The 72089-nt window shown below is 28.8% G+C and overlaps 3 protein-coding genes and 1 non-coding gene across 31 annotated transcripts; 2 read left to right on the plus strand and 2 right to left on the minus strand.

The window, feature by feature from the left end:
* The first annotated feature begins 9924 nt into the window (after positions 1-9924).
* Positions 9925-10026, plus strand: LOC149514097 (U6 spliceosomal RNA). Its single transcript, XR_016329445.1, has one exon. It is a non-coding gene; the product is annotated as a U6 spliceosomal RNA (small nuclear RNA).
* A 6265-nt stretch (positions 10027-16291) lies between these two features.
* On the minus strand, positions 16292-35254 carry LOC111282960 (exocyst complex component SEC10b-like). 25 transcript variants are annotated; one of them, XM_089746584.1, is made up of 29 exons: positions 34943-35254; positions 32682-32730; positions 32342-32425; positions 28999-29036; positions 28837-28900; positions 28170-28238; positions 27802-28053; positions 27642-27716; positions 27049-27150; positions 26869-26919; positions 26689-26794; positions 26315-26425; positions 25930-26021; positions 25615-25783; positions 25454-25530; positions 25241-25339; positions 25051-25141; positions 22586-22671; positions 22324-22497; positions 21426-21479; positions 21228-21353; positions 21041-21133; positions 20792-20938; positions 20291-20388; positions 19942-20026; positions 19478-19536; positions 17564-17662; positions 17398-17481; positions 16292-16639 (listed from the first exon to the last, which is right to left on the minus strand). In XM_089746584.1, the coding sequence occupies exons 6-29, from the start codon at positions 28236-28238 to the stop codon at positions 16561-16563; spliced, it is 2478 nt and encodes an 825-aa protein (XP_089602710.1). In that variant the 5' UTR covers positions 28837-28900; positions 28999-29036; positions 32342-32425; positions 32682-32730; positions 34943-35254; the 3' UTR covers positions 16292-16560. The 25 variants fall into 25 exon arrangements, with proteins under 25 accessions (XP_089602710.1, XP_089602707.1, XP_089602706.1 ...); XM_089746581.1 differs by having other exon boundaries at positions 32682-32754; XM_089746580.1 differs by having other exon boundaries at positions 34918-35254.
* Positions 35255-58365: 23111 nt separating this feature from the next.
* Positions 58366-59717, minus strand: LOC111283049 (RING-H2 finger protein ATL48-like). Its single transcript, XM_022871437.2, has 2 exons — positions 59541-59717; positions 58366-58800 (listed from the first exon to the last, which is right to left on the minus strand). Exons 1-2 carry the CDS (start codon positions 59614-59616, stop codon positions 58628-58630), a joined length of 249 nt encoding a protein of 82 aa, XP_022727172.1. The 5' UTR covers positions 59617-59717; the 3' UTR covers positions 58366-58627.
* A 6747-nt stretch (positions 59718-66464) lies between these two features.
* On the plus strand, positions 66465-70875 carry LOC111289134 (rac-like GTP-binding protein 3). 4 transcript variants are annotated; one of them, XM_022880011.2, is made up of 8 exons: positions 66465-66872; positions 67167-67254; positions 67441-67550; positions 67642-67705; positions 69017-69081; positions 69160-69225; positions 69642-69736; positions 70395-70875. In XM_022880011.2, exons 1-8 carry the CDS (start codon positions 66768-66770, stop codon positions 70432-70434), a joined length of 633 nt encoding a protein of 210 aa, XP_022735746.1. In that variant the 5' UTR covers positions 66465-66767; the 3' UTR covers positions 70435-70875. The 4 variants fall into 4 exon arrangements, with proteins under 4 accessions (XP_022735746.1, XP_022735744.1, XP_089602717.1 ...); XM_022880009.2 differs by having other exon boundaries at positions 66539-66872; positions 69157-69225; XM_089746591.1 differs by lacking the exon at positions 70395-70875 and having other exon boundaries at positions 66539-66872; positions 69157-69225; positions 69642-70080.
* Positions 70876-72089: the final 1214 nt, after the last annotated feature.

Genomic DNA, 72089 nt, shown 5'->3' on the forward strand with positions numbered 1-72089 from the left:
ATCCGAGATTATTGTCATGATTATCTTCATGTTCATTATTTGAGACCTTACAAAAGGTGAGATAAAGAGAATATTGGCACACAAAAATGGAATGGCAAAAAAATGATTAAGGCAAAATGGAAAGATAAATGAATGTAAAAGTGAAGAAAAGAAATGTGGATGCACCTTTTAAGTATTTTATTAAAACAACAAACACAAACACGTCACAAAAAATCTCTTAATGCTCGTAGAAAGTAATTAAGGATTTAAAGTTTCACAATACATTACTTTTTAGAAGTTTTAAAGACAATAAGCAGCTTTATGACTTTTCAATTATCTAGCTCAAAACCTTAAAGACAAGGGTGCACAAACAACTTTTCACTTTGACTTTTTTTTTTCTCTATCATCCACCATTTGAATGGCTAACTCTAAAAACTTTTTCATAAATTCTGCACTCAGGCCTTTAAGCGAATCTGGGTAGATGCATCCTCCCAAACGAAAATAATCATAGAGGTACGAAATGACCATAGGCTCTGACTCCGGCTCATATCCCCTGAGATTAGCCATTTTTTTTTCTTTTTTCTCATTCACCATTTTCATTTTATCCTCTCTTGTAGGTTTATAACCCAAGCCAAATCTATATTTCTTTTCATATATGGCTAGAGGCTTTATGATTCCTTGTAGATTCTTCTCAAGTTTAGCTTCAAGTCGCCATCCTATCTTGTTAAGCTATTTGACAACCATTTTAGTAGTCGTAGATAAGTGTGACGAATGTAATTTAGATCCTCTAGTCATATATATTGCATTGATAATCTTGAAATATCTATAAAAGCACTCTAATGCTTCATCTATTTATTTCACATAAAGAGTATTTACCAATTAAGTTACTGATAAATCTTCTTCTCTTACCACACATGTTAGCTTTGCTTCAATAATGAATTTAATTTTTTGATGTAATGAGGATGAGACGGCACCTGTCATATGAGTCCATGGTCTACCTAACAAGTAATTGTATGAGGAAAAAATATCCATAACTTGGAATTTCATGTTGAAAGTGCATGGGCCAATCTGCAATGGCATTTTTATATCTCCCAGCATCTCTCTTTGGGTTTCATCAAAGGCTCGAACTATCATATAACTAAGCTTCATATAAAATCCATCAATAGGTAGTTTTGCTAGAGCAGTCATAGGCATAACATTGATGGATGAGCCATTATTGATCAAAACCTTAGTCATTATTTAATTTTTATATTTTACAGTAATGTGGAGAGTTTTGGTACTTTTTTGTCCTTCAAGAGGAATTTTTTCATCACTAAAAGAGATGTAGTTTAAGATTGTTAGATTACCAATAAGCTATTTCACATATTTAATAGAGATATTGTGAGACACATATGCTTGATTTAGCACTTTCAGCAAAGCATTACGATGTGACTATAAGTTAAACAATAATGACAATAGCAAAATTTTAGCTCACATCTTATTCAACTGTTCTACCATACTATACTCGCTATATTTTATTAGCTTTAAAAATTTACAAGCTTTACTCTTAGAGACCGACTTTTGACATTTTTCATCTAAGGTTGCAATAGGATTACTCTGACTTTGTTCTTTTTTTTTTTTTCATCTTTGCTTTCTCTTTTCTAGATTTTTTAGAGCTTTTGGATAATAACACCTCCCACTTTAGGTCATACCTTCTACGCTTGATATGTTCGCAGTATATGGGTTGACTATAACATCATAATCATACTTTTATGGTACTGTTTTATCATTCTAATATGAAAAAAGGTTAAAAACTTTAATTGTCACTACTGGTTGAGAAATGGGCCTTTCTGGCCTCGAGTCAGCTCTTCATCATAAAAATAGTTATCGATCTATGCATAAATTTATTCTTTGAATCAATGATAGACACTTTAACTTTCATCAAACCTTTTTCTTTCTTCGTAAAACTCTATCTGACTTATATCCATCATCTTCTGCACTTCTTGATAAAATTGGTCACAACTCTCGATAGAGTGCCCCAAAGCACCTTTGTAATAGTCGTATTTTTTAATTAAATAAATCATTTCAAAGTAATTTTAAAGCTCTATTGATTTTAACATGTCAGCTTTAACTAAGATTTCAAACATCTTAGCAATCAGAGTTTTGACTTTTTTTATCCCTCTTTTCATATAACTTACTTGCCCATCAATCAAAGCATTTATTGACTGTCTAGTATGGTTTGGTAGAGGGTTTCCATTAACATTTGGAGTTTCTCGTTGGCTAGTTTCAAAATTTAACACCTTTTCATTGATTAATCTTCATACTTTGAGCTTTAGGATAGTACAGTTCTTAGTATAACGGCCTGAGTTTCTATAATGATAATCGCAATACGCATTAAGATCATATCATTTAGGAAATACAGGTTTCAAAGGCTCAACAATAACAGGGGCTAGTAAATGTTTCTCGATAAGTCGAATGTAAAAATTTGTGTATGTCATGGGAATATGATCAAAAGTGAGTTTTTTTTGGGCATTTCTTAAAGCTTTCAGACCACTACTTGGATTGGGTCTTCATTCTGATCTAATAGGTGTAGTAGAATGATTGTAAGAATATGTGGGTGTCCAAAAGGATAGCTAAAACTAAGGTGGATAAGCTAGTCATTGCAGAGGCTCATATGGCTGATAAGGTTAAAGGATGGATGTAACATTATTTATGAGAGGGTAATAGGTTTGGTAGACTGATGTGAGGCATGGCATGATGCCTCTGATCTTTGCCCTACATAGTTCATTGTTTAGGCTTCATTTTCTTTCTTTTTGAGAGCTCCACCTTTTTTTGCTATGCTTGTCTCTCCTGCATTGAGCTTACCATTTTTTATAGCATTTTTAATAATATTATCTGATATCACCATATCTGTAAAGTTTTTGGTTGCATTGTCATCAATCTCTCATAACACGGTACTTTCATAATGTTCACAAATAAGATAGTTATCTTTTTCTCGATGAGAAGAGGTTGAACTTGTGTAACCACATCTTTCCATCTTTGTGCATACCCTTTAAAAGTTTTTGTTACCTTTTTTTTTCATGCTCTGTAGAGATAGGTGATCTGAGCTAGATTATGACATGCCGATATTATGTAAAGAATGCTTTTATAAGATCTTCTAGTAATAAATATGAGTTCTATCTAATTGAACCTACCATTTGACCGTATAACTCGTAAAGCTATCTTAAAATACATGCATTAGTAGCTTCTCATCATGAGCATGTGCCATCTTTCGATAATACATGGTGATATGGGTCATCAGACATTTCGTGCTATCATATTTTTTAAATTCAAGAGTCTTGAATTTAGGTGAAATGACTACATTTGGGACCAAACAAAGCTTGGCTACATCTATGAAGCCATAAAAATCCATTCTCTCTATGACCTGAAATCTTTCTTTTAGTAATTTTATTTTTTGCTGAGTACTAGTATCTTTTACTTTCTTAAGTGTCTTTATCTCTAGCTTTTCTCTCTCCTTAGGATCATCCAAGTCTCGAATTAAAATTTTTAGCAAAATTTTAAAATTATCCTAGAGCAGTTGTGGACATCGTTCCTGGATAAGGATAGGCATATCCTTCAGGGGTAGGAATTTGAATTCTGACTCCTTGAGAAGGTTAAGTTGATCGTGACTCAAACCCTAAAGGGTATATAAGATCCACCATGTTTGACGATTGCTCTTAGATAGGGTTGGCAGCTCAACCCGAGCCTAACGGGTTTCGACTCGACCCGACCTTATAGAATTAGTTTTTTTTTTAAATTGACTTTCGGGTTAGGTCGATATTATTAAAAAAAATTGAGGTTGGGTCGGGTTCAGGTTCAGGTTTTAGGCAAACTCGACCTAATATTATATTAAAAATTATTTTTTAATTATTTTTAAATTTTTTATTTATATATAATTATATTTTTATATTTTTATATTAAAAATATTTTATATTTTAAAAAATAATATTTTATTAATTTTAGGTTGGGTTGGATCGGGTATGATTTATATAATACAGGTCGAGTCGAGTTCGGGTATAAAAAAATAAAAAAAAAATTAAATCGAGACGAGTTCGGGTTTTATAATTATGAAGTTAGGGTGGGGCGGGTAAAAACCCACCCCAACCTGACCCGTTGCCAACCCTACTCTTAGAGGCTAGGATTTCCTTCCATTGTTTTTCTTTTATCAAGATTTTTTAGCATATCTATTATCCTATTAAGATCCTCTTTTAGTCCTTCTTAAGTCGTCTCAATCCTTTAAAATCAACTGGCCTATTCTTATTTCATGATTCTTGTTTGAGCTTGGTATTATATGAATGACGAGTAGGTTGAGTTAAAAATTTTGAAGAGCGAGCTATTTTTAAACCTTTATTACCATAAAAGTTTTTTTTTACAAAAATCAAAATGTCATATGTTGAAAATTTTATTTTTTTGTTTTGTTTAGTGATTTTTTTGTAATGCAAAATGATGCATATGATGCATGAATGCAAGCAAGAGGTATTTACTTTTAGACAAATTTCAACACTAGAAATTTTCATTGATTCTATATAACTTTTATTACATAAGATTTATGATCCTAGAATTATATCCATGAAAGTGTTTGACTTTCCCATAATGGTCTTTCGCCTTATTTAGAAAGTTTACTAGGCACTGTCCATATTCTCCTACAGCATTGACTTCTTGTCTCAACGTCTCTACCTTTTTAACCATCTCCTGTGCTTTCTTTACTGCCTTACAAACTTGATTAGTCAGATGCTCTATGTACTCTTGCCTCCCTAAGCTTTCTGCTTTTCATCTTATGTGGGCATTTCTTTCTGAATCACATGTGAAGATTTAATCTTTTTTTTTTCTGTCACTTATCTATTATTGCTGAAATATGATTCTTGTGGTCTTGCAGTTGCAGCTCCAACCCTTGGATCACTCGATGAAGTGATTCTTTCTTATTCAGTATTTTAGGTGCTTTTTTCTCTCTTTTGCAACTATAGCCTTCAACCTTTCTTTTTTTTTTTTGACATTCCACCAATCTTGCTAAAACTATAATATATAACTCCTTTCAATTTTGATATTCTCGAGAAATTTTTGGTGGCCTCTATTTGCTTTTCTTGAGCTTTGCCCTTCTATTAGTTCATTTCCTCTTAAAGCTCATCCATTTCATGTTGTCAACTAAGTTAAGACTTGGTGACTTTTTTTATTCTGAAATGGACTTGTAACCTCTTATTTTTTTGGTGCAGATCTTTCAAATCATTGTTAGCCACATCTCATTCTTTTATGACTTTCTCTAATCTGCTCATTTGTATCTCTGCTTTATATTTCAATTGCTCACTTTCTCACAAAGTCTCAAATTTTCTCTTTCTATTTCTTCTTTTTTAGCTTTTAATTCTTTCTTGACAAACTCAGCTTCTAATAATTGCATTTCTTTCGAAAGATTAATCGATTGATATGAGCTATCATCAAAAGGGAGTATTATGTCTTCAAGTCGTTTTGCTTTCCAAATTTGATAATCAAGAGTGACTTTATCAATAAGAGGTCCTAATCTCATTCTTCGTATTTTTTCTATGCTTGGATAAACTGCTCAGAGGTTCTTAGTGGATTTGGTTCCCCGTAAATGAATTCTACTTAGATCAAGCCATGAGTGGTAGAAACAACGTGCTTTACACCAAATTGCCTAAGCACCACTAATGGGGCATAACTTACAACACCTTATAGCCCTAATAGTGGTATCCATGGCTCGTTTCCTCCATAATTTAATAAAGGTACTCGAGGCATCCAAGACGCCATCCATTCAATTTCATCCCCGGTAAGTCTTCGTAAGAATAAAACCCACTTTTCCTTAGTCTTCAATGTCAACCATTAACTTCTGTAAAACTTTTCAATTAGTGCTTTATTTCAAAGATACTAGTTTGAAAATGCAATCTTCCTACACTTAAAATGACTTCTGACCCACACATATAATAGTGACACACATCATATAAACCGTCCATTTCCATTTCGTCGATAAAAATTCAATTACTAAATGGTTTCTGCTAAGACTGTAGGCACATGATTAATTGCTTAGGTTTCAATTTGCTTGAAAAAATCCATCATAGTTACCTCAATATAACCCAAAGTCTTCTGAAAGATTACCATGCCATACAATACTAAAGCAAATATAGCCATGCCTTGATCATCATTTAAATGCCCTTGAATGAAGTTTTAGAGAAAGTCTTAATGGATGCCGAGATGTTCACCTTTAGGCTTTATGAAGGAATCAATGGTTTCTACTTTAACCCACATAAGCTTGGCCAATTTTTTACGATAACCTGATTTTGACTTTTGGGTAAACACTTAGTTTGAACATTATAGTTCTATCCCAAGCAAAATGAAATACTCTTTAATAGTTGACACCAAATCTTTCTGATTAAAAGTGAAGCATCTATAGGACAGATCTCAAAACTGTAAAGCTACTCTAATCAACTGTTCATCCATCACTACCAAAATAAGGGATGCAATATGCCCGTACTTCTTGCAAAAACTTTTTTCTCTTCATTTAACTAACCCCAGATGATGGCTACATCTTTTAAATCATTTTGTGTGAGATCCAATGCACCTTCTCAGGTAATTTAGACACATAGTCAATAAGTAAACAATCTTCACTTTTTTTATTGGGCTTCTTTTAACCAAACATATACTTTATTATACAGCTTACATAGGACACTGACTGAGAATAAGCAAATCTATAGTTCTATGAGATCTATGAAGACTTCTTGGGAGAAAGATATAATTAATGTAAAAAGAAAAAGAAAATAAAACAAAATTCAGTTAGTGTAAGGATGTGGTTTAACATTAAAAAATATTTTTTTATTTTTTGAGATTTTTTTTGTTTTGTTTTGTATTGTATTGTATTACACATAACTTTTATTCTTATATATTTTAGACTTAGGTATTTTCTAAAAAAGGTGGGCAAATCTCTATCTAAGGTTGGCTTCTTATGGCTTATTATATGCTTGGTTTGGGTTGACATGCATCTAAATGTTCTTAAATTGTTCCTTATTATCGTCCACGCTAGACTAGTAGGGCATCCCGATCCTCCCCAATTATAGGCTACGAACGAAAAAAATTCAATTTGAGTGAAAGTATTTTGCTTGCCATTGCAAAGGTTATCACTTCACAAGGGCATATGTATTTTATTGCCTCCTATAAGAGATAAAGCTCGAGTATAGAACTCATGCATGAGATGCATCATGTCATTGTGTATGCATATGTTTTTTAATTTATTGCGAATAATACATATGAAAAAAAACAATAAAAGAAATGTGTATGAAAACTTTTTTATTTTCGTTTTTGGTTTGTTTTTTATTTGTTTGGCTATTTTTTTATTGAAAGTAAAAAAGAATCTAGGAATTAAAAATTAAATACCGATTAAGACTGTTTAAATCAAAATTTATGGATAACACGTAGTTAATTTTAGCTTGACTCTAAAAAATAAATGACATCCCCAGTGGAGTCGTCAAGCTGTCTAATAGTTTTAGGATCGCCCGATGAATTTGGAGATGAAAATTAAAAAAAAAAATAGAGTCGCCACCAATCTTTTTTGGCTAGGTGCAATTGATCACATATTAAGACATATCATTTAATGAAATTTTAAAATTAATTAAAATTTATTAAAAAGATAAATTTAGGATCTGCGAAACAGTTTAGATTCGAGAGTTTATTACGCGTGAGCAAGAATTAGCAACCCTACAATGCCCATTTAAAAATGATACAAATTAACTACACATTATCTAATAATTTTGATAAAAACTGTCTTATTTTCGGTGTTTAAAAAAAATTTCTTGATTTTTTTCATTTATTGGAATTTGGTTTTTCTTTTTTTATTAAAAATTTATTATTCAAATTTTATTCAAAAAAAATAAATTAGAACCTTTTTATTGAAATAATTATTAAAATATTTCAGTACATTGGTAACATTGAAAGAATTCTTTCTCACCTAAAAATTTCTTAGGCATCTCTTCTTGAAATACCTTAGAATCTCATCCTCAAAGGCTCAAATTTACTTTTCATAAAAAAACCTATGCCGTGTATGCAATGCAAATGCTAATATGTTAATGCACACATTTTATTTTACTCTTTAAAAATTTTATTGATATTTATTATTTTTTATTATTATTTTTTGAAGAGAAGAAAAATTTTTATTATATTGAAGATTTTCTATAAATATTTCAATCCATTGATAATATTTAAAAAATATCCCTCTCACTTAAGGATTTCTTAAAGCATCTCTATTCGAATACTTTTAAAATTCCGTCATTGGATAAATTTTTTTTTCTCATTTTTTATTACTTATTTTTAACAAATTAGTTAATTTTATTTTTTTGTTAATAAAAAATTTTTTATTGTATTGAAAACATTTTATAAAACTCCAATACATTGATAGTATTTAAAAAAATCTTTTCACCTAAAAATTTCATAAGCATCACTATTCGAAGTACTTTTAAATCTCATTGTCGGATAAAAAAAATTTTATCTTTTTTTTACATTTTTTATTATTCTTTAATTATTATTTTATAAAGTTTATTTTTTAAAATTAACAAAATTATCATAAGTTTTAACTATATATTTCATTATTTATTTTTATTATGATTAATTATTTATTACAATAAAAATTTATTCTAGCAAATTTAAACTTTTTAACATGCATAAACATTAATAACAAAATTTAAAATAACAAAAATAATATTTTAGAAAATTCAAAAAAAATTTACTTGAACCAATCAATGCGGGTCTAGGCCAGTCTGGTTGGTTCGATGGTTCAATGTTAGTTTGGCTCGGTTTAGGTCGATTTAGCTGGATCGATCAAAAGTCACTTAGAAGATGGGTCGTCAGGCTAATTATGCAGACCTTGGGTCGGGTCGCGGATCTACGCGCTGATCCTACTGGGCTAAAATGACATCGTTTTGACCCTAGCCCCGAATGGCTTTGTTTTGGAGCTTATCTTTCTATTATAATCAAAATTTTTTTCAGCTTATTTTCTCCTTTCTTCCCCCCTAAAAAAAATCTCTCCCCTCTCCCTTTTTATTTTTCAGACAGATCAACAGCCATGGCCGTTCATCGTGACAACTACCATATTCTTTACCGCCAACGAACTTCGACCGCTGTGTCAATCATCGAAAAATCCCAAAATTCACTCAAACTCCCATCGACCCCTTAAACACAAATCCGCCCTTCTTTTCACAAAAAAAGTCTTAAATTCGCTAGATATGCTTTCTAAATTTCAACCAGACTCCCTTTTTTTTTTGTATTCTGACTTACTTTTTTGAAATTGATATTTTTTCAGGGATTCTCGGCATTGGGTTCCCCATCCTAGGGGACTGAGTTTTTTGTTTGATTTTTTTGACAAAATCCTTTCTTTTTTTTTGGTTGCAGGGTCTCTCCTTCCTTTTTTTTTTTTATTAAAGTCAGCCATAGAGCTCTATTTATAGAGCTCCGACCACACCCTATGCCTAGGTAAATGGTATAGGGCTTGGCAAAGAGAGGGATGCCGTGTATGGCACCCCAAGCATCAGCCCTCTCTCTGTTCCCTTATTTCTTTTTGTTTTATCCAATCTTGGTCCTGTGCCTAGCAGGGGTGGGTGGTGCCAATGGTGCTCTGCACGGCACCAGGCACCCCTTGCCTCTTTTGTTTTTTTCTCTTCTTGAATTCTTTTGTTTGTCTTTTTTTTTTCTTTTTTTTGTATTTTGTTTAATTTAACAAAAAATAAAATAAAAAGTAGGTTGAGCCTAAAAAATGAAATAGGCTTCAGGCCTGATCAAAATCGAGTCTCGAGCCCAGTTGAAATGAAATCAACCTTCAAGCCTGAATATTGATATACTTTTATAAATTTTAAATCGAAACCTGACTTATAAAACTCGAATAAATTTAGTGTCTATAAGCTATCTATAGACTAACTGCAAAGTAAAAGTTCTATTCCTATCCTTTTGAGGACATACTATACAAGTGGAATGATACAGAGAAAATTAGCATGACCTTGCACAAAGATGACACACACAAATCAAGAAATGGTCCAAATTTTCAATTATAATAAAAAAGAAGGTTCTATTCCTACTTCAAACTAAGAAAGAATTTTTTAACCCAAAAAAAAAAAAAAATTTTATTCATTGCTCTTAACTTCAAATAACAGGTGCAAAAGTAATTTTATTCACCCATCATGTAACCTACAAACTTCTTGATGATAATCTTCAAACATAAATCATTATTGTCTTTGCCTTTTCACCGTTGCCACAACCACCAGAAGACTTTAATACAACCCACAACTTTATAAAAATAATAAGATAAGAAATGAATTAATAAGACTGACAAAATCGAACTGAACCAATTCACAGCACTCTGCAGTCTGCCCGTCCCTTTATTAACTTATGTCTGCATGCAGTCTATTCATCAGATAATAAATGTTTCAATTCAACAAGTTCAATCGGAGTTACCATCTTTGCTATAAACATCTTCATGATGCTACCCTGTTAGTTTGGTTCAAGGTTCAATACATCCCAACTTATCCAAATCACTTGTTAGGAGATTAAGTCAGCTGGTCTGGGTGGCTCGGCCACACTAACCCCTAGTACCTCCTTAGGAAATTGCAACAGATAGTACCCAAAAACATCTTGACAAAACCCTATTATTTCAGGAAAAGCAAAATAATTAAAAACTATCCTTAACATCTAAAGAGAGAGATCAGATCAGGTTAGCCTAAAACAATGCAGAATATGGAGATGTAAATATGTAACAGAAACTTAAGACTTCATTACATCCATTTCTCTCCTCTTGCTAGGGGAAGACATTTAAAGCCAAGATAATCAAATTCCAAACCACCTGCCAAAAGGTCAACAGTACTATTAATATTTTTGCATTTTCTGCAAAAATAAAATTTAAGAAATAAATTCACATTTTATCACTTCTTTTATCCAAAATATTCTTATTTATAAAACTGCTTAGAACAAACTAATAAAAAATAGGAGAAAACGCACATGGTAACTTGTATAAACCCAAAACTTTATAGGGTAAAGCAATATACTGAATTCTAAGAAACCTGATATATTTTATATATTGAGAGAACTATTAGCAAACGAACCACATCATTGTTTGGGCAGTGTTCATTTGAAGTTGAAAGTTAACTTTTCTTAGTGTTTTGGGGGTAGGATAGCGAGTTTTGAATATTTGACATAGTCTATGTAACTAAAGGAATCCTCAAATCAATCAAAGTAAATTGTTTCCTACACTTATCTAGCAATGCTTAGAAAAACCCACTAAAGGCCTAGACAGAAATTAGGAAAAAAAAAAAAAAAAGGTCCAGACATGGTCTTTTATAGAAGCTTATGTTTATTTGACCATTTCTCAGTTATGCAGGATAGCAACCTCTAAAGTATGACTAATTTTATTCACTTTTATAATCCTACTTCTCTATCAGAAATAGCCAGCACAAGACATCCTGAAACCAATATAAAAGCTCAAAAGCTTGTTTTGTACAGCAAAAGCTTTAATTCCAATATGAGCCAATAACTTCAGGAGTAAGCACATCAGTTTAACAAAGTCAAATTAAAGCTAAGTGCAATGTTAAAGAACAGTTTTCATGCAAAGTGGCCACATAACATTTATTATCCAAGTAAAACATGTAAAACATTCATATGCATTAAGTTATAAGTAACCGAGGTAAATATCAGATAGTGAGAATGGTCATGCAATATAGCATATTTGACATAACAAAAGGAAGAAAAAGACTATGACCTTTCAAACTGATTTCAAATTCTCAAACAAGGAATATTGTCTTAGCATACTCTGTTAACAAGAAAATTTCCTGCCTAGGTTACCATTGAAATGTGAAAATTTTTTATTTTATGATTTTTAATACCAAAAGAATCTGAAAAACTGAGTAAATGCAACTTCATAGATCCTTTAGTTACTTGGATTGGCATATGACACTGAATCAAAGCTCTAAGGCTTTGGAAATTTTGACAAGATTGTTCCAAACACTAGGTGGATGCTAAGATTCAAACTTAGCATCTTCATATTCTTCTGAAACAATCCAAAATGCAAAACATCTAAAGATATAAGATTCAAGCCTATAATTCAATTCCCAGAAATTCCGTAGGTATTAATACTGGCGCAGATCTAGAACATAAAATTCTCAGCTTGCAGACCGAAAAATAAAAAAGGAAAAAACTCCAAACAACCGATTGCCGCTTCTGACTGATCAAACCATTCTAAGCATAAAACAAACTAAACCCATCGTATGAATCAACAACTTTACTGTTCTTCTAGCATTGATTCATAAATCAATGTACAATCCTACAATGCATAATTCCAGTCTAAAAATGGAAAACTGACAATGATCAAAGCAATAAATTTTTTAATTCCAAAAAAGGAAAATAAAAATATATATGAAACCCCGTTCCCAATGGCCTTTCTTAATGCACCAGAAACCAAATACATGACCATAAATCTTTGAAAGAGAGGAAATGAAGCATCAAAAAACCATATTACCAAATTCATCATTTTCCAATCCTTTTAAACTTAAAATCCTAATGAAACGTAACTAGTTTAAGATCTATGGCCAAAAGGGTATCACAAAAAAAGATACGACCAACAATCGTTTCCCTGTTTGATCACTTCAAGGAAAAACGGAGTTGAAACCCGAGAAAACGGAAAATGAAACCAGGGTATCTTGCGTTTTAGCAAATAGTATTTTTACCCAAAACAATTCAGGAAGAGGGTTTGATTGATCGTCTTTTGAAGCGAATATCATCAAATTTTGACGTGCACGTGTAGGTTCATGTTTTTATTACGGGGCGTTTTGCGATTCTTTTATTTATTAATAACTAGAATTTAATTGGATAAAAAAAATAAATTGTTTTGACGCGACAATATATTTTTAATATGTGCAATTGTATTAATTAAAATATAAAAATCAGAATATAAATATTGTAAAAGAAGAAAGTGCATGATAAAATATTTAATATAAAATTATATTAAATTAATGTTTTTGAATTATTTGATGAAAATAAATATATCACTTACCTTAAAATTTGTACAATTTATTTTGTTATATATTATAAAATTAAAAATAAAGAGTTATTTCTATCTTTTAATAATTTTTATTAATAATAAAATTTATTTAATTGTTTGTTATATATCATGTTGGATATTAAATAGCAAAATTGTCTAAGTTATTATTTAAAAAATTTTTAAATCATCAAACAATTATGCATATATTAGAAAATACACATTAAATGCATCATATATATATATATATATATATATCTTATTTAATTTTTTTATTCAATAGCAAATGTAATTCAAAGTTGAATATTTATAATTGAAAAAAGTCTTCGCAAAATTATTTTATATATTAATTATGGCAATTAAATTTCTGTTACCATATTTATAAATTTAATTAAGAATAATTTAAGGTAAATAAAAATTATTTTATTTAATTTATTTTTTAATTATTAAATTACATTTATTAGAGAACACATATCATTTTTTTAGATTGTCTACATATCGAAAATATAAATTATCCACATTAAATTATTTCTTTTTGGTTAGAGTCTTTAGTTTTTGTATATTTATATAAGATATAAGATTAGTTGAAATGTTAATGCGGTGGATTGACAATGAAAACCTATTCATATCTTAAAAACTAGAATTAAATATTGGAAAGTGAATTTTTTTACATAAATGTAACTCAAAGTTGAATATTTATAATAGAAAAAAGTATTTGCAAAATTATTCTATATATTAATGATGGCAATTAAACTTTTGTTATCTTATTTATAAATTTAATTGAGAATGATTTAAGATAAATAAAAATAAATTTATTTCATTAATTTATTTAATTATTAAATTGCATTTATTAGAGAACACATCATTTTTTTTATATTATCCACATGTCAAAAATATACATTATTTACATTGAATTATTTTCTTTTTTTTAGAGGCATTAGCTTTTATATATTCATATAAGATGAATTAGAATGTCAATGCAAAAAAAGGTGGATTGATAATAAAAACCTATTCATATATCAAAAAATAGAACTAAATATTGAAAAGTGAATATTGTTTACACAAATATAATTTAAAGTTGGATATTTATAATTGAAAAAAATCTTTACAAAATTATTCTATATATTAATGATGGCAATTAAACTTTTATTACCTTATTTATAAATTTAATTGAGAATAATTTAAGGTAAATAAAAATTATTTAATTTAATTTATTTTTAATTGTTAAATTATATTTATTAAAGAACATATATTATTTTTTTAAATTATCCACATGTCGAAAATGTAGACTATCCATCAAATTATTTCCTTTTTTGTTAGAGGCTTTAGCTTTTATATATTTATATAAGATTAGTTTGTGTACCATAGATCTAATAATTTAAAATAAGACAATATAAAAATGATATGAAAAAGAAACACGATTTAAAATTTTTAAAAAAAATCATATATGGGTTTAATAAAATAAAAAAATTTAAAAAATCAAAAAATTTATCTCATATTTTTGTATCAAATGAATTATGATATATAATTTTAATATAAAACATGATATAAATAAATAAATTATTAATATTTTATATGATATAAATATACGAATTGTCAAATCTAATTTATTGTGTAAAGATGTAAGTTATTCGAATTTAATTTGAAAAAAATTGGAACTCAATTTGTTTATTGTCTAATTAAATTTAATCTTGAATTATTTGAGTAAGAAATTAAGTTGAATTTGAATAATTTAATAATAGATTTGAAAGTTTTACAAGTTTAATCAAGTATATATTTATTAATATATTTAGTACATGTATATAAATAAAAATATATATAATATTTAATGTCAATATCTATAATTTTATTAAACTTAATCAAGTCAAGCTCAAGTAACTAAATTAAATTGTTAATCTAGCTTGAGTATGAAAAATGGAACTCAATTAAAATTAAGTTGAGTTTCAAGCCTCAGATTTTCAAGGGGAGTTGAGTTTAAACATGATAGTTTAACGATTTTATTGGAGTTAATTATGCCCCTACTTTCTACTCCCATAAGTTGCATGGATTACTTATATATATATATATATATATAATTATATACATAAATAGATATTTTTACGACAAAATTTTCATATTTAGATAAATAATATATCCAAGGAAAAAAACTTTTAAACATTCAATAAGCAAAATTATTAATGAAAAGGAAAATAAATTTTTTAGTGTTTAGCCACTTTTTAAATATTTGTTCCTAATATACTATCTTTATGCCATTCAATCTTCAAGGGCACCCGAATGATTAATTTAAATATATTTAATTTTAAGAAGCATAATATAATTTGAGTAAAATGGTTTTTTATTTATAAATTATAAGTAATTTGAACTATTTAAGAAGCATAATATAATTAGAAGCAATTTTTTTATTATTGTTGTTTATCTAAGTCAAATATATTAATTTAAATTATTTTGATATTATAAACTTTTTTAATTATACGAGAGTATATTACTTATAATTGTTATAATGTAATTAATCAATTATAATTAGCATTGTGTACAATTCCAAAAAAAAAAAATCATATAGAATCTGCAATTTTAAATAATAAATCCTTACATAATTTTTTTTAAATGTTCTTGGTGTGACTTTTAATTTACTTGTTAATATAAAAATTGCATTAATATAGGATCATTTTATTTCCTTGATATTTGAAGATATTTTAGTGAAATAATCATTGGAAAATGTTGTATTCCCCAAACGTAGTAATGTATTGTATTCTGAACACAAATTAGACACATTTCTGTCAACAAGATTTTTGAGTAGATATTCCCATTCCTAAAATGGCATTGCCCCCATTCCCAATACGGATATAGAATTCCATGACCCAAACGACCCTTAGAGACATTTCACTAAGATTTCAAAGCTGAGTGGTGAATTGGAACTTATTCTATTTCTTCTAAAAGAAAATATGCCACCATTTGGACTCAATCGAGATGTTCTAACACCACTTCCTAAAAATAACGTGTTCGAATCGAGATGCTCTAGCACTATTTCCCAAGTATAACGTGTTTACCAACTTCACCATAACAGCTTGCTCAAATTCATAATTTCATTCAATCATCGAAATTGAAAGTAAATATAAAAGTTTAAATAAGAATTTGAAAGTTCAAAAAAATTCTTTATTATTTTATTTAATTATCCTCTTATTTAATTATTTCAACAGAGATTTTGTAGTTTGTGTCCTTACTTGTTTCAAAATGTTTTATTGGAATATGTTGAAGTTTGTTTAGGGCAAACCATTTAGAAACAAATAACAGGAACCAAATCTTTTCTTCTTAAATGCTAAAAAGTGAAAATTGAAACATAATACCTATTTCAAATATATACACTCAAAAAATATTAAGAAAAAAAAATCTACTGTACTCGATTTTCAGTTCAATAACGAGTTCATTATCCTCAATAATCTCAGACCAGCACTTTGACGTGGCATTGGTGCCTAAAAACCAGGCAGGCATTAGCCACCAAGGAAAATGTCTAAGAAACTAGAGAGATATTTGTATATCAATATGCCACCTGTAAATCAACTCGAACTGGACCATAAAGAGCTAAGCCTCGATGCAAGTCTTGCACTCTTGTAGTCTTCTCTAAGCTGAATAAACCTGAATACAAGGGACCGAATCAATACTAGCAACCTTCACGGAGAAAAACCCAACAAAAAGCACCTATATCTAAATCTACACATGAATATGCAAAAAAAATCATAAATGCACCGATTCACATGCAGTGTCACTGTTCACACCAATCAACTTGCAAAATATTATTCCCTTTGGCCTAATGGACTTTATGATTTTGTAAATAGAAGATAGTCTGAATACTTATATTTCAAATCTCCAACAAGAGCTCACCGTCTTTTCTGGCACATTGTTAGTGCCCCAACACCATTCTGATACAAATATCAGAGTCTGGTATTATATGATTCAATTCATTGGGCCTTATGATTTTATTCCACAAAAAGAGCTCACAAGTTCAACATGATTTGAACACTTAAATCCCAAGTCGGACTCTAACACAAAACTCATGTGAGATTTATGACTCCTCTCTAGGACCATGACACAAACAAATCAATGCAGAAAATATTTTCTTTCACTTTAATACTCTTTTCATGGTCAGAAGAAGATGGGAAGTATCATTTCGGATTTTGCAACCACCATTATAATTAGAACAGGATCGCAGTTGTGTTTCAAGTACAAACATTTAATTTTAAATACTGGTCAATACTTAGTTAAGGTTTCTTGAGATGCATTTCATGTGAAAATGTTAACAAAGACCTGCATCTGAGCATGATGCACTGTAAAAAATAAGCGGCAATCAAAGAGTATAAAGTGCAAAAAAGCAGATCAATAATATGAGTAAATACCTTTGTGCATCTTTCCGGATGCTAGGGGTACCCTCAAACAAAGTGGAGAGACTTTCGGGAGCAACAATAAAGACATTGGCCAAGCTGGAGACCAACAGTTCATCAGTAAAATAGAGGTTTAAATGACAAAATACTGGTCTAGTTGTTCATGAATTCAATAACTTACATGCCAAGAAGTTCAAATTTCTCATCAACAGAAGGAGCATTAAAACTACGCACAAATTCTCCATACTCAGTTATATCACGCTTCAGACGTAGTCCTCCGCTGCAAATCAGTACATTAAACATTAAAATGGCGCAGGCAAACAACGATGTACTACAAGAAGTTCTAAAGTTTTCTGTGGTACACATGCAAACAGGGACGGATCTAAAATTTTTTTCATTGAAGGCAAATTTATTATATAATATATATATAATTTTTTATTTAATGTAAGAATAATGTTTTCTAAATGTAAAATAGACTTTTAATAAAAGAATTTGAAATATTTTTTACAATATCAAATATATAAAAAGTTTAAACAGAAATTAACTCAAATATAATAAAAACTTATAACATTAAATACATCAAAATTTAAATATCAAATAAACACAAACACAATATTGTCATTTTTCAAATAAAAATAGTACTACATAATTGAGTCAAATAATTTTTATAGGTAGAAAATGTAGGATTTTCTTTTTCATTGTCAATATTAAAAGTACATAACTTTATTCAATTTCGGATATTTCCTTTAAAATTCACTTTTCTTACCAATGATATTTGTTTTTGACTAACTTAAATTAAATACTAATTTAATTTATATATAGTTTATAAGACATAAGATAAGATATAAAAATACAAAATAAGACCAACAACATGCTACTTATATATATATATATATATATTAACTTTTTTAATAATTTTAAAATTGATGCTAGTTTTTTTTTTTTTTTAATTTTAGATTTTGTTAGATTACATCTTTACAAATTTGTTAGGTTACATCTCTACAATATTATTTTACATCAAATATATATTATTAAAAATTTTAAATAATATTAAAAAAACATCTTATCACATTATCAAGATATAAAAAAATAAGAGAAGAAAATACTTTGATATGTTAAAAATAATTTTTTTTAATCATGAGTGTTTTATTATAGTTCCATTTTACCCATTATCTATATTTTAGTATATAAAATTAGTTTAACTTTAATTTGTGCTTTTTTGTTCCTTTTTACAAATATTTTATTATTTCATGCTTGACTTTGACATTTTTACAATAATATAATGATATTTCACATAAATTAAAAAAAAAATTGAAATCCACAAATGAAAAGAGAGGAAAATAGATATATGGGGACAAAAGAGAAAAAAGTAATATTAAGTTGGGACTTAAGTTAGCTAGAGTGAGACTTTTATGAAATAATTATTTATAAACCAAAATTTATTAATATTTACATATAATACTTCATTTTTAAATGAGTCCGTTTTTTTTTTTACTAAAGTATATTTATCCTTTATAATATTTTTAAATCTCTCCCTTTTATAACTTCTTTTTTCAATTTGGTAGGGGTAAAATGTAAAAATATTAAAATTTTGTCTAATATCATAATATATTTAAAAAAGATTTTAGATTTTATGAGAAAACGTTTATTTACAGCTGATTGTAATCTTGTAATCTATATATTTATATTTGTATTTCTAAAATTAAGTATTTGTATCATTCAAATTAAGAACAAAAAATTAAGATAAACAATCCCTCAATTATAAGATCAATTTTTTGAAAGATTTAGTTTCCTAGTTTAACTTCTAGTCAGTTGTCTATAAATCTAAAGTGCTTGTGTAATTCTTAATAAGTAGTTTTTCAATATACATTCAGCTTTTTCTCTTGGTTTTTCACACAATTTTATTTCTTAGTTTTTTCACAGATTTCGGTGGGGTCAGTTGCCCCCACTGACCCCACTGTAAATCCGTCCCTGCATGCAACAGGCTATACTGGAGGCCCTCCCTAGATCAGAAACCAGTTACAACCATATGCATCACTGTTCACTGTCCAACATAAATAACAGGCAATTGAAACATTAAAGCAAGGCAAAATACCTTGGATTAAAAGTGAACTTCTGCCAATTATTAAGTAGTCCTTTGTGCAAGCGATTTCCCTGAAACGACATAGGATCAGAAATTTAATTTCAAAATGTGGCATAATCACTTGTTAAAACACTATAAATGGACATAAAAAAAAAAAAAAAGAAATCAATAGCACGAACCACATAACAAAATTACTGAAAATTATCAAGGGATACATTGCTTAAAAACTTGTTTCAAAATGGATAGATGAACGAAGAGAAACTGAGTTTGTGTGAATTGATTGAAGAAATTTATTGATCAGTGCAAGCATCCTTGTACCAGATAAACTACAAAACCACCAAATTTTACAAGTGCATATATTTCTTGCCTATACCATGCAAGCCAATCTTGTTTGTATGCAAAGCAATTTAGTAGACTTCAAGTCATGGAATTATGTACATAATAATCAGGGGAATATCAAATGATAAACATCATACCAGTTCAGTCAGGAATGCTTGTTTGTTAAGACCCTCTAGTGCAGTGAATGCAGCCTCGAGGACCCGGGAAAGATAAGCAACAACTCTGGACATGGAAAAGATGATAAAGGAAAAGGAAATCAAATAAATTGCTTTTACAGCTGCACTGCTAAAGAAGAGTGCTACTGTAACCTAGGAATAATTGAATTTAATTAACAAGTAGACAACAAAAGTCACATAAATGAAGCTATGACCAAGTGCAAAATGTTAACGGCAAAGGACTTGGATCATGTCGAATGTTCCTCAACCAATCAGCTTCACATCCATATAGTTTCTAATGATCCCACAAAAGTTGACTAGAAGGACAAACCTTGTGCAGGCATTTGTGGGACGATGATCAGGAGCCATTCCATCGTCAGGCGAGCGGTAATCTGTTGCCTTTTGTTCGGCTGATAATAATCGTTCAACCTGCGAAGGAGTTTCACCAAGTTAATTGCCAATAATTAAGAAAAGTGAAGAGTACCCATAAACAGGCATGATCTATAAGCTTGGCGAAAAATGGAGTTAAACAAATAGGCACCATGAGGTGGGTGGAAAAAGAAGAATTCAATAATAATGAAGTCTATAAAGAAATATAATAAGACTCAAATCTTTAGGCACTGTCTAAAGCTATGTTGCTCCAACTCTTCATTTTCTTTAAGTACACTTAGCCGACACATCCAATGGATGGCATGGAAGTCTAGAATCGAGATATAAGGAAAAACTATAAAAAAATCGAGCACATCCATGTTGTACATACACATATTTGACAATTACCCCCACGCTATTGTCTAGAAAAATCAAAATAGAAGAGTCGAAGTTAGTAACTGACCTCGGCCATCACAGTTTCAATGCACTGCTGAAGCCCCTTATAAGCAGCACCCTCTGCAGTAGACATTGTTGTGGCCATTTCTTCGCAAGAAGCAGCATGAGCACCATCAACAGGCAATAAGAGTCGAGATATAGAATTTGCAAAGTACTGCAGATAAAAAGTACGATTGATTCAAATCTTCGTAATACTATAATATTCTTTCATTTGTGAACTTTACTTAGAGAAGAAAAAAGAGGAAACCCCACATACTTGCTGAACAATGGCCACACTACTGCCACAACGTTGTACGGCAACCATGAAAGATCTGAAACTGCTTTCACCGGCAGCCGCAGCAGCTTCTGCCTGCACATCAGGTAATTAACCACCCTTATTTCCATTATTTTTAGGTTAAATTGAAACTTAAAATGCATAAAATAGAACATAATCAGGAATTTACCGCAGAAGCAGCCGCAGCAGCCACCCTTCTACTAACACTACCTAGCACAAACTTTTCCCTCATGGCTGCAGCTTCAGTCAAGCTATCTCTAGCCCGTTCAAGCCCATCAGTTATATATTGGCTGACCTAAAAATTTAAATTAATTAAGTACCCATTGCAAAAATCCAGAGAATCGACCTGTTTAATTAACCAACTTACTTGGTCGAGTAGGCAAGTGAAAATTGCTTTTACATTGGCTGCAAGTGTAGTAGGCTGTCAAAGACATTGCAATGCAATTAGTAATTGATCACATTTATGTCATAATATCTGGTTTATTTCAGTCTACCCAACCTTTGTTTCTTTTTACCACACTAGCGTTCTGTTTCATAATGCATGCTTATTTTTCATATATGCAATCATGTCACTTTAGCTATACTTTATTTATCATATACCAGTCATTTTGCTGGATAAAGCCTCTGAATTGCAATATTCCAAAACTTTTGAAATAACATATTAGCCCAATCATGCAGCCTAAGAAACCCACCGGAAGGGTAAGATCTAGACAAAACTTTAAGAACAACACAGTTAATACATATGGAAACATTGGAAAGCCTCAATTTTTTTGGTTTAATACCCAAATAAACCCTCAGACTTTTCTAAAAAATGCAAAAAAGTCCTCTTTATTGCATGAAATTAAGGTTATGAACTTTCATTTCATTGTAATTATACCCATTAAATCTTAAAAAATGGATGAACAACGTCCAATTGACAATTTCAAAAATAGCATTCTCTCAAATATTTCAGATTCAACTCGTCCAAATAAATCTAAGTATTTTCTATAAATTAAATCATCGAACTAAAAATTTTTATACAATCAAGGTTCTAATTACAATAAAATAAAAATTCATAACCTTAATTTCATACAATAAAAGATCAAAGACTTGTTTTCATTTTTTGAATATAGTTTGAGGGTTTATTTGGGTATTATCCCTTTTTTTTTTCCTTTAAACCCTTTTTTAAGTGCTCAGCCCAGTATTTTTTGAAGAGTCTCTCTTGAGTTGCAGAAAATTGTACACAAGTAACAGAGCGTACCATCAATCAATGGATAAATTATTACCTGAGAAGAAAATAGAGTGCATCTAGATATTGCTTCTTCGTTCCACCGTACAAACTCTGTCACAACTGCAACAGATATCTGCTGATGGGAAGAAGCCACTGAAGCTCCTTTAGAGCGCCCTATTGTTCCACTTGACTCAGAAACTTTTTGGCCTTCAGCATGCAGCTCTTCCAACTGCACAGCATCACAGATTTTACAAGCTGCAACTATGAAGCAAATCAAGTATAGAAACTTTGGGAACATATAAAGCAAATTTGCAAACCTTCGCTTGATACAGTTGTCTAAGAGAGGCTTGCTCATGTTCAGGATACTCATCCTTGTGAGCAGAAAACAGAGACTCAGTAAGACCTGCAACAACAAGCAATTTTGTCATTAAGGTATAAATGGTGAGTGAAAAAGACAAAAGCACTTGAGTGTGGTTTACTTTCACTTTTGTTTGAATCCACTTAACACTGTTGTCTGGTATACTAAGTTTAAACCTTTGTACTACGATCTTAATGTTAAAATGAATTAAACAAAAGCAAATGAGTGCGGTTTACTTTCACATTTGTTTGAAACACTTAACACTGTTATCTGGTATACTAAAAGTTTAAACCTTTCTACTACTATCTTAATGTTAAAATGTGGATGGCCATATTTGCAGATAAATTTAGTAAAAGAGTTGCTTATTCAGATAAAAGAATACATATGATAGAATCATATTTTCTCATCTCTACATCATAGATCAAGTGCAACACATGCATTGTGAGTTTGGACAACCTCATGAAATATCAAGAATATAATGTCATGTCACATCTCTTGATTGAAATGCCGTATTGTACATTTGATTTAATTTTCCTAATTCATCCGACACAACCATCATCCATCAGTTTGGTCTATCTTTTATTTAATCCCATTAACAATTCTAAATGACTGTATTCAACCGTCTACTTGAATTAATTAATAAGGGATAAATTCCATTCATGTCATGGAGTTTTGATTATAATTCAAGTAAAATGTATTAGTTTGAGAAATGGACATTCCACCCCAAAACTGTTAACGCTGTTAACAAAAATTGGACAATTACATAATTGCCCAACATTAATCTAAAATCCAGCTAGTCCTTTTCTCTTCAACCCTTTCTTTTTTCTCTTCAGCTCTACCTCCTTTTTTGTTGGGCCATTAATCCATGATTTTGGATTTTTCACTTATTCAGTTATTCTACATATAAAGCATCGTTCTTTTCTTACTTAAAATACCTTCACTTCTTAAAAAAAAAACCCAATTCCTTTTCTTAAATCACAAAGTCTATTCCTTAATCATTCAACGAGCAATAAAGTAGAGAAATTTGCTTCTTAGTTGGAGAACTGTAAAGATATTGCTTCCTTGAGAAAGCTTCATGCTTGTATTTTCACTCATGGGCTTTGTCAAAGTACTGTTCTACGCTCAAAGCTTGTAACTTTGTACCCAAAGTTTGCAATTAAGATGGTTACTTTATAGAATTATCAATAACAATCTCTTTCTTTGGAATTCAATTCTTGTTGGGTATTTTAGAAGTGGTCAATCCTGTGAAGTTCTTAGGCTGTATTTATTTTTGAAGCAGAAAAAAAAAAAGATTGGCTTGGATAGTTCAGATATTACTTTTATTTGGAAGAGTTGCATTGAATTGGGTAGTCGAATTTGGAAAAGGAGTTCATCTTGATGCTTAAGTAAAGATGGATTTGTGGAGTCTTCACTTACAGGGTTATATTCAAAGCAAGGAGATATGAGTGGTGCTTCCAAAGTATTTGATGAAATAGCTGAAAGAGATGTTTACACTTCAATGATAACTGGATGTGCACAAGTTGGCGGTCAGCTTGCTTATGAGGATTTTGAATTTGCTAGCCACGTGCAGAAGGAAGAGATTGATCCCAATATTGTGACAATGGTGAGTTATTGCAGGCAGTAAAAGAGTTGGAAGCACTGGAAGAAGGCAGGTCTATCCATGGATACGCCATTAGAAGAGGGATTGGTTGTTTAGATGAAGTATTTGATACAAGTCTCATGGACATGTATGTTAAGTGCAGGCTCCTAAAAATGGCAGCTTGCATTTTTGGTAAAATGAAGATCAGAACAATTGGCTCTTGGAATGCAAAGATAACTGGATATCTTCACATAAGGCAGCCAGCCTTGGAAACTTAGGGACATTTTTGTTTGATGGTACAAGAAAATGTTTTGCCATATTTAATTAGCTTAGTCAGTAGGATTTTCTTTTTTTTTTTTTTTGAGCTGATTTGAAGTATTTGCAACAAGGCAAGAGTCTTCACGTTCACACTATTCATGCCAAAACTAATTTTTCTTAGCAATTTCATGTGTAAATCTTCTCATTTTCAACTGATTTTCGAGATTTCTCTATTTTTTTAATCTTTATTTTATTTTATTTTTTGCTTCTGTAAAAAATGTTGTGTTTCACTAATTTGAGTATTTGAAGTCCTGTGTCTTCATCGGCATAATGGTCTCTAAACAAGGCTCTAAACAGATTTTGTACCAGTGGATTAACGCCAGGACCACTTTGTCCTGCCAAATTGATAATTTTGGGGCATGATGTCTATTTCTCATAAGGACATGGCTAGAATAATGATAAAAAAACTTAAGGACCTAGATGGAATTCAACAAATTAATAACTATATCTGATTCCAAAATGTATTTAAAATAATAAAAGGAAAATGCACAAGGGGATTTGCATAGGAGCTATTGTCATATTGTTACCTTCAACATCCAAATCACCACATCCAACGGCTCGTAGCTCTCTAGAAAGTTCCTGAGTCTTCTCATATGCCACAGCTAGCATTCTCAGATACTGAAGCCTCAAGTAAAACATAAGTAAAGTCAAAATTTGTCACTTCTAATTACCATTTGGATTTGGAAAACTGGGTGCATTTTCTATAAGTTGACTCACCAATAAAAGTCCACCTTCCTCCATGGGAGGGGGATTCACAAGAGATGGCTTCACTAATAATTTGTCCAAAAGAGTGGTAACTCGCTGCTCCAAAACTCGCTGCATATGACATAGGAAACCAGCCATAAATAGCGAACAGGTATACATAATGGTGCAGCATATAAGTTGATGAAATTCAATAACATGGGAACACAGACAGATTCTTCAAGGCACCTGAACTAAAATTGACATAACATCATTAGGAGAAGGAAATACTGCCATAATTGTGGCTGCTTCTTTGCGCACAGTATCTGCAGGACAAACAACAAAGATACAATAAGTCTGTTGATGAACTCAAGCCCTTGACTTAACATCAATATAACAACTCTCTCAACCTGTAATTTCTTTGTATAACGAAGAAAGCCCACGTGCAACATTGCTGGGACTAGCTTGAGAACCCTGGTCACCAAGAACTAATCTGGTGTCTGAATTCATGACTTCCACATCAATGAACATTGGACGGGTTGCCACATAATGTTGCATGGCACTAGTGCCCCTGTTAAACTGCATAAGTGAAAGCAGAAATATTCCAAATCGATTAACAAGATTCCTTCATAAATTTAAATAACCTGCTCAAAATAGAAAAAATTAATACCTGAGTTAAACTTTTATAGAGGAAAAACAGCTATAAATATACAATCAATTAATACCTGAGATAAAATTTTAGCACATTCAGACATGGTAGACAGTTCCCTTCTCTGTGATGCAGCATCAAACCGAGCCAACAATCTGTTCTCCAATTCTACAGAAAGAAAAAAGAAAAACACAAGGGAGACTTGATACACTTGTCATTACAAGATAAGGGAAGCCATTAATAAGACGGAATGTAGCGGACTCTTTTCCTTCACAATTTAATTCTAAAGCTTCCATAAATGATCAAGATGACATAATCAGCTTATAGAATTTAGGTACAATGTCTCTTTCTTTTAGGTAACAAAATAATTTCATCAAATTCCCCTTTCACAGTCTAATAAAAGTCACTCATTCACTCTTTTATAATTCTCATTGATCACGAGCTTCATACAAGCTTCATACCATTGCAATACTCCTGAAGATTAGCAACTGCAACTTCCAATCCTCTGCTGGCAGTTGCACTTCCCACAACTGATGGCACAGCTCTTCCGATATCCTCCTCAGCAAATGATCCTAAAATCAACAAATTGACATGAAAGGTTAAAACTGTTCATAAAGCTGTAAGAAGCATAAAAAGCATATTCCCAACGATGTAGTTATGGAAATAAGTTCTCTAAAAAGAAATATGTTACATTTCACCAATTATAATTTGAACAGTTGTTACCATATCAAATTCATTATCTCACATTGAATCACTCGCTTTTTCACGTACACATTTGCTAACTCCTTTCTATATGTACAATAACTAAAGCATCACAAAAGTAAAGTCATCTTACGCAATTTCTGTGCAATTGAGGCAGCCTCAGCAACACGGCTGTCATCAGAAAATAGAGGTGAAAGTTCCATTAGATCGCCTGGGCTGCTATTAAACTCCATCAAGTACTGCAAGGGATTAATTTGTCAAGGTGTTAAAGCAATTTAAGCAACAGATAGCACATGAGACAAACTGAGAGTACCTTTATGAGCTCTATGGTTTGACTAGCAGTTTCACGTTGAGCATCTGCACTCTGACAAGAGAATACCAAATATATGCATTTAGGAAATGCCATAAGTAATTATATGATTTAGCAACATGATGACAACCAACTAGGAACAGAAAAACTAGTTAGTGGAACCAAAGCAATGGATAATCTTGCCTGCAAATGATCTCCTATTTTTGCAGCAGTCTGCCCAACACTTGAAATACGTGAATCCAGTCTTGCAAAGCTATCGAACAAGCCATCTACACCTTTTTCTAACTGAAGAAAAATAAGAAGTAAAACTAATCAGTTTATGACCAATTTGTAACTCATTTTTTGATATTCACATTCACCTAAGAACTTGTAATATGAAAGATCCAAGACTCTTTTATCTGATTTTTGACATAATCCCTAGTAGTTTCTGTTCAAGTCAAGGTACAAATGTCAAGGCAAGGTGCTTTAAAACAAAAAGAAGCATTTATCTCAATATTCATGTGAAATGCACTGTGCTCATCAAAGTGGAGACTGCACGACGCCCAATGAGAAATGGGTTGTTGTCTTATGGTCCTCACAAACAAGAGTCAATGAAACTGTTGAACTTCATCTTTTTTTTTAGTTTTCTTATAAAGAAACAGGTTTTAAATATCCAAAAGATAAACACTTTTTTAAAACAATGTTACGCATGAAAGAAATAAGTTCTTCTTTCATTTTCTGACATTTTTGCATAAATGATTCATCAGAAAAGGTATTTAAGAGTGTTGCTGACTAACCTCAGTTAGTGTCTTTCGGTGCTTAGCATCTTGAGTAGAAACCTCTTTCTTGAGATTGTAAAGTCTTCCATCAATCTTCAACCCATATAAAGAAAATTAAAACATTAATATGAATCCTACAGGTTTTGTCAAACCCATCACCAACTATTACAGAACAGACCTGCTTGCGAAGATCAATCAACTCTTTACAAGAATCCTTGAACAGTGATAATAGAACATCCACTTCAGGAAATAGAGGGGCAGAGAGTCCTTGTGTGAATTTTGTTGCATCAGAAGACGTACGGATATGTCCATTTGGTAGATCAGTCCCACCAATGCCAAGTCTATCTGCAGAATCTGCTGCTTCTTCTTGAAAAGATGGCAGGCGCTCATTAACCAAGTTCCCAAATAAGGCATCAAAAGAAAAATCACCCTACCAGTTGACATTCAATCATAAACTTATTCAATGGCATTCAATGAAAAAACTCAAAAAGGATCTGGATCTTTAACTCATAATATATTAAAGCATTCCATGGTTTGATTCATTACCTTAAAGTCATCAATATCCAGGATAAGCGGAAGATTGCTTACAGAAGAAGATTTTGACCTCTCTTGCATCTATTTGACACAGATTAAAACAAACCAAATCAGCGTAAGATCGCTATCAAAGTTCCTGTTAATAGGCAGAATAAGAAAACCCAAGCAACAACTTAACTTTTGAGATAAGAAACAATAAAATAAGCATGCAAGGCAAATGTGATTATTTTAACCTATGCTATCCTATAATGAAAAAATAAAGTTTTGAGGAAAAACAAGGAACTAAATACTCCATTATGACGTAACTTGAGCCAGTACTTAAATTTCTTTAGAAACCCAAAATAAAATACTCCATTTGGTATTTTTCTGCACAGTCCTCCATTTTCTCAGCCACCAAATAAAAGCAAATGGAAACACAAAACTTACCTTCAATTCACAACTTGGCTACAATTCAGTTAATTTTCATCTAATTGTGATCAACAAAATTCACTGGGATTCAAATGGAATGGTAAGCACTGATATTCATTATGAAACAGCCCACTAAAACATTGTTTAACTTATTTTTTCAATAAACAACACAAAATCGAGGAACATAATCGAGGAACATAAACTGGAAAGAAAACAAATTTTTTAATTAAATTATTTTATGCAATGAAGTAAGAAAACGGAGAAGGATAACCTTGGTATCAGTTGAAGGAGCAATCTAGACGTGAGAAGACTGAAGCTTGCTATAGGAGTTTGGACTGAGTTTGCACAGAATCAGTAAATTAGTATAGTCAGAAAAACAAATGCTCTCAGAAACCAGGAAAAAGAGCATCAAAAGAAAGCAAAGCTATTAAACCTGGACTGAGGATGTAAATTGTAATTCTTTTTTCTTTGCTGCAAAAGACAACAGCGGCAGAATCAAATCAAAATGTTGAAATAAGAAACACCTACTTCTCATTATGGTTGTTATGTTTTGTGCATGATTTATTTTATTTTATTTATTATTTTTTTTTGGGTGAGTAAATTTTGGTATCAATAACACTAATTATAATTCCTTTGGAGAGCTTTGAGGGAAATTATGGATATTTACTCCATCTTATAATGAATGCAGAACAGCAAGGAACATGTTGAAGATGAAACTAAAAGAGTTCCACAAATGTAACGTTTGGTATCATTTTCAAGATCACTGCAGTGATCTAATTACCATGGTGATAAAAACACCAAGGTGGTTTGATCACTAATGATCTAAGATTACCATGTTTGATACAATATTATAAATCACCAATGCTTTTAAATAACTGTGTTTGGTATTATATGAAAAAATAAATTATATAGTACAAAATATCCAAAACAACCTTGTAAAAAAAAACGCAAAATATTTAGTACTTATTGAATCAACAAGTCATAAAATAGCTAAACGTTATTTTATATAAAACTACAAAGTATAAATCAATTTTGATAAAAATAATTTCTAAAAAAATTATTAAATAAATTCTTTATCTTTTTCTAATCAATATAAATTTATAACATAAAACCTTTTTTAAATTTATGTTATAAGTGATTAAAAAACCGGTTTTTTAAATTTTTTGTGAACAGCTTCTTGGGTAATTTTAACTATATTTTTTGTGAGGGTAAATTAGTCAAAAAATAATATTGAAAATTACTTTCCTATGAAGATAAAACTTTCCCATCCTTTAGGTTGGAAATCAGATCACTCCCCAAGGCAATGATCTTATCACTCAAGTGATTTAAGATCACTATCACGTAGGATTTCTAAATTTTTACCAAACAAGGTGATGTAATTACTGAGAGTAAATCACTATGGTTTTTAAATGGAAAATCCCACACCAAACACTCTCATCTGGAATTTTACCTTCAATCCAGATAGGGGACCTGCACACAAATCATCAACTATTTTTTCTTTTAGAAATTGTTTCCTACCCTGCAGCACATCTTTCTTGGCATTAAATAGGAATTACCACGCCCCCATTGTTCACAACCCAAAATGGAGATGAACAAGAAGAGGTATTGTAAGATGGCTTATTCTTTTTCTTTTATTTGATATATGTTTATTTTCCTTACTTTTGGGTGACAGACCTTTATTGACTATAATTGCCATGACTTGTGGTTGAGGAGGCATTCATGTGTGTGGTATTATTGTAATTTATGCTTGATTCCATCAAGCTGGGTAGTCCAATCTATTTCTGTGTTACGCTCAGGATGGTGGTTAATACAAATCTCGGAAGACTGGTTTGAAATCACTTATTGCTGCTATGTTAGGTTTTCTTTCCTTTCATTTTTTCCCTTTTAACCTGTGTTTTTTAAATTATTATGTTGTATTGTTGAATAATGTGATTTTCAGTTTGAATAATTTGAATAATTGATGGCAGTGTTGTCACCATCAATATCCAATTGATCCTTTTTCTTGTTATCTACCCAACGAGAAGAACCAAAAACATGGTACGATTCATCATCTGCATTCTCCTGACAAAATAACATGCAATCATGCCAGCACACATGGATCTTCTCATAAGACCTAAAGCCTTAATAATTTTCTTTGCTTCATAAGAAGACTTAGCCTTCTGAAAATGTTGGACCCAACAATTCAAATACTATGATAAATGATTTATCAGTCCACCCACACACACTTTATATGAAACAAATTCACTAAGGACAGCTTCAACAATGGCTTGCACCTGGGAAATAATTATTTTTCAGCACCTTTCAACAAATTAAATAAAAAAATACTCATTTTCCCAGTAGACCCTTCTTATTGTCTGTTACCTCTGCATCAGGATCTTAAGGATTCATTGCACTTTTGACAACCTATTCATCACCACCTAATAGACCTTAACCATACCCATCACAACATGCAACAATTCTCTCATATTATCCAACCCCCTCATGTTTGCACAAGTAATATCTTGAACTTGTTAAACTTCACGAACATTAAGTGTATGGCTTAAGGAACAAGACATTGGAACTCGGAATGGCATTGATAGGAGAAGATGGTAAATTTGCTTTCTCCATAACAAACCCATTATGTATATCCCCTTACAAAACCCTTACATATTAAGTACAGTCTGACTTCCTCATACATTTTCCAAGAACAATTAACACTTCGCTGCAAGAACACAATATCTTCCCACCAATGCATTACTAAATGCAAATTCAAGAAATTGATTGACTCCTTGTTAGTCTCTACTATCTCTAGACTTGTAAATCCGACTCTTATCCATTAGATAGGAATGACACAATTGAAATAGCAAAAGCAACCCATAGCAAATTGTATATTAGTTTTAGAATTTTATTATTCTAATAATAATATGTAACTTCCTAATTGGTCAAAAACTAAAGGAGAGACCAGTTTATATGGCATTGCAATGGCCAGACAAGAAAATCAAGGCCCAATGGGTTGAGTTTTCTTGTAAAATACATACATTAGCTTTAATTCTCTTTTTGATGCATTTTTCCCTCCATGATATATTATTAATTAATAAGGTCCTGTGATCCGGTTGGAGAATGGTCCTCCCTTAACCAATTAATTTGTATTTTAAAAGAAATTACACTCCTGCAGAGTAGTCCAGGGGAAAAAACTAGTCTGTATTAAGTATTAGACATAAAATAGTTGAGCCAAAAGACCAAAAACACAAGAGAAAAGAGAAACAAACCTATTCATCTAGATAGCCACAAGTAAGCTACACTTATAACAAGGTTGCAATTATACATCTATGAATTCAAATGTAAATATATCAAATAACCAATTGTCTACATGGATTCAAAACCTCATCATTACTTCTTGATGATTCCCCAACATCCCAATTAATACTAAAAGGCTATCCATGTGCAACCTAAATTGTATAAACACCAGTGAATCCGTTCAAATAAAGGTGGACAGTGACTTCATCTAGTGAAAGAAACTTTTTGTTATCACATCTAAAGCATAGACACCTAATCTTGTTGTCACTTATGAAGTCATGTTGCAAAATTACAAATTCAGTGAACTCTTCGACCCCTTTCCTAAATTCATTGCTAATATATCCTTTATTGTCTACCCAATTATACATCCAAGTTAAAAGCATTTCTGAACTAGAATCTACTCAAGATTTTAACTTGACAAGGAAAGAGGTTGGTCTCAGTCTTTTGGTTAAAAGGAAATTAGGATTATTGAGACTTATGTGACAAACCATTAAGTGTACCTTTTTTCCACTTTCTAAACCAGAGATAGTCATCATATTCAACTTCATTGTGTCCAAAATTTCAGCCTTTAGTTTCACTCTTTTCTGTATGGCAATACTCCATAATATACCACCATAAGGTAAAAAGGATGAACAACAATAAATTAAAATGCATCAAAATCCAAAAAAAAAAAAAATCTCAAAAACAACAGTAAAATTCACCACAATACATGAAATATACCTAAAATTAAACTAAAAGAAACAATAATGAGATAAAAGAGTACCAAAAATGTTTTAAAAAGCATTTAAACATTTATAAAAGTGAAAGTGGACCTAACTTAGGAAGAAATGAGAACAATACGGATTAAGCCTTGGAACCTCTGAACTGTAGACAAAGGGAGGGATCACAGCTGCCAATAAATGAAAAACATCACCTGTAACAGTAAAGGAGACCAAAACAGTGTTTTCCTAAATTCAATCTGTTGAGAAAAAGATTAAAACTCTGTACTAAAAAATTCTTAAATTTCCTCTTGATTTAAGAAAGAGACCTAGATCCATAAATATAAAACCCTAAATATAAAATTTAAGTTGCAAAAAGCAAAGCAAAGGAACAAAAACAAATGATACAATAGGATAACTTCTAGTGTTTTATAACTTGATTTGCATGCACCCTAGAGATGGAATATGTTTTAAAAGCCTAAAACAGCCCAAATCATTGGAAAAGGATGACTAATTCCGCCCAATCCACTCAAATACAACAACAACAACAACAACAACAACAAACTAAGCCTTATATCCTATAACTCTAAGGTCAACTGTATGAAAACCCAAAAAAGGAATCATGTTAGGTCGTAATTTTGAATCTTTTTGCGCCACTCATTTCTATCAATAACAACCTCTTCATCTACTTCCTTAACTCTCATATCATTTTTTATTACTCGCATCCACGTCTTTAGTAGTTTACCTCTAAAAGTTTTGGTCTCTCCTAAATCTAGAAGCTCATTTCTCTTAACTAGTGCATAGATAGGCCTACATTTCACATGTCCATCTCAAATGGTCCTCTCTCATCTTTCCCTCTATTCGGATTACCTCTAATTTTCCTTGAATCTCTTCATTTCTGATTTTGTCTCTTCTAATTTTACCACACGTGCATCTAAGCATCCGTATCTCAGCTATGCTCATTTCCTTCTAATGTTGCTTCTTAACGGCCCAACACTTAGTTCCATATAACAATGCAGGCCTTACGGTTATTTTATACAACTTTGCCTTTAACTTTAAAGGCATGTTGTAATTACACAACACACCCGATGCACTTCGCCACTTCACTCATTCTGTTTAAATCCTATGATTTACATCCCTTTCTATCTCAACATTGCTCTGAATAATTAATCCCAAATATCGAAATGACTACTCTTTGGTACTATCTCACCATCCAACTTATTCACACTAGCACTAGTTTCCCTATGATTACTAAACTTAATCCAACTTAATCCAGCGTATGCCTCCATAATGTAATGCCAGATCCATTTCAAAAGTGAAAACTAAATCAAAAGAAAACTCAAGAAAGACTGCAAATTACCCTTCCAACTTGGTTTTCAACAAGCAGTCAACAAAAACTTCAGTATACAATAAGTTTTCTAAGAATTCTAAAGTTGACATGCTCACCTTCTCTAGGTCCTTTAAGTAAAAAAAAAAAAAAAAAAAAACCTACAGATATATCTAAATAAACTTTAATTTATGAGAGAAAAGGAAAATTGTGAACTTATGAATCAAGGTCTCTCTTTATAATTAATGAAATATTTCAGTAGTGGAATCCCTTGTATGTCCAAAGCACTTAACCATTTATATCAAAAAAACAACATAAGCCTTACAATTTAGGTGACTCCTGAAATTAGTACCTTTTCAATATAACAATAGCATTACATAGACAAGAGTTAATGTCTAATTATGCTAGACAATTAATCCAAGCAATGATCTCTACATGTCTAGCATGTTTAACCCCTTAAAAGAGACCAAATCCCATTAATTAATTAGACCTTCCAGTCATTTGTGAGGCTATTAATGAAGCAAATTCAATGAAGCAACAACTGTACAATAAAGAAGCGGCCATAAACAGAAGAGTCTTTAACAATTTGAAACCCGGCATTTAAAGGTCCAATGTGGATCTTAAATGGCATCCACTAGTTGGGCGGGGGTTTCACCACCCTTTTTTCCCCTATTGTCCCATGAGCACCATAAAAAAGAAAATTTTAATTACAAAAACAATCAAATAAAATACCGTATAATAAACAAAAATTTCTCCTCTTCGACTTAAAAGATAGAAAAAGACTACCCATAATTTTTTTCAAAAAATACAATCTAAAAATAAAAACCCACATAGTAGTTCATATGTAAAATTTTTTAAAAAAAAATAGATAAAAGTAAAATGGGAGTTCTAGCTAGAAGTCTGGCTCTAGCCGAGATTACTTTCATCAAAATTCTAATATGCAAAAATATATATAAAACTACCGAGCTCATTTAAACAAAGAAAAATATAGTTATAATGGCCAGAACTAGAAATTTTGCAGAGATATATCAGGATTTTTACTTGATCTAACCTGATCCACAAAAATTAAAGCGTACTTGAGTTTTCGGTTTGTAGATAGAGTTGGGGACGCCAGCGAGAAATAAGGGATGGATGCGGGACGCTGATCGGTACAGAACCAGATTTGAGGAATGGATTGACGGAATGGATAATTGGCGGTAAGAAAACCAGGGAGGTGGTGGGATTTTTTTTTTTCGATCAAAGAATTAAGATAGGATTAGCTTTAGGCTTATGCTGTTACGACTTTTTTCTTCGGTCAATTTTAGAGACAGACTTGACAGACCTGACGGATTGAGCGAGAAGCGGCGATTTTTTTTTTTTTTTTTTTTTGAGCTGTGCGAAACAGAAGCAATATTATTATAAATTTTAAATAATATTATTACATCAATATTTAACTTATTAAAAAAATAAAAAAATCAATATGAAATGAAAAATGTGAAAATTTTTAAAACGACGCTTATAAAAATTTATTTCACCTTAAAGTGACATGTAAGAAAGAAAATGTAAAATCATATAAATTAAAATATAATTTTTTTTTGGTTAAAATGTCCATCGTTTAACCCAAATTCGAGAAAAAGATTTGTTACAATTTAATTCTTATACAATTTATTAATAAAAATCAAAGTCAAAATAATTAAGAACGAAAATTAAACAAATTATCAATCATAATTGATATAAATCATATCATATATAATATTATATCATAATATATTACAAAAATTTTATTTACATGAAAATTTAGATGAATATTTCTCTTTCCGATAATAAAAAAATTCTAAAATTTCTCTTTTTACAGTAACATGTAACATATTTTTTAATTTTAAGATATTTATGAAAGAATATATATTTAAAAACTATTTAATTATTCAAAATTTTTAAATTTAAGTAAAAAATCAATTCAATTATTTTTAAGTGGGTAGCAACAAATTTTAATTTAAATATATTATTTTTTAAAAATATATTTCCAAATAATCTAAATATATATATGTTAATTTAAAATTTTCAAATATAATAATATATTATCTTTTAAAATAGACTTTCTAATAATATAAATATATATTTTTTAAATTTAAAAATCTCAAATATAGTGATATTATAAAATAAATTTTTTAATAATTTAAATATATGTTATTTAAATTTGAAATTTAAAAATATAATTTTTATTTTTAGAGATTTTATAATAATTTTGTTATTATTTGATTATTTTTAAATTTAAAAAGACTAAATATCATATGCATTAACAGATAATTTATTCTTTAACTATACTTTCAATTTTAATTTTATTTCTCTAATTTTTTAACATTTATGCTTCCAAAGAAATGGTTTTTGAACCTAAGAGATACACAAAATTTTTATTATATTTTAATAATTTTTTGATATATGAGATGCATAATTTTTATTATAATTTATGCATTCACATGTTAAAAAATTAAAATCAACTACTATTATACCCACACTATGCTACAGGTACATTTTTCTTGTTTAGACAATAAAAACAAATTTAATAGTGTAGTTAAAAAGATCAATAAGTAGAAAAGATAATAATATCTGTGAAAGTTTGCAAAAAAATAATAATAATAAAGGTTTACTTAAACTCCTATAAACCATAAGCTAGAGCTAAAGATATCTTTTATGTTTCACAGCACATAAAAAGTGCAAACCAGCTCTAGTATAGAAGCTCATATAAATAAAAAGTTAGAAATATCTCTAATTGTGTTTCAACATATAAAAAGTGTAAACCAATTCTAGTAAGGAAACTCTATTTATTTTTCACTAATCACCATTGTACTAACATGATTTTAAATTGAACATGTAAAACAATCATGAAAAAATTGATAACAAAATCTAATTAGAAGTTTCAAACTACAAATGGACATATATTCGCTAATTCAATAAATATCAAACATGAAATAAAATAATTTTTATCCTACCATTTACATCACTTTGCCTATCAATTACATTTAAAAGTATTGCAAATAAAACACTAAACTAACAGGAATGAAATTATCTGAAAATCTAGTACTAATCATATATCAGAAAATATTTTCAAACAATAGGAAAAAAAAAAGGGTAAGAAACTTACTTTTAAGGTTTGATGAAATCTCATTAGCTAAGAAAGGAATATTTTTATAATAGCATAGGTCTGCCTATTGTGAATAGAGCTGTAAAGAATCAAAAAATCAAAATCTTAGAGAATCACTCGAAATAAAAGTTTGCAAAGATTTTTCAACAATATATCAAAGCCGAAGAAGTCGAAGCAACCTAATAATTTGCTTGCCTTTTTTTTCTTTTGTACTTAGTAAAATCATGCTAACCAGAACACATTTTTATGTTTATAGCCTCATGCCATTCAACTGTCTTACCCCAGTATCATTATTATATAAAAAATAGTAACCCCTTCCCCCTCTATTTTTTTTTCTAAACATATTCAAACCTTTCTATTTTCTTTTTCTTTAAATTGTAGAAAAGTTACTTAAGATTAGTGAACATTAGAAAAAAATAAGTGAATGATAGGAGAAACTTTTATTCTGCATGCTAGTTCAAAAAAAAGGTAAGAAAAGAAGCACTCAAGATGGATTTAATTATTGATCGTGATTATGAGTATGTGTGACAGAGAAAGACATCATTTGCAAAATAAATTTGATATGACTCATATTCCACATAAAATTCAAATTACGTTAATTAATAAATGCCGCTATGAAGTATTAAAACATAAACCCAAGTGCAACAATAGGCTTTTTAACACCTTTTATTCAAAATGTATCATGGTAAAGCCAAGTGCAATCAATTGACTTTGTTTAAATCTTATAAGATGTCTTATTCAAAATAATAGAATTTTCAAAAGTTTCCAAACATAGGCATAGTTTTCTACATTATGGTATATATATTATTTCATAGTAATTATAGTCTTATGTTTTACCTCATAAACAACTCAGATGCAATGATTAGTATGCTTAAAATCATAATTGAACTACTGTATTTTCTTGCAGCATTGGCCTCAAACTCAAAGATCTTTTTAGACTAAAATAGTCTATGATTCACTATTAATACCAATTGAATGAAACAACATATAAGGTTAGTTCCCACCATTTACAGGCAAGTTGTCAATGCATTCACTGAAGTATTCCTATTAGATTAAGATCTCTCTATGCAACCATCATATTATTCCTGGCATCTTCTTCAATTTTCCAAATGACTACATAAATAAGCAAGCGTACATTTAACTTAAAAAAAAAAAAAAAAGTAAATGCACAATCAAGGCTAGCTCATATCAAAATATATATATATAAGTAGAATAATAAGCAAAATCACAATAAAATATATTAAAAGTAAAATCTTGATTGTGTATGGAATATATATATATATATATATAGTATTAAAAGTACACTACATACATCAATTAATTTAGGCATGGAATATATATGCTTTCAATTGAATATATAATGTATAAATTAGTAATCCCACTTGATTTTGTGTGGAAGATATATAGTATATTAAAAGCAAACTACATGAACTAATTAATCTAATTATGGAATATATATTCTTTCAATGGAACATATAATGTATAAATTAACAAGCCCTACCATCTTAGTACTCTTAACATAATATACTTTTAATTTGTGGCATGTCGAAATTTGTGTTAATACCTAAACAAAAATAAAGTAAAAATCAAAGTACATGCTTTTAAGAAGAAACAATCAAAGCAAGTAAGTTGTATATATAATAACAAAAAAGTAAGAAATAAAGGTTAATAAAATTAGTTAAATGCAAAAAGAAAAATATAAAATGTACCTTCATCAATATGATTAAGTAAACCTGAAAAAATGTATATTCAAACTTTTTTACCGCCAATGTAATCAATGTTAGAAATAAAAAATAAAAGAAGAGAAATAATAGAAAATAATTTTGACTTTGAGGTTTGAATAATACTTTCATTAATAATTAAATCTTTCTATCCAATGTATAATGCATCACATTTTAAACTATCAACCATCTTCCACCAGTTTAGAATGTTGGTGTTTAATTTTTAACTTTTCACACAAATAAATATTATGAATACAAAAATGTATCTTTTGATTTTAATATTTAATTAGAATATATCTCTTAGAATTCTAACAAAGTTAATAGTGTTCGTAGATTAAACATCAACTGATAGTGTTATAATTGAAGATATAATACATATAATACTTATTTATTTTTCTATCAAAGTTTTATAATTGTTTTAGTATTATTATGGATATGTACTTATCTTATTCATAAACATTTACAAATTTATTGAAGCAGTACCACTTCTATGTTTATATAGGTAAAATTTTCATTATGTCTCCATTGCTTTAGATAATTAAATAATAAACTCCATTAAAAGTATAAAATCCATCCTTCTTACACAATGGATCACACTAATTTTAAAATTTTGAATGGATTTTATTAGTGCTTAATAGACACATAACAATAACTTATTTTTATCAATTTAACTTTGTAATTAGAGGCAACTAATTCAAAGTTGGGTTCCCATTATTGGTGTATAATATTAAAGGTATAAATCTATTCTACTTCTAGTGTTATTTAACCAAATATCTTATAATTCAATTTTCTTTTATGTTAATTACCCCAATTTGAGATTGAATCTTTAATATAATTGTTAGAAAAAAATAAATAAGAGAAGAAAAATAATAAAAAATAATTTTGACTTTGAGGCATGAAGAACACTTTCAATTGTTGGTAGTTTGTAATATGGTACATCCCATATTAGATAGAAAGATTTAATTATTAATGGACAAAATTAATTTTTATATTGATTTTATTCATATTTTAAATAATTATGTTTAAACAAAATCAATTGTTATGTGGCAAATGGTCATAATTATTTGATGATACATCTCACATTGGATACATCTCACAAAAAACACTTTCAATTGTGGGTAGCTGAGAATACGATACATCTTACATTGGATAGAAAGATTTTATTATTGATGAATAAAAAATTTTACTCATAAATAATCCAATCTTTCTATCCAATATGGAATGCACCGCATTCTAAACTACTAATAATTAATATAAGTAAATGAGTTTACATGTAGTAATGTTAACAAATAAATAAAGTAAGTTTCATATATCAATAATAAAAAAGTAAGTAAAAAATTCAAGAAGAGTAAATTAGCCAAATTTTATATACAAAACAATCATAAAACAGATAAATGTAAGTTATTTTCATGCTCTGCTACATTTATCCCCTTTTTATTAGTTTAAGACATGTAAAACTACTAATTACCAATTATTTTTAAATTAAAATATTTTCAGATGACATAATTACAATAGAGATTTAAAAAAAAAACGTAAGTTTTTTATTCAAAAATAAAAAATCTCATAAAACATTAAGCTATGCTTTAAATTTAATTGATAGAATTGCGATAGAAAATGATAAACAAAATTTAAGGGCTCAAACCGTAAATTTTTTTTTTTACCAAACCATAGCCAATCATTCCACTTATGCAATAATCGATCCTAGTTAGATCAACCTTCAAACTGTAAATCATTAAAAATTTGAGAATAAACTAAAGTAATCATAACATTCACCAATAAACATTGAATGAGTGATTTCATTTCTTAGGAAAATCTAATATTATGAACTCCTAAACATTGTAACCAATAATTTGTCCATTTTGCTCAACCAAACCTATCTATCATGAAAAGCTTAAAAAAAAAAGAGAATCGACACTTTCTACCATAACAAGCAAATAAAGGTTGCAATGTAGAGGGCATTGATGCGATTTCAAGTCATGGACTTGTTTAAGTTTGTTAATTGATTTTTAAAAAGTTGATTCTGCTCAATCATTTGAGAAAATCAAAATTGGAAGGTTTAAACTCAGCTATATACTTTGTACCAATGGTATATAAGTTTGAATAGTCTAACTTATGTTGGCTCAACTCAAAACCAATATCAAATCAAATATATAAAATTGCATATTTTATGAACAATGGTAGTTTATAATTATAATTATCATCAGCTAACATTTTGATAGGACAATGAATTTTTCATTTTGATATAGATAATCTTTTTTTACCCACCCTAACATCCCAAAAAATTTTTAAAAAAAAGTCAAAGCTACCTTCACTGGTAGTGCCTACTCTTTCAAATTCCTTAAAAACCTATAAAGTGATGCAAAAAGGCTCAAAATATCCAATATAATTGATCAAACATATATGGCTAAGTGTTTGAAGAGGATGATACTTGCATCAACCCTTAATGTATTAGATAAAAAATGAAAAAATGTATCAAGATTACAAACCTTCCATACATTAGTTGCATTTTTCCACTTTATGCCATATAAGTTTTTCATGTACTAATGATAAGCAACTAAACAACATTTAGTTAAAAAGAGCAACAAAGGGAAAAGAAATTACCATCAAAGTGTGTCAAGGTAAAAGATTTTGTTGCCATTCCCTTTGGAAATATCTACCTTTATCTACAACCAATTAAAAATATGAAAAAAGAAAAATTATAAAAAATCATGTGTAGGGTTAGTAAAGAATATTATATCTACATCTATTCACTAAAATAAAACTTGATTAAAAAAATTAAACATACATTTTCATATGTAGCATAGATGAGTATGTGGTTAAAGACTCTTTCCATCTAAAATTTTTTTGAATAAATTTGATATTAGTACCTCCTTACCATTACTCTACATTGGTAGATGTTATTTACCATTGAAATTTTTGGCTTCTACGTTTGGGACAACATAAACTTTGAATCTTTCATCTAAATTTAAATTCATGGCATTAGATTAAAATAAGTAATTTTCTAAAACCTTATGTCCAAATTTAGTTATTAAAAGAGAAATTCTAAATCCATTCTTACAATGATCAAAGATTAATAATTACAAAAAAAAACACAAATCTAAAAGAAAGAATTGCAAAGACAAAATCAAATAAAATATTAATTTAAGTGGGTAAAATTGAATCAAATCTAATACCAAAACAACAATGCATCACCCATCTTGAATTACATAAGAGTAAATAAATCTAAATAGCTTTACATTGATATTAGAATGATGATTTTAACATAATTCCACTTACATCCTAGATTTAACAATAGTAAAAAGTAAGACAAAAGGTAACAAATCTTAACAATAGTAGAAAGTAAGACAAAAGGTAACAAATCTTTTCTTTGAAATATAAAAAGGAGAAATGAGGAAATAAGTTTTTGTGACAGTTGATTGGGTGTGGTGTTTTATATAATTAAGTTCACTTTTACATTTCTTTCTTTATAGGTGATTTCAAAATGAATATCCTAATTTTTTTCTTTTAAATATATGACTTTAACTGTTTACATGGACAAATCCTATTCTTCAATTATGCTAATGTGAATTAAGTACATGGCAAATTTCAGAATTCAAGATATGATCAATTGTACTTAATAATGTTTAAACATAATTAAGTAAGAATTTTAAAGATTGATATTAACATATCATAAATACAGATAGTCACAATCAAAAAATATCCAACTCCAATAAACCTTACATCATTAACATGCTTATCAAGGACATTACTTTGAGTTGAAACATTTTTTATAACCTAAAAAAACAGGAATTTTCAAATTTATAAAACTAATAAGAGTATAACATAAAAATCATAAATTAAAAACAATACTTTATGAAAAGTAATATTTCCATTCCAATCAGATGCAACGATAATTAATTCCTTAATCCTATTAAACCAAACCCCATAAAAAAAATATTTGCAAATTTTCCAAAATCAAATCAAAAGCCAACATCTTGAATCCCATGACTGCTGTAACGAAATTGGTCATTTCGAAATTATCATTGACATCCACAATAAACCTATCTCTATTTTTCCTTTTCAAGATATTTTAAATGATGGCTTAGATATTAGGTTGAGTAGTCAACGAATGGTCTTACTTTTAAAAATTCTCGCAATGTTTTTATGATACTCGTGTGATAGAGAAAGCCTAAGTCAGATATGGAGTAAATTAAGCAAGCAAATAAACCATAAAACTAAATAATCATTCTTTAATAACATAAAACAAACCTTCATTTTCAGTTATTCATTGAAATAAAAAAATCAAAAATAAAAAAAATAGAGACCGATACTCACTCTTCTACATAAAAATAGATGAAATCTAAAACTACAAAAATAAGTCATAAAAAAAGGAAAAACTATTTGAAAATCCAAAGGGTTGAGTTTTTTTAACTCTTTCTTAATTTTTTTCCTTGCTTATTTATATTTAAAAAAATTGAGGTAGATCAAAAATGATGTGAAGTAAAAAAATAGGATGAAAAATATACAAAAAAATGAAAAAAAAAATGAAAGCAGTGTGAAACAGCCAAAAACGTGATAGAGAAATAATTTGTTTATTATGGGATAAAAGATGATGTGTAGTAAAAGAGAAATAATGTTTGGTTTTATTTTGTATAGACGTAAAATGAAATGAAGATAAAAGTTAGCGTCTGAAGAAAATAACATGAAAAGTCAAAATATGTAAAAATTACAAGGTGTTTTAAATGAAAAACAAAAAAGCCAAGAAAAAAAATAAAAAAGATGGGAGAGTCATATGGCCCTCCCAAAAAATGATTGAAAAAGAAAAAAAAAAAGCTTAGGTAACGTGGATAGACTCAAAATGCTCAAATCTCTACAAAATTCATTAAAAAAAATGGAAAAAATGATGCAAAAGCTAGGTACCACATGGTACCACAACTTTCTCATTACTTTTTTACTTTCGACTTTCTTTATCATTCTTTAGTATTTACCAACTCTTCATCAATCTTTGTCCAATGTTCAATCAATTTTTTTTTTATTTTTTTCATTCACATGCAAAAGCAAATAAATTGAGCCATGTGAAAGAAACAAAAAGAAGCTACAAATGAAAGAAAAACTAAGAAAATGCAAAAAAAAAAAAAAAGAATTTGGGGAGTGCCACGTGGATAACCCTTTTATTCAACATTTTATACAAAATTCATCTTATGGATTTTTTTTTTTTGTTTTTGAAATTTTTATGAAAACTTTAAATATTTTGTTCATTCAAAAGTGTATGCATAGATTTTATAGAAATTTTTTGACAATTTATGTATGTTAGAACGAAGTAAGAAGATCAGTTTAGCACAATAATAAACTTCTAAAAGTATTTTGACAATTGAAGGTAAAAAATATTGATTTAATTATTTAGGTATTATTTTTTATTTTATTTATTTATTTAGAAAAGACTATATAGACTTACTTTTAATTGTTGATTTTGTTGTGCTTTTCTTTTATTTTTTAATTTGTTAATAAGAATAAATGACTAATATGCAGTACTAATTCTAACATAATTGTTTTATATAAAAGTAAATTCATGTTTATTTATTGAAAATTAATTTTTTTATAATTTAATTTTTTTATGGTTTTTTTTTAAATGAAACGTAAGTAGTAAAAGTAAAAAACAAATTTTTTTGTTACTTCTGAACTTGATTATAAAATCTTATGAATGAGAATTGAGACATTCTTATTGAAACCTTTTCATTACAAATTTTTTAAATAATTGTTTAAATACTTAAAATTTAAAAATTATTTCATTTCAGCTTTTATTCAATTTTGCATCAAACATAAAGTTTAAAATAAGTATAAAAATAAATTTGGTAAATCTTAAATATGTTAAAGATAAAGATATTATTAAAACTCATGTAAAAATGCACATGCAAGTAAGTTATCACACATTATTTAAATATTTAAAATCATTGTTTTTTCCAAATAAATAAATATTAAAATTATATAAACTTACAGATGTATAAAAAAGATTGTACAAGACGAAAATGATACAAATTAAATAAAGTTAATTTGAAGTGATAAAACTTTTAATTTTCAATTTAATATTTTGTTGTGTACTTGATAATACTATTTATATATAAATCTTTTGGATATTTTATTTTTCCTCGAATATTATTATATGTTTTGAATTTTTTAAAATTTTTAATTAAAAAGTTTAATTGTATTATATTTTGATATATTAATTATATTATTTGTGATTTACATGTATATTGAACATCTAAGGGATTAAATAATATTAATTTATATATTTAAATACATTTAAATAAATAAAAATAATTCATGCATTACATGGATAACAAGCTAATTGCAATATAAAATAACCTTGTCACAATAACAACTTTCAAAAAAATGTTAGCTTTTTAGGTGAAATAGTGATTCAAGAGATGAGTGAATTGGATTTCTCTAAATTTTTCTCAAACAATAATTTCAAGATAATTGAATGAGGAATTAAATCAATAAGCACTTTTGATGAAAATATGATACAATCAATAATAATAATGAACCTAGAATCAAATATAAACAACAACAAATGTAAAGAGATAGGGATAAAAAAATCAAACATAATAATTTATAAAGGTTCAATTCTTTTTCACAAGGCACCTACGTCATCTCTTATTGGTTATTCACACTAAAACTTCAATCCACTAATTGAAGAAAAACTCTTACAAGATATAAACCTATCTTGTACCAAATTCTTATCTTTTTTGTAAAGCTTAGATAGCAACCTCTATCCTTACAATATCAAAACGATACCTCATCTCTTGCTTACAAGATAACCTAAATGATTTTTTATAACTAAAATACTTTTTAAGGCTGAGTGTTTGCCTAATGAAGTACAAAGAAATTTGATGACTAAACATCAAAATATAGCTTGGTTACAACAAATACAAAAGATATGGGTTTTAAGCTCTAACAACTCTTGATTTTTTTAGTAAATAAAAATAACTTGTTGGTTCTTGCTTTCTTAATTCATCATCCTTCTTGGTGTGTTGAATTGCTCAATATATAGAGAAAATGAAGAACTAGGCGCTTGGGGATGGTTTGGAGTTGAAAATGCATGTTGAAGCTTGAAAAAATAGTCGTTTGAGCATTTTTGGGCAAGAGGGATCGATCCCCTCTTATGGGAAGATCAATTGGGTTAGTTATTCAAGCAATTTTTATGTGAAAGGGCATAACCAATTGATCCATAAGTGATACCAATTGATCCCTTTTTCTAGTGATCAATCTTTTAGTCTAAGTGATCGATCCCTTCCCAAAGTTTGGAGCAAAGTTTTCATTCTGTGTAAAAAAATCAATTGATCCTTTCATGAGAAGATCAATCCTATCTCTAAAACCCTTAAACCTATTGATCCATACAAAGGGGAATCAATTGGTTTAGCCAGGGGATCAATCAATTTAAGTTGGGTGGTTGTCTCTTATTTTGCACTCCACTAACTAATTTGATCATATCTTGAGTTACACAATTTCAAATAACAAACCGTTTAAAGATTTAGAAACTAGACTTAAAGTGATTTCTATCCATATGAAAATTCATCACCTAATTCATTGTATTCAAATTATAATGAATTTTTAAATCTATCCATTATGCAATTTTTAAATAACTGTAAAGTGTCTAGTAAAAATTCAAAATCTTTTTTTAGAAAATTGGATTTTGATTTTGTTTGATCCATTAGAAAGTAGACTTAAAGAGCTTTCCAATCATATAAAATTTAAATATTAAAACTTTGTGAATTAATACAAAAAAATAAATAAGTTCAATGTTGAAAAACTTTGTTCTTGTAAAATAACTTTCTTAAGTTAATTTATTTCTCAAAACCAATATTATCAAAATTGTATTGAGTCCAAAATGAAAAAGTTCACTTTAAAAATAACAATTGGACTTCCATTTAAACTCAATTAAATAATGTTTAAAGGTACTTTTGATATGAGAAATAAGAAAACATAAAGAAATGTTTGTCTAAACTTTGAAAATCATATTATTTATTTAGTACCAAAATAATAAAACTTAAGAACTTGTACTAAATAAATCTTTTTTAAAATTTTGATCAAGCTTATTTAGCTTACTGTTTGTTATTTCAAAATAATGATCAATTCAGTACTAACAATTCTTGTAAAATCTCAAGCACTACCAACTCTCCCAAAAGTAATTGCTATTAGAAAGCCGTATACCATACTCTTATAGGGTATTCAGCACATACAAATACCCATGGCAATCGAGCACATGGAGTTGATGGACGTGCTTACCTCCAATCTAGTAACAATCTCCCTTCAACAACACTACTGAGACTTAAACCCATCACCTTGGCTTTGATACTACTTTTAGGATCTCAAGCATTACCAACTCTCCAAAAAATAATTACTATTAGGAAGGTGCATACCCTAGCCTTAGAGTGCATTCAGCACACACACAAACACACATGGCATTTGAGCACGTGAAGTTAATGGACGCAATCAATCTTCGATTTGTCAAAAAAAAAATTTTATATTATTTATTATTAATATATTATTAAATAAATATTTAAACGAGTTAAATAATAATTTAATTATTTGAATCATTTTTAAACTCGATTGTAGGGCATTTGAGGTCCTTAACCTCTTATAATTTAACTTACATATATTTTATTTACAAATTTATAGTAGACATTTATTTGGCAACACCTATTCAAAAAGGTTAAAGAAAGGCTTTTATCAAATGTCAATGGTGAGTTAGGAAAAAAATAAGAAAGGTCTAGAAAATGAAAAGATAATTGACAGAAAATGATGAGATTAACAAGAAAAAGGTAGATAAACATAGCAAGCCTCTGTTGCCCTGAAGTGCGAAGATTGAGTACCATCTTGACAATGGCAAGTACATTTTTTATTTTCTCTAATTTTTTAAAATCGAATCACTATCTCGATCTCGCCATTTCCATTACCATTATTATTTATCACCTTTATCACCTTGTCACTTATCTTTTTTCTATTTTCGCTACCTCTATTTCTTCAACTAGGTAGTTTCAACAAAATCACTCTCTCCGTACTTAGATTAGATTTAGGTTTAAAACATCAGAGGAAAATCAAAAGAATGGGAGAAAGAAAAGAAGCGTTAAGATAAAAGAGCTCTGATTTCTATGGTAGGTTTAAAGTTGCACAACTTTAAGAAAGTTCCATTCGAAGTTAAAGTTTAAACTTCTATATCTTTAAAACATTTTTCTTCGTATATATATAAAGTCAAATTTAGGAAATTTTTTTTAAGAAAAAATCTCTATTTTGAGATTTCAAGAAACTATGTTTTTAAATCTCTCTTCACTTTCTCTTTTCTTCCTATGGTCGTCAAGCACAACGTCTCTCAACTTTAGGTAATTCCATCATGATTTTTCTTTTTTTTTCTTTTTATATGGTTTTAAATTACATAATTTATTGATTTAATTATTTATATATATGGGTTTAATATGAATGACTATTTAAAATCTTTTTTTTTTGGTTTTGTAGCATAAATCAAGCAAAGTCTTAATCTTTAATATGATTTTTCATTAACTTTATCCTTTTCAAAAGAAATTGGAATGCTATGGCCTCGTAATGTAGATTTGGAAAGTCAATGATTGAATTTTTTTAATTGATCTTAGTTTTTGTTAATAATATAGATTTGTTTTTAATGATTGATGAACCTATTTTCTTGAATTGATTCGATTATATGAATTTCATGTCTTAATTTACTTGAAAAGGTCTGGACTTTAAAGGTTTTGAAGTTTTGATGTGTTTTCATCATATCATGTAAATTTTTTGTATGCTTTGCTATGTGAATTGCCAAATCTTTATAAAAATATTCAACAATTCCTATGTCTCTCAAGTTTCAATATACGGGATTTTATTTTTTATGCTTTGTAAAAATATTCTACATCTAACATCTCAAAGAAAAATGAATTGTTTAAAAAACATAGGTAGCAAAATGAGGAATCTAGGATTTTGAGTTTGGTATCTTTGTGAATGTCATTTTTTTTCATATAACATCATGTGTTCTTCAGATATTTGAATATAATGTACATAAAAAGGGCTATAATTGGTAGGTACATAGGGTAAACCTATTTCCCATATTATATTTAACTTTTGCCTTTAGGTTAAGGTGCTAATCCACATATGCATCAACATTTGAGTTTCTGTAAGTTGAATATCTATAAAATTAACTTTTATAATTCCTTTGTATAAATAAGCTTTTGTTGGTTTTACTTTCTTTTCATGCTTGATGGTATTTTTACTATTATACTTTTATATTGGGATAATAAGATTATGAATCATATAATTAAAACATTATTGCTAAAAGTAGAAAGATGAAGGTATTAAGTGACTGGGCACTTTTGCTTAGTATGAAAGTTTATATTTTTACTATTAATTCTATTTTTTAAATTGTTTTGGCTTGAATATAATGCTAGATTTTCTTTGTTATTTTGAGGTAGCTATTTTAAGGTGGCTATTTTGAAGTGGCTTTATTCCATAGATATACTTTTCTTTTGTCTTAAAAGCTTATGACTAAGAGGTTTTTGTTAAAATGTTTATTTAAATATTATCACATTTCAAGATTTTAGTTTTTTGCAAGACAAGTGATGTACAGGGGTTATTGCCTTACTATGATTAATAATGTAGGTGTATAACATTGGTGTTTAATTTAAGTGTTTATGGTGCAGGTTGTTTCCTTGCCTTGATTTGAACCACATTACTCATTCCTAAATGTCTTCAAATTCACTCTTTTAAAATATTTTCAAAGTTAATTAATTAAATGCATTTTATTTCATATATGAATGATTTTTAATTTATTGATTAATTTATTTCATAGTGAAGCGCGATAACATAACTAGTCGGATAGATAAAGTTGATTATTGGATTAACAATTAAAATTTGTTGTTTTTATCTAAAATCATTTTTTCCATTATTTTAGAGATATGCGAAGAAAATTAATGACATATATTTAATGGGTCAAATTATGTAAATAATTCTTATATTCATGTGAAAATAGGAATTTAGTACTTATAGATTAAGTTGTCAAAGGTGAATCCTTTAACTTTGTAAAATTGTAAATTTCAATCTAATTGTTAACAAAATTAATTTTTCATTATATGTGTGGATGTAGACTTAAAGATGTGATTTTTATTGTGCTAACATGATAATATAAAAATAATTTTTTCAACTGTTAATAATGTGAATTTTTTTTATCACATGGTTAGAAGGTGGGGTTGGCTTGTTATTTTACCATCTATGGTGGCAATTGACATTTTTTTTCATTTTCATTTTCTACTATAATACTTTACTCTAGCCTTTTGGCAAAAAAATCAACTCTAAAATCAAATTTTCTTAAATTCAATCTAAGTTATCCAAATCATATGAAAACGAAAACTAAACCAAATATAATTATTAAAACCAAAATTTGAGGATTGACATTAATTTTCTTTAAGATTGGCTTTGGTTTCTATCCAATTTCATGGAAGCAAAGAAATTTTCAAGAATTGAGAGAATTGTGAAGAAAAAGGAAAGAATTAAGTAAAAAAAATCATAGACAATTCAATAGAATTCAAAAACCTTCCACAACTATATTGTTATGTATAAAGGAAGTGGTTCAAGCCAAGCTTGTTAGTCTTAGGAATATTGCACCTGATGAATCAAACATGAGTTTATGTATAAAGTAAGGATCAATAAAGGCATTTTTCTATAAGATATTTTATGCTTCCTACCATAGAAATATTATATTATTTTTGAAATATCAGTACTCAAATCTAATTATTTATCAAGATAATTAGTCGAATATTTTTAATTTTTGCTATCAAACTTGACCATATAAAATAGAAAATAGCCATTAATTATCTGAACTCACTAAATGCTCGTTTATTAAGTATAAGTTTGACTTTCAAACTTATATTTAAAATCAATTTTAATATATTATTAGAAGAATTTAAATTAATAAATTAAAATTAACTCATAAAAATAAATTAAAGTTAAAAATCATAATTACGATATTTAATGAACTAACTTAGTTAAGTATTATATTAACAATAAATAATTTATAAATAAAATATATATAATGTAGACACTTAATTTTATTTAGAATTATTTGAGTTTACTTGATTTTGTGTTTGATTTGGATATTTTGATTTGGACCTATTTAAGTACTTTGATTGAATACATCTTGTTAGGCCCATTTGGGCTTTATTGTTAAAATCTAGTCCAATTCAATTTAGGTTAATTGCATTAAGTCCATGATCAAATTTTAAAGCCCAAAATTTAAAAATTAGATTTTAAGGCCCAAGTTAATTAAATTTGATTAATTAAAAAATAAAAATTTTGCACAAAAAAAAAAAAACACACAAAATATTCCCAAAATCTCTCCCTTGTTACTTTACTATCCCAAATCTAGCTTTTCAATTTTCACTCTCCATTTTTACCCAACTTACCCCTAGCATACATTTATCAAAAGCTTTTAAACCCTAACGATCAAAATGCTCGAAACCCCAAACATAGTAGGCCATGTTGCCCTTGCTATTACAAGATTCCAAAAATCAAGTTCCTAAAAGATTTTTCAACTTTTCTAATAGGTCGGGGGCTCTATAACAAGGGAATTTTTCTTTACTTTAAGGGATTCTAAAAAACAATCACTAAATACACAATTAAGAGGAAAATGAAAGTTAAAAAGAAAAAAAGCTAAAGGAAATTTAAGGCTCCTATTTTGTCCTCAACCATGCCTGGCCATAGATCTACCATCTATCAACTCATTCCCCATTATCCATCACCAAGGTATTCTCTACCATAAGATCGACAAACGTAAACCCTTTAACCTCTACTTCCCCTAGCCACTAGTAAATCCCAAAACACCACCACCATTTCATTATAAATAATCTACCATTCCACCAACAAAAACCACACTCACCACATCACATTCAACTCTTACCTCCACAACTCTGAGCTTATGACACACCCAAACCAAATCAACCCAAGCAAACCCTCTGTCTCCATGAAATTGCCTAAAAAAACCCGCCCCGAGCTACCCTCAAACCGAGACCCACTACCTTAAAAATCCCAATAACCACAATCATTAAACAAAAAAACCACATTTTTGAAGAGAGCCACAATCAATTTAAGCCAAAAGAACAATAGTAAAAAAAGAAAAAATCACAAACATAAAAACTCAGATTTAGGGTTTGGGGTGTTTAAAAAGGTTTTTGGATTTGATTTTTGGCTGAAGAGGAAGGCTTTGATTAAGGAAGAACATAGTGAAAATAAGTGGCATTCAAAGTAGGGGAGGAGGTGGTTTTGGGCAACATAACCACTAATTTTGAACCTAGATTTAGGAGTTTAGGCTTGTTTTTAAGAAATCCACCAAGTATGGTGAAAGAGGGGTTAAAAAGAAGAAATGAGTGTTTTTCGGGCTTGAACTGGCACCTATGACTGACAGTAGAGACAGCAACAGCAAGCAACAGTTGATTACTGGAAACTGAAAAAAAAGACGGTTGTTTTTGGGAAAATTGACAGTAAAGAGTTTTTTTTTTTAAAGAAAAGGTTTAAAATGGTTTGAAATAAAAAAAAAGTTTAGCTTTTATAATTAAAAAAAAAAATCAAAACATTATATTTTAAAAGGAAGAGGTTCACTACGTAGATCTAGATCCAATTTGGGATCCATGCGTCTAAGCTGGTTTTTTGGTCCCTTTTAAGCTGAATCAAGTTAGATTGGTTTGAATTGCCCAGAGCCAAATCGGACTACTAAACCGTTGGGCATACTACTCTAAGCTGCTCTAGACTATGAAAAACCTCCCTAAACCATGTTGAATCGGTTGAATTACCTCTAGACTGTTAACTGACGTTGATTAGCTCGTTTTGGGTAATTTTCTTTTCTTTTTTTATATTTTAGTTTTTAAATTATTTAGTTATTTATTTATCTATGCATATTTATGTTTTAAATTTCTAGAATAAATAATTTTTTAGAAATATAAAGATTAGAGTTAAATTTTTTTTTAAGAATTTGTAAATTTTAAAAAATGCATATATACATCTGAAAAATATAAAGAAAAAATGAAAATGAAAATTTTTTCGAGGATGATATACTAAAAAAGTCCTTGTAGTGATTCCTTAAAATCTCTATATTAGGATATTTTTCTAGTTAGAAAAATTCAATATAAAGGATTTTCATTTACTTACTTCCTTAAAAAATATAAAATAATAATAAGACAAAAAATAACAAAAAAATTATGGAAAAAAGAAAAACAATCCTTTTTAGTGATCAAATTATATATAATAAATGAATATTATTTGTATTAATTAATTTTTTATTTATTAAAAAAAGCCAGGAAACAAAAATGAAAATCTTTGAAGATAAGATCCTCAACAAGTCCGAATAGCGATTCTTTAAGAATTTTAGGTGAAAAATTTTTTCTAAAATGTCGTCAAAGTATTTAGGCATTTAAAATAATTTTCAATAAAAATTTTTACGTTCTTGTTATCTAATAAATAGGATAAGAAATTAATTTTTATAAAACGAAAATATTATTTAGGTTAAATTATGAGTATCATATTTTATTGTTTATATTATAAATATTGATTTTTAAGATAAATATGAACCGCTGAGGATGAGATTCTTGAGAATTCCAAGAAGTAATTAGAGACCCTTAGATAAAAAAATTTCTTCTAATGTTACCAATGCACTGAAATATTTTAAGAAATTTTCAATAACAAGATTTCAATATATTTTTCAAATAAAAATGACATAACAATTTTTATTAAAAAAGAAAAAAGGGAAAAAATAAAAATATGAAATATGAAAAAAATAAAATTGAAATTAAACTAAAAACTAAAATTGTGATAAATAATGAGAATTAAATAAATCATTTTCAAATATCAAAATTAAGAACATTTTGTCAAAATTAAAGGATAATATAAAATTAATTGGTACCACATTTAGACAGACGTTATAGGAGTGCTAATCCTTCCATATATGTAACCATACTCTCAAACCCCAGCTTTGTTGTCGCAAACCCAAAAATTATCTTTTAATTAATTTTAAAATGTTATTAAAATGATGAATTTTTTAGGTGGTCAGTTGGACCTAACAAAAAAAATAGTGACGACTCCCGTTGTTTTGATTTGATTTTTTAAAATTCATCTAGCAATTATCAAAATCATTATAATAGCTTAACGATTCCATTGGGAATGTATTTTTTTTAGAGTTAAGTCAAAACTGATTATATGTTGTTTACTTTGATTTAATGGTATTAATTGGTATTTAATTTAATTTTCTTACTTTTTGGTTTTTTTTAAAATAACAATCGTACTAAAAGAAAAAAATCACTTTCATTTCATTTTAATTATGTCATTTATTTTATATCCTTTATTCAATATCATTTTATACTTTGTATATATTATTCTTAAAAAATTATTCAATATCCTTTATTCAATATATACTTCGTATATATTATTCGTATAACCTTTATTCAATATCTATTATACTTTGTATATATTATTCTTAAAAAATTTTGAGACATTTAAAATAGAGTTTATGATGCTATGTCCCCTAGTATAAAAGATGACATATTACATTTTATGCATGAACTCTGTACTCGAGCTTCATCCCTTTTAAGAGAGAGTAAAATATCTATGCTCTTATGAGGTGATAACCTCTACAATGGCAAGTGCAATATTCTCACACATTTTGAATCTTTTCCATCTGTAATCTATGATAGATAAGGATTAAGGTATCTTACAAGTCCTACATGGACACTAGTGACAAACACTGTAAAAACCTTCTAAGACATGCTAAACCCAAACCAAGCATATAGTAAACCTAAGAAGCCAGCCTTAAATAGAGTCATGTCAATTCTTTTTGTAGAAATTAGTCAAATTAGGACACATGAGGGAACAATTTGATACACTATTTTTTTCATTGGGATAATAACATGAAAAACTAGAAAACAAAGACATTTTTTTCGATAAAAAGCTTTTTGGGATGTTTAATTTGTGCTAATTCTCTTATGCATGTGCAAAATTTGCATTTTCAATATTCTTTTTTTTTTTCATTTCATGTTTCCATTAAAAATGTTTTTTTTTTTAACTTTATGCTTACAAGAAAAAAAGGGAAACTCTTTTAAAAAAATTTTTTTCAATAATAAAAAATATTTATTTACTTTTACAAAGTGATTATAGCTAATTCATTCTTATTTGCTAGAGAATATATATATATATATATATGAAAATTTTCTTTTAGTCTTTCTATTTCTTCAAAAAATAAAAAATTTCTTACAAGGAATTCATCTCATCAATGAATCATGCTTATACAATCAACATAGAATTAATCTCATACATGTATCATGCTTGTACATACTTATTATAGGTGTTAATTTTATTTCCTTTATGAGAATGTCCTACTCTTGTATAAATGTCTATACATTTATCAATACAATTAAGCCTTTTCATACAACTTCATTGTTGCTTTAGAAAGAGAATGAGGAAGGAAGAAAAGAAAAAAGGAAAAAAATTTAAACTAATAGGTAACAATTGGCAAAAAAAAAAAAAAAAAACCTAATAGGAACATATCATCAACAAAACCAATTTATTGGGGACGTATAGTGCCAATGTTTATATGCCCTAAGATCTTGTTTATTCAATGTGAAATTGAAACATCTTTTCTACTCACCTTAAAGCATTTGATGTGATGTGCTCATTGTAGTTGACCCATCTTGCCTACGCCCTATAAGGCGCTTGGCATAGAGTCAACTAGCTCACCCCACACCATTTTGCAAGAAGATAATGGCTATGTGACAAGTAATATCATAGCTTAAACTATTCAATTCCATGCCAAATGCTCCAAAAACGGTAGATATGATAGGTCAGTCAATTCCATGCCAAGCGCTCCAAGAGATATCATGACATGACTTAGTTTTAACTTTTAACATTTAAGTTATAATATTTTTATTTTATTGTTACTTTGAAATATAACCATATAAATATAATTGTATATGTACACATTATACTGTATAATCTTTTTAAATTTTGTTCATAAAAAAAATTTTAAAAATTTATTTGTTTAATGCAATTAATTTTAATACCAATTAATTATATAGTATGAAATTATTATATTTAATAATTAAAATAAATATATTATATTATATTATTAGAGTAAAACATAAGGAAAAGATTTTTAATTTTTTAAACTTAATTAGAAAAATAATCATAAAGAAAATAGATTGAAAAGATAATTTAAAGTTATTAAATTTTAATAAATTAATAATTTATTTTATATTTATTATTTTAATTACATTAATATTTTTTGAAAGTAAAATTATTCTCAATATAATTTTGGATATTTTAAATAAGTATTTCAAGTTATTTGAAATTAAATCATTTCAAGTTTAGATTAATTTAAATTTGAATTAATTTGAATTCGATTCAATTTGAGTTTAAATCAATTTGAATTCTGATTAACTTAAATCCAAAACATGTTTGGATAAATTGGATTCAAAGACAGATTTGTTAATTTTTTTTAATAAAATAAATCGATCAAATTAGAATTTAATGATCGAATCAATTTTTCAAAATCAACTTTTGGCACCTAGAATTATTATTGTGTTTTTGCCCTCTTGCTCTTCTTTTTTACTCTACTTTTCCACTATTGGTTCTTGCAAGAACTGACTGAAATGAAGGGAAAAAAAATATTAAATAGTCAAACACATTTGACGAGCATGATTTTGTAGATTATTAACCAACTAAAATAAGGTGAAGCATTGGTTTCCTTGATGTGGCTAAATTGCTTCTCTCAAAAACGCCGGATTTGGTGAAATTGCTAGGCTTGATGCGGCCAATAAATGTTACTACTTCTGACCATAAAACGGAATGCCATGGAGCATTTGGCTAGTGGCATAAGGGTGTTGGGCATTTGGAGGTTTGTCACAATTCGAGATATAACGCATTCCCTCTTATAGCTAGTGAGGTCGGTCGGGTGCGATCGAGTATGATAAGAGTAGAATAAGAAATTAGGAACTTCAAAAAAAAAAAAAAAAAAGAGCGGTCAACAAGTACATTCACATTCATGAAGTAGTCGTATATAGGAACACTTAACGGAACTAAATTTACCTCATCAGTACAACAAGCGTAAGCCTCATGGTTCATGGAATTTGACAAGAGCTTCCAGGACATTAACTTGCAACCTCAAATGCAAGATGTAGTCTGCTGTATGAACAAAAAGCTGATCGAGGTGCAGCCCGTGGCTGCTTGGCACAACTCTGTGGAGCTTCTGGGCCTTCCTTTGAACTGACCTGCTACACCATTGTCGCATCCGTCTCCTTGAATTCACCCCCAGCAGCCATCTCTTTCTCCCGTTGCAGCAGCATATATCTAGGCATGAATTCACCCCCATCAACAGATAAGGGAAAGTCCAAACACAAAGAAGTTTAGGGGTATCAACTCTTGACGGATCTATTTATAGAAAGGGTAGAAACAAACCCACATGGGTTTAAAGAGAGTGGCCATGTGGGAGCAGAATTTTATGGGATTTATTTGGAGTTGTGGAGAGAAATTCCTGAGAAAAAGGTGGCCAAGGAAGCTAGTTGTTATGAGGGTTGGGACCAAACACTTGTGCTGAACGTTTTGGGGGTATGGTTTTTCAAGTACTAAACACGGATGTCGGACAGCTTTAGCATTGCACACATTAGCCACTAGTTTTTCCGGGGGATAAAGACAGATTTTTTTTTTTTTAACAAAAAAGACTGCAATATGGTGATAGGGAAAAAAATTAAAAATATTGAAATTCAAATTTCTCACATATTAAATGTTACTTTTTAAAAATTACTATATGAATCAATTAAACTAAACTTTGAGTTTAAAGACATGAGTTTAAAGACAGATTTTCTGTCTTCACATCCACCTATTTTAACAGCTGGCCTTTGTTCTATCAAACATCATGGTCAAAAATCGGCTTGCAATCAGAATCCAGATCTTAAAATTGGATTGCATTTTGATGCTTCTGTGCTTAGAGGCAAGCGATGGCTAACATATTCACTAGTTAAATTATGGATCAAAGAACGGAAAGGAGACTAGAAATGATTTATAAAACTAAACAGGAGCTAAAGTCCTAGAAAAACATCTAAATTGCAAGAAGAGGGCTAAAAGTGGTGATAACATGGTGAGCTTGACTGTTATATTCCCTTTTAACTGTTCTAACTTCTTACAGGGATAGAATGATCATCATCATAACATGGTTTCTAAAATATAATAATGCAACTGATATTTTCAGTTATGGACATAGAAGATGCTTAACAACAATGAAACTGCAAGATGGTTCTGTTCTTTGGGTCTGTATGTTTATATATTGTAGGCATCCATGCAGCTTATCGCCCATGATATATGCTACTGCTGCTTTCAACTTCTCTACATGATGGTTTTGAACAGCTGATTCTCACCTTATATGAAAGCAATTAGTTCTAACTATACATTTCCAGAAATGATATCCTACCATTGAAGTGGAGAGACCACAGCAACCATGCAGGTGCCCAGTAAATCGTTCCCCCCCCCCCCCCCCCCCCACTCTTCAGGGAGAAAAAAACAGAGATGTTCTTCCTGTTTGCTAACATATTAAACAGTGTATATTCAGATGCATCCAAAAATATAAGTAAACATATAGGCTTCTAAATTTCTCAGAATAATTCATGCACAACAGCACATTCAATTTATTTCCAAAATATATCAACTGAGGGCATTGTTTTCTTAGTATGATGCTTTTGTTCAGCATAGAGCTACAAAATATGCTTATTAAAATAAAAAATAATGATTGCAACTAAGCAAATTTGGATCATGTAAAGCAATAACACTCAAGTGTTACTGGCAAGGACCTTGGTCCTCCAATGAGTAATATGACCATTATGAGAACTACAAAAAACTGAGTCATTCAGAGTCTATCTCGATTTCCAGGGATTCTCCCCATAGTAGTATGCAGTGCCAACCATAAGAGCAACTGTAGCCCCCTGAACTACCACCCTAGCTCTCATTAGCATCTGACCCAAGCGAGAATTGCCTTGTCTAAAACTGATTAACCCAGCAGTGAGCACTCCAGCAGTAATAAGTGCACCTGTAAAGTAAAAATATGTCAAAGATACTTAGATCAAAGTCCAAAACTATTACCCTTTCCAACTAAGAGTAAGAATATCACAGCAGGAAAATGCTATAGCAGATGAAAGAAAGAAGAAAGGAATTAGATTCTGTACTTCAGATGGCTAACAACAGCTATAAAATGTAGGAAATGCCTAAAGTAATATACGCTATCATTCTGACAAGGTAGTCAGTGAACTAGCCAAGTGGCAAAAAGACTAACAAAACAAAGAAAAAACAGCAAACAGTTTAAATACTAGATGAAGTTCACAAAGACAACAAATAGAATCCAATCGAACAAAGTACTAAATCAAGCTCTTAGGTTGCTAAATTCTTAAGGGGGATCGTTGGGTCCAAATAGAAATAGGTTTCTTCCAGGCTGGATAAAAGTTGGATTTAAGCACCCATCCCAGTATAAACCTTCCAAGATGGTTAGATATTAAATTAAATCAAATCCTCGGCAAAAGGCATGGAGTTTGTAATATAGAAAATGCAAGGTAGGTTTTTGATTAAGTTTTGGACATAACCTTCCATGGTTCCTAATTGCTGTACACAAACTCTTCAGGCCTAGGTTTGATCAGAGTAACAACATCTCACCACAAACTGAAGCAAAGGTTTTAATTTTTATAAAATTCACACCACAAAATCTTCTATAAATAAATATTCAAAGACGTAAAAGTAAATTAATGACGAACAGAAGAGGAGAAATGGGAAAATTACCAACAGGGACAAGAGGGTTCCTAACGCGCTTCTTCTCCTCCAACAATTCTTCCAAACTGGGTTCCACCGCACTCATTTTCTCCTTCTTCCTCCTCTTTGCGGCGATTTAGCAGCTATATTTTTTGAGGAGCCGAGAAAATGGACACGGAACCAAACCAAAACCAAAATGAAAAGAATTGGGTAACGAAGAAAATATGGGTTTTGAGCACCAATGAGCTCGAAACAACAGAGTGGTGCGTGCAATGGTGAGCCCATGGAGTTTAGTCGGCCATGGTTTTTGGGCCCGTGGGTAAAACACGTTTTGGTCCTTTTCTCATTTTACCCTTTCTATCTATTCTTTTTTTTTTTCTTTTTTTTTTTTCTAAATTCATAAAAGAAAATGTTATAATTTAGACTAATTTGAGAAACATATTAATTATTATATACATTTGGTCAATTAAAATTTATTTTTAAAAATTGAGTAAAATAAGTTTAAGTTATCTTAGATTAAATCTTACTAATATGATAGGTATAAATAAGAAGATACTTACAAATTAATAAAGTAATTCTCTTTTTTGTTTTATTTGAACGACTTCTTATTATTTAATCCCTTAATTTTCACTTCATTTTGTTGATTTTTTAATATTTAATTTTTACTTATATTCATCTTTTATCTTTTATCATTTATTTTTTTATTTTTTTTATTTTAAAAAATAAATAACAAATAACAAAAAATCAATGAGATCTTAATTAATATAAAAAACAAATACTTCACCAGAGATTACCAGATTAAAACCCATTTAAAGGAACCAATGTTTCATGCTAATACTTAGAATTGAAATTGGACAAGTCGCTTTCGGTTTAAGTTTAGTTATTTTGGGTAGAATCATTTAAGGTTAAAAAAAAATTTTCATGTCATTTTAGGTTGAAATTATTTTGAGTCGTTCAAGTTTGACTCATCAAGTAGGTTATTCGGTTCCACTTATCCGGATCAAGTCATTTTAGGTCTAAATTGATTAGTTTTAAAATTAAATCAATTTAATTTTGGATTAATATTTTAAATTGTTTTAGTTTAGATTATTTCAAATTTAAGTTCAATTACACTATTTTAAATTGTAAACTTTATTTAATCAAATCAGATTAGATCAAAATTAACTTTGATTGTAATAAGTGAAATTTTCAAGTTCGAATAAGATTTGGAAGTTCTAATAATACTTCCAAGATGATATATTTTTTTAGTTAATTACATTTTTTGTACTTGAATTTTTAAAATATATATAAATTGGTATCTAAAAAAATAAAATGTACAATTTTCACTTTAAATTATCAAATAATTAAATTTGACGATTCGTGTATTTATATCGTGTAAAATATTAAAATTTATAAATTTATATTATGTTTTAGACGAAAATTTTGTATCACAATTTGTGTTCTACACGAAAACATGAAATATATTTTTTTAGTTTTGTTAAACCCATATATAATTCTTACAAAAATTTTAAGTCATGTCACTTTTGTGTTTTATTTTCGTATCATGTTCATGTCGTGTCATAGTATCGTATTTTTAATTATTAGGCCTACGAATAATATATCATTTTAATCCAAATTCTAATATTATTAACTTGTTTATATGATCTCTAACTAGTATAATTTTATTATATGCATATTATATGTTAAATAATTTATTGATACCAAATATTTTTTTTGATATAAATAAAAAATATATTTTTTAATATATATTAAAAAAATGTTAATAGTAAGTGTGGTGAATATTTGTCAAATTATAATTTGAAAACTTTGTGAAATTGTAATTTATATAACTTGATAATATTTGTCAAATATCACATACATAAGCTTATCTTATTAGCGTAATAAGAATTTAGATTAATACGGTACATAATTTAAAAATTTATGAAACAAATTATATATTATTTGAAAATTTAGAATGCAAATTGTATATTTTACTTTTTAAAAATATTAATTTACATATATTTTTTTAAAATTTAAGTATCAAAAGTGTAATTAAATTTTTTCTAATTAAACTCTAATTGTAAAATCATCAAATGCATATTCATGAAACCCTAAGGCCTAAAAAGAAAAGCACTAAGCATAGCCCTAATGAAATCAACTTAGCATGCAAGATATATATCATAAAAGAACTTCAAATTTTTTTTTCTCAAGTTTATTTAGTAACCCAAAAATTAAAAAGTGAAAACCTCTAATATTGTCCCCTATGATGGACCATTGCCATTAGGAATGCAATGGCCCAAGAAAATCATTGCAGCTGCAACAATCAAACTAAAAGCACAAGCATTCTTGCAATAAAAAAACATGCTTAAATATTGAACAAAGATGACTACAACTTTTCTTAAACAGTTGTTTAACTTTTCTTCCTTGTGGTAATTATATTTTTCTTCCTTTGTGGGCAACCCCTTCTTTTATTATGTTTACTTAATCTTTACTTATACCTTCCACCATCCTTTTTGAAGCCTGCTATAATTCTAGTTGGCGCCTCCATTTTTTCTTGCTTTAGATCTGCTTTTTTTCTCAACTTTTGCATATTTAGTGGGATAGCCAACCCACCTAGACTTTTCCTCATCTTCCTCTCTCTTTTTTCATATTTTCTTTATTCTATTTTCATTTCACATTTCCACCACACCCTATTTGTTTTTTTTTTTTATTTTTTTTAATTTTTTTATTAATGAAAACATTATGTAGTTCGAACTTAAGATTTGATTCAATTATTTCATACAATTATTTTTAAAAAATAACATCCAATAAATTTAAATTTTAAATTCTTAAATCTGTAGTCTTTTATCCTATATTTAGACTACGACTTTATTTAACTAAAAGATTATAAGATTCTTTTGGTTTCCATTAAAGTTGAAACAAATGTATTTATTTTTAATTACATTTGATTTTAGACTATTCAATAAAAATTAACTCATTTCCTTCTATAATCCATCTCATCTTAAAATTTGAATTTAAAAATTTAAATTTTAATGCTAAAGTTTTCAATTTTTCTAAAAGTTGAAATAAGTAATTTTTTACTTTTATATTTTCTTTAGCTTTCAAGTATACTTATTTTCAAGTAAGTTTGACAATTTAAAATATGATATTGTGACATATATAAATACGATACAAAATAGAATACGAAAGTAACATGATTTAAAATTTTAATAATAAATAAAATAAAAAATATATATTTTATGTTTTCGTATCGATACAAATTATGACATATATTTTTTGTGTAAAAATTATACAAATACATAAATTTTAATATTTTACATAAAATAAATACACGAATTATTAGATTTACTTTCAAGCAAATTCTATAAATTAAATAGGACATAATTTAATAACTAAAATATGAAGAAACCAATGAGAGGAGTTACTTCCTCATGTTTGTCCCTTCTATTGTCTATTTCTTCTTCCTTCAAAAACACATTTGCATGAGGAATTATATCTAATATGTTGTTTGGTATTTGAAATAAATGAGTTTTTCATATATTTAATAGAAAAGGTACAATTTTAATGGTTGGAACCAAAACCAACTTGAAAGGTTTGAATTATTAGTATGTTCCTTCATGCGTCTATATTAACAACTCTTGTCTTGTGTTGTTTAATCTATCAAATTGATATAATATTAAAAAATATACTAACACCATCAATTTAATACTAGAAAACAAATAAATTAGAACTTGGGATTTTGGCGAATATTTCACTCATTTCTCTTGAAAAATATTTTTTTCGAAGATTAGATTTTAGTCCTAGAATTTTTTTTAGAACGTAAGAGATTAAGATTTATAAAAAAAAAAAATTGAGGAAAAAGTTTTAAATGTTGAAGATTGAATTTCAACTTTATTAAAATTCACATGAATCATATTGAATAAACTTCATATTTTTTATGCATTTTCCTTTGAAAAAACAAACAAATTAAATTCATGTAACATTGTACATGGCTAAGTTTTTAGAAGTATCGAAATTTAACAATCCCTCGAATCAACACTAATCTAGATAAGAACCTATATATCTAAAACAAAAAAAAATGAAAAGAAAGAATTATATATTGAGGGAAAAATTAATTACTTTTAAATTGAAATAAATGAAGAATCTAATGGTCCAAGGGGAATAAATAAGGATGAAAAAAATGAGAAAATTAAAAATGGATTCAAAATTATAGTGTTTGATTCAGTTTGAATCGATTTTTTTTATTTGATTTAGATTAAATTAGGATATTAAATGTATATATTAGATTTGGATAATATTTCGGATAAAAAATAAAAATAAGAAAAACAAAATAAACTTAATTATATATTTTTATTTATTTATATATTTTTAAATTTTTTATAAAATAAAATAATTATTTTATACTTGATTTTATTTAAATATATTAAAATATTTAAAAATATTAATTTTTATAAAATTCAATTTGGATCAAATCAATTTAAAAAAAAATTTACAAAAATTTTGTTTCAAATTTATATCAAAAATTAAAAATTCATAATATTATGTATTAATTGAAATAATTGAAACATCAAATCAAATTGTTTTCAATTTGGAATAACATTAAAAATATAAACTTAGGTTAAGCGCCTATGATGTGTACAAAAATAAAATATATATTTCTTATTAATGACCTCCTTATGTCAATGGACCCTAAAACACCGAAACTCCTTTTTCTCATGAATCATTCATACCCTCAAATTTGAACAATAAAAAAATAATGCCTTTTGTGGTCCTAATATCTATAGCTCCCCCCCCCCCCCCCCCTCCCCCGCCCCAACCCCACCTACACTCTCTCTATTTAATATGCAGTAGGTATCTCTTCAATGTGATTCTGGGACCAATTCTTAATGTTCAAAATTATAATTAGATTGGGTAAATTTAAATACGATATAATAAAACAATAAATATACATAAATAATATATATTAAAATTTTGATAAAAAATGAGTTTTAATAAATTAAAAAATATGTTTTGTATTTAAATATATTAATACGAATTATGATATAATAAATTTTTTTATTTTATATATATTTGAGATAGAATAAATATGATATAGATATACGAGTTATCAAATTTAATTGTAATTATAATTTAAATTAAAAAATATATATTAATGTTAAAATTTTGAAATAAAAATAATTTAATTTTAGAAAAAAACTATGTTCAAAAGTCTAGGATTGTTTACATCCTTCTTAAAACAACATTTTTTTTTTTTTACATAAAGACCGTAACTTCTTAAATTTGATACATGTTATAATTTTTTATATTCTAAATGTTTTCGTTCAATCATCTGATTTCTGTTTTTCATGCAGTGAGAATTCTCATTTTCGATTTTGAAGAAAAGATTTGTACGACTCTCTTAATTTTTTTTTATTAGACCTATCGCCAAAACCCATTTTTTTATACAAATAAAAGATTGTACAAACTAAATTAGCTAAAATTTCCTTAAACAACTTTTAAGACTTTCTCTTCCAAAAAATGAAAAAAAAAAATTTTGGTGAGATAAAGAAAAACATTTTATGGTTGATGCATAGTGTTGCTTTCCTCACAATAGACAAAAAAAAAAGAAGTATACTTTAAAGAAAAAAAAATGGGGAGATAAAAAAAAAATTTTATGATTGATGTAAACTTAAAGAATTTAAAATATGATATAATAATATGATATTAATACAATACAAAAATATGATATGATTTAAAATTTTAGTATTAATTATATTATAAATTTAACAAAAATAAAAAAATATATATTATATTTTTATATCGATATAAATTATAATATATAATTTTTATATAATATAAAATAAAATATAAATACATAAAATTTAATATATTATATGATGTAAATATAAAAATTATCTTGTGTATGTTGATGCATTTATAAGCGATGCTTTCCTCACAATAGAACAAAAAAAGTATACTATTTCAAAATTGACTTTAAGTTCTACATCAATTATGACTAGGTAGGCCATCAAATCAACATACCAAGTAGCTAAAGTCAAAGGTTATTCATAAGAAAAAAAATTTTTTTTTTGATAAAATGATAATATGGACTATTAGCAACGTTATTGTTAAGTATCTTAAAAGTTAAGAAAATCTCAAATTAAAATAGCACGGAAAACTGATAGAGCTTAATTAAATACTTTTTGGTAAAAAAATATTTATATTCAAACATTCAAAACCTAGGTGAAATATGCAATATAAAAATGTGAAAAGCCTAATTTAAGAAATAAAATTTTAGTATAATAAGGAAAAAATGATAATGTAAAATAGTTTACAAATTAATTTATGATTTAAGGCATTTGATTAATGTAATCATTTTTAAAAGTAGCATCTAATGGAGCATATTCCTTATAATTATTATAATATAATTAATCAATCATAATTTAATCTTGTGTAAAATTCATAAAAAAATTATATGGAGTTCACAATTTTAAGTGTTGGACTCCTATATAATGGTTTATTGTAATTGATTAATTGTAATATTGTAATAAAAGGAATTATAAGTGATAACAAATCCTAACACGTGTAATTAATTCTCTCATCCTCAAATTGTAATTTTTTTATACAAAAATAATTTATTAATAAAATTTAGAATGCTATTTATTTATTAAATATTTAAAATAAATTTTATTTATTTATTTATGATTGGTTATGATTTTGTAGTTATAAATATGTGGGAATAAGATTTTGGGATAATTCATTAAAATTAAATTCATGGGATAAGATTATAAAAAAAAAAAAAAGAGAGAAAAGTACTCAAATGATTTGGAGTAAAAAGAAAAATGACACGCGCTCACGCGCCAATCACGGGTGCGGTGTATAATGCGGTCCAGTACAAAAAATTCCGTGACTAAAATATTTTAATGAATAATCAATTTTATTATTTTTTCTAAGAAATCTCTTACTACTAACGTGAAAAAGAAAAAAAAAAAAATTAAAAGCAGAATTATTAACACGAATTAAAAATCTGATGTTAGTGCAATAAATTCACGATGTCCATCGTCAAGCCGAAAAGGCCAAAAAAAAAAGAAAAAAAAAAGGTAGTAGAGTAGCAATGGAATTGCTACAGAAGAAATGAAATGAGTGAGAATCATGTGATCCACCAGCACCACTCTTCTCTCTCAATCTCTCTTTGTCTCTAAATCCCAAAAAAAGAAAGAACAACAAAGCAAAAGACCACAAATAAATTGGCCATTTGTTGTTTTCTTCTGTATCTGCTTTGTTTTTTTGTGTGTTTCAATGGCTTCAAGTGCTTCAAGGTTTATCAAGTGTGTAACAGTTGGAGATGGAGCTGTTGGCAAGACTTGCATGCTTATTTGCTATACAAGTAACAAGTTCCCCACTGTATGTTCTTTTTCTCTCTTATTATCTCCCTGGGTATCTTAGTTTTTGTGTTCATTTTTTGTTTTCTGTTAAGGTTTTTGCAACTAAAATTTCCACTTTTTCTTAGTTTTCGTTTTGTTCCATCAAAGCCTCTAACTTTATGTTTCTCAACATGTTTTTTGCTTACTTGTTCACGGTCATGAAGAGTCTGTTCTTTTGAGTTCTTGAATTTTCTTACCTGGGGTTTTCTTGTTCTTTAATTTTATGGATTCTTTTTGTTTTACGAATCTGTGAGCTTGTTGTGCTATGCTGCAGGATTACATACCAACAGTTTTTGATAATTTCAGTGCAAACGTTGTAGTTGAAGGCACAACTGTGAACTTAGGCCTTTGGGACACGGCTGGTATCAATTCTACTTGACATTTTATTTTCTGCTTCTTCAAAACTGTGCTAAAAAAGTTTCATTTTATAGTCAGTATGGCACTGGCTTTTCTAATGGCATTTCTTTTCTTCTTTTTTTTCAAGTCAAATTGGTAACTACTTTGTCTTAATTCTTAAACTTGTTTGAAGTATTGATGGCTTTTTGTAGGACAAGAGGATTACAATAGATTAAGGCCGTTGAGCTACAGAGGGGCAGATGTCTTTGTCTTAGCTTTCTCATTAGTTAGTCGAGCAAGCTACGAGAATGTACTAAAAAAGGTGAATTATCCTGGATCTTCAAGTTCTTTGAACAACTTTATGTGTTATGTTAATGCTCTGCAATTCTCTGATACACCGATTTCTTTGACAGTGGATCACTGAACTTCAACATTATGCCCCTAGTGTTCCTGTGGTTCTGGTTGGTACCAAATTGGGTGAGTGGGTAACCACATCATTACCATTTCCAAAATCAACGCATTTTCAGTCAAGTTCAATGTCGATTTGGTTCCTCATATTTTAGTTGGGTAGCATCACCAAATATCAGACTTTTCTCCCTAAATTTTTCAAATGTTGATTACCTATAGTTTAAAAGGTAATTAAATGATACGCAATTGAGCATACTTAAAAGTGGCAGTAATATTAATTCTGACCCCTTTCAGTGAATGCTGTAAGGATTTTGATTTCTGACAAGGGATATATTAATAGAGTATTTTCATAAACAAAATTTTTATTTATCAACTCTGTGCGTGTCTGAAATGAAGATTTTAGTTAGACAGTGACTGCGAAGGAAATAGAGAGTAGGCAATAAATTTAATTAAGAGGTACTGGAAGTGATACTGATTAATGTGTATAATGGGAATATTTTGTTCAAAAACTACTTGACACACTAGAAATTTAGTTTAATCGAAGTTACACTTCCTGTAAAGACGAAAGGAAGTAGGATACAGGCTGAGGCAGCTAAGACTTAAGACTTGAGAGCACAAGTAAACAGAAAATATGCCCTTGAATCTGTGAAGCTGAAGGAATTTGTTTATCAAACCTCAATAGGTGGGGACCTGACGCTGTTTTGTAATAACCTTAGGTCTGAGTTCAGGCTTGGTTGTATGAATATCGTGCGGTCATTGTGAATGATTGATCCTGGAATTAGCATTTTAAAGACAGAGCTTCTGGAGTTGATAGTTTCATCCTGTTTTGATCTAACAATGGTCATGCCCATCAGAAAACTAAATGCTAAATTTAAGGCACATAGAGATTAGAGAATAGTTGTCAATTGCATCTACAGAAGAACCCACTTACTTCACTATCAAGTTTAGAATTAGTGACCCACTTCCAGTTAAAAACTTAGCATCATCTTTTCTCCATTGGTTTTCATTCTTGGAAAAAATGAGTGTTCATAGTACATTTCCATATGCCTGATGAATTTTTCACTTTATTTCATTGTTGCATATTTTAAATTCTGCTCGACCCACAACTTCTCCTGTTAATCAACCAAATGGACAGTTTACCGCTTTTACGTACAAAATTAAAATTGTGGATTCCTGCATCTTGGAAAAAAGGGATTACTACTGCATTCATTTGAATGAACCTGCAACTTTTAAGGTGTCCTTTTGAATTGGGATTTGAATTACCCATGTCCTTCTAAAAGTGGCTTTCAAAGTTAATTTAGTACTTTAGGTAAAATTGTAATTTGTATGTGATCATTTGCTGTATAACATGCTAATGTCTATTATAAAATGGACAAATAGATCTTCGTGAGGATAAACATTATCTGGCTGATCATCCTGGCTTGCTGCCTGTTAGCACTGCACAGGTATGATTTCCACTCACTGGTGGACTATGTAGTAGATTTTATTAGTGTCTAAATACCTTAATCATCCTACTAAAGCAGGGTGAGGAACTCCGCAAACAGATTGGCGCTGCTTATTACATTGAGTGCAGCTCAAAAACTCAACAGGTATGAAAAAAAGAAAAAAAAAAAAACTTGGCATCTAGTCTCTATTAATGGCATCGGGAGACTTAGGTCTCTCAAGGACAACTCAGAGAAGCTCTTGGCAGCATTAGTTTATACAAATGAACTCATTCTTTTGAACTTGATAACTTGTTAAGTCAGTATCCATATATATGTATCATGTCATTTAATTAATAAAAAAACCCTATTTCAAACTTCTCTTTGGAGCCTCTGCATTTCAAGCTCAAATCTTGGTGTTATGCCAGTCTAAAATGGATTAATTATGCTGTTGCTTTGTAAGAATTGTGCAATTTGGTTATCTCAAAATGCGGGACATCCTTTAATTTCAAACATTTCTCTATTTCTGTGGGAAGCTTGAGTAGCATGGAATTATTTCAGTTATTATTTCCTCACTTTTGCAGAATGTAAAAGCAGTTTTTGATGCTGCAATCAAGGTTGTCATCAAGCCTCCCCAGAAACAGGAGAAGAAGAAAAAGCCAAGTCGAGGATGTCTAATGTCAGTATTTTCTTTTCTTAAAATTCTGGTGCTTGTTATCTTCTGATTGTCTGATATGTGAAATTTACTGGCCATTCTATTTTGTGTTGAGAAATTTTAGAAGCAAATGTACAAGTTTCAAGGGCAATTGTTTTACCAATGTGATGATTTCCAGTGTATTTGAATTTGTATGTAATATCTTTTGAATTTTATGGCACTTGTTAGCAAGGCTCAATCTTGAGTAGCTATTGGCCAAAAAACAATCTTGAGCAGCTTAGATATGGCATGGCTACTTTGGTCTTTACATCAACAATTGACACTAAGAATTCTCTTATAAATTGAATCTTTTTCATGTTCTACATGCTAAATACATATTTGTGCTTCTATATTCTCTCATTTGTTATAGCTATTGGAGTCATTTCTACCATTCTGTTAAATCAAATTGAAGAAATAACACTTTCAAACTTGCTAGTACCTTAATGTAACTTGATGTGGGGTTTAACTAGTTGCATTGCATGCTTTGCTTTTGTTCCACATACTTTTTGTAGATGTCTTCGCTTTTTACTGAATATTATTACTTCACAAAATTTGCTGTCCAAAATCTGTCGTACCCTTGTATTTTCTTTAATCCAGAATCCATTAATTCCGGAGAATGATTCGATTTTCATTAAAATCGCAGAAACGTTTTCTGCGGAAGGAACCTTGCGCATCTTAAATGAAACAGATTACCTTCAACTCAAATGCTCCTGGTACGATAATTCCAATGCGTCAACTAGAGATTCTTGAAGTCATCACGATCAAGTGAGTTTACTTTGATGCAACGGTTTTAATAGATTACAAAGCATAGTCCTCCCTAAAAGTCACTTTATGGTTGTTTCCGTTTCTAATCTTACAGTCTAATTATTGTAAAAGAATATATTCGGCTGCTAATTTACTATCTTGATTTCTTGTAAAGAGTCAAAGCTCAGTGGCTTCGTTACAAGTAGATAAATCTTTTAGGATGCATGAAAAAAGAAGTCTGGTTTGAGTTTTCTCTTGCAGAAAAATATCTACAGCTTTCCTAAGTATATTCTATATTCTTGTTTTGTTTTGTTTCTTGTACCGACTTGGTAGATTGTATTGTATAATTTTCCAATTATGGCATAGTCGTTTTCAGTTCAATAACCATGAAACTATGAGATGACAGTTTTTGCTGCCCTTGGAACAGCATTATTCAGGCCCCTAATTAAAGCTTAAGTGACCTGTATAAATGCCATTGGCCTTTTTTCCCCCCTTTTTTTTTTGTTTTTTTTATGTGGGAAGAATGTCTGTTTAACTACTGTAGAAATTTACTTCCTGACTTTGAGACCAAATCCAAGATTACAACAAATCACTGGATATGCATTGGATGAGACTGGTGGGTCATGTTTGAGGGTAGTATGCCTCAAAATACTTGTTACACTTGTCACTGCAATACTTGACAACAATGGCTACTGAAAATGTTATAATTAGAAGTGTTGGGCATTCCTTAATCACCTGTCGTCATTTATGCCTCTATTCATTGTTCTTAATAGGTGCACCAGAAAACTAAAAGGCTGTCCCGTGTAAAATTAGACTGGTTAAAAGGAGAATGAATGCATTTTATTTAGGTAATGGTGTCGGGAGAGTACATTAATAAATGAATAAAATAAAGACAGAGCCTTGATTTTCATGGAATCGTTTGACAAGATTTTGCTCCATCAGTTTGGCTCACAAACTCTTTTTTTAAGTTACAAGCATACTAAAAGTTATATTTATATATAATTAATTAATAAATTAAAATATAATGAAATAATTAAACTTACATATATAATTAACTAACAAATTAAAGCATAATTATAATTAGATAATAAAATTTACACAGTAAAGCTGCACGATTCTCTTGGTAAATGAAGTAAGTTTTATCATTTCTTTGGTACTAAAATTTACGATTCTTTTGGTAAATGAAGTATTTTTTTGTCATTTCTTCAATGCTAAACTTTGTAAATGTTTAGCATTGAAGAAATTAGACAACCGCTCAAACACTTGGTCGTGGCGCCATTGAATGGTTTAAAAACAAGAAAAATCTACTCCTAAAGTCTTCTCTAAAGCGACAAAAAGGTGAAATTTTTTTGGTTAGATCCGAATTATAGCATATGTAGTTTTTCATTGTTTATAATCGAATTAAAAATATATATTTATATATTTTTTTAATTTAAGTTTGAATTAAAACGGTAAAAAAATAATTTTTCATAAATTTATTAAATTTAATAGATTTAATAACTTTGTTTGAAACACTCCCCCCCCCCCCCCCCCAAAAAAAAAAAGCTTGAAAAAACCCAATAAAAGGAATCCATGCCCAAAAAACCCATGTCGC

The sequence above is a fragment of the Durio zibethinus genome, chromosome 17, assembly GCF_047325235.1.
Source record: "Durio zibethinus cultivar Kanyao isolate XHJ-2024 chromosome 17, ASM4732523v1, whole genome shotgun sequence".
Lineage (NCBI taxonomy): Eukaryota > Viridiplantae > Streptophyta > Magnoliopsida > Malvales > Malvaceae > Durio > Durio zibethinus.

What these genes read in the sequence shown, in the direction of transcription:
- LOC111282960 (XM_089746589.1), bottom strand. Translation starts at nt 28,238, where the DNA reads ATGCAAGAGAGGTCAAAATCTTCTTCTGTAAGCAATCTTCCGCTTATC. An exon ending in TCTTCAGGAGTATTGCAATG is followed by an intron (nt 26,022 to 26,314) that starts GTATGAAGCTTG and finishes TTCTTTCTGTAG; the next exon opens with AATTGGAGAACAGATTGTTG. An exon ending in CCCACAAATGCCTGCACAAG is followed by an intron (nt 20,027 to 20,290) that starts GTTTGTCCTTCT and finishes TTCCATGTCCAG; the next exon opens with AGTTGTTGCTTATCTTTCCC.
- LOC111283049 (XM_022871437.2), bottom strand. Translation starts at nt 59,616, where the DNA reads ATGAGTGCGGTGGAACCCAGTTTGGAAGAATTGTTGGAGGAGAAGAAG. An exon ending in GAACCCTCTTGTCCCTGTTG is followed by an intron (nt 58,801 to 59,540) that starts GTAATTTTCCCA and finishes TTTACTTTACAG; the next exon opens with GTGCACTTATTACTGCTGGA.
- LOC111289134 (XM_089746591.1), top strand. Translation starts at nt 66,768, where the DNA reads ATGGCTTCAAGTGCTTCAAGGTTTATCAAGTGTGTAACAGTTGGAGAT. An exon ending in CAAGTAACAAGTTCCCCACT is followed by an intron (nt 66,873 to 67,166) that starts GTATGTTCTTTT and finishes GCTATGCTGCAG; the next exon opens with GATTACATACCAACAGTTTT. An exon ending in TGCCTGTTAGCACTGCACAG is followed by an intron (nt 69,082 to 69,156) that starts GTATGATTTCCA and finishes ATCCTACTAAAG; the next exon opens with CAGGGTGAGGAACTCCGCAA.